This window comes from Asparagus officinalis, chromosome 8 (genome assembly GCF_001876935.1).
Source record: "Asparagus officinalis chromosome 8, Aspof.V1, whole genome shotgun sequence".
Taxonomy (NCBI): domain Eukaryota; kingdom Viridiplantae; phylum Streptophyta; class Magnoliopsida; order Asparagales; family Asparagaceae; genus Asparagus; species Asparagus officinalis.
Genome location: NC_033801.1, coordinates 80,021,463 through 80,093,551, shown reverse-complemented (window position 1 = coordinate 80,093,551; position 72,089 = coordinate 80,021,463). Strand labels below are relative to the sequence as shown.

Genomic DNA, 72,089 nt, shown 5'->3' with positions numbered 1-72,089 from the left:
CAGGCCAAAATCACACGCAAGCAGCGGGCGATAAACACTCGTTGCGTTTGTTTGAAGAGAATTGTAATTTTTTTGTTTTCATTGTGTAAAAGTCTTATAAAAAGACTGATTTTTGTATTCGTTGTAAACGTCTGAAGTTTGTAATGAATCCCGCAATGAAACAATCAATTTTCACCGCAAACACTTATTTATTATTTTATTTTCATATTCATATCTTAGCTAGTTTTATTTGAGTTAGAATTTTATTGTTCTCATTTATCACTCACACCTCAATTAAGCTTTTAATATTATTCGTTCAATATATTGTTGGATAGTGGTGAGTGATTTAGCAAGAGTGGGATTCATTTTGTTCTCATTCATTATTAGAGAACAAATTATTATATTGAGCTTTATTTGTGAGTGTCACTTTGTAATACACATTTACACTAAGAGGAGTGTGTGGTGAGGACGTAGTCGATACTAAGAGGAGTGGTATCGGTAGTAAAGACTAGTGAGAGTTAGTAAAGCCGAGCACTTAAGGGAGGCAATACGTGAGGACCAATACTTGAGATTGTAGTTTGTGTATGTACATTGTAAGTGAATTGTAGAGTTTTTAGTAAACTAGAAAACCGAGTGTGTAAAGAAGTCCCGGCTTCAAAACTGGGTGTGTCGATATAGTAGAGATCTCCTCGAGGTAAGGAGCGGAGACGTAGGTCAAGGGTTGACCGAACTCCGTGATCATATCTTGCGTTTGAGTTTTCTTTGTGTATATTTATTTTGTGCATGTAATTTACATTATTGCTCATAACTCATTCATATATCTTTTGTAAGAATTAATTAATCAAGAAAGTTTTTAAGTAGTATAAAATCTGGATTAGATTAGCATAAGACCCTATTCACCCCCCTAGGGTCTAACAATTGGTATCAGAGCTTGGTGCTCTTTGATTTGAGATTTAACCGCCTTGAGTTAAAGATCCCTTGTTCTTATTTTTGTGCTAATCTAATTTTGATTTTATTTGTTTCTTGCTTGCACATATCATGGACATGCACGGTGCACTTAGTCTTGGTTATGCTATTAACATTGCTCCTAGAATTAGTAATTTCCCATATGCACAATGGTGTGTTAGATTTAAGTTTTTTGCTAGATCTAAAAATATTAATATTTGGGAAATTTTTGATTATGCCTATATTGGACCCACTATGGAGAAATCCAAGTGGAGTAATAATAACAATAGATTGTTTGCTATGAACAAGTCTTTGTTAGAATCTTTAATTGATGCATTTGGCTTATCTTTTGCAATCAAACTTGATTCTTTTGATAGTACTTACACCTTGTGAAAATTAATAGAAGCATATTAATGGGACTTGGAGGCAATCCGACAAGATTTGGAGGATTCGGCTACAAGTTCAAAAGGAGCCTCATCTTCATGCATACGACCACTAGGCGATAGCCCTATTGAGGTACGCGAGTCCGATGATAATGTTGATTTTACTTTTGATGAGCTCGCACATAAATATAAAAAACTATTGCATGAACATAAGAAATTGAAACATAATTTTAAATAACTAAAAAGCAAGCTTGTTCAAATAAAATACGTTCATGAGTCCTTTGTATCAAAGTTTGATCTTATTGCAAATAAAAATGTAAATCGTAAAGAGTGCAATGAGAAATTAAGATTAGATATTGCATGTTTGACTCATGACAAAAATAATGCCATGTTAGAAATAGAAGCTAATAAAAATAAATTAGATACTCTTATTTGTTCTACTTCTTGTGACAATGCACATATTTCAAATGATGAGTTAAATCAAATAAAGAAACGCATATTATCCTTAGATTCAACATTAAATACATGGATTGCCAACTATGAAAATCTTATGAACATGAATGCAAAGTCCCATAAAATTGTTTCCAAGAAACCTAGCTATTCATTATGCACACATGTATAACAAATTTTACAAGTATACCATTTGCGACCGAAAAAGCTATATTGCTAAATTTTGTTATGATGCAAAAAAACCTACTATTCCTAAAAATATTGATCATTGTGCATCCCATCAATTTTCTTCATCTCATACACATGTACATTCACATATTACATATCATAAACATGCTCATGTGTACAAGTGTGACTTTTGTGGTCGTTTTGGTCATTTGACCAAATTTTTTTTTTGATTTAAAAATAATTTCTCGTTTGCAAAATAATTTTCAAGATAAACCTATTTTTGTAAATGAGTGTCGTGCACAACCAAGTGGTCAACACAAATCACTTCAACCTTTCCATTACACATATTGCAATCGTAAAGGTCATTTATCAACATTTTGTTTTGAGCGTGTCCGTGCACCATATATGCCCAAAAGAGATCATAATCCTAGGGCTTTGAGTTTTAATGATAGGAATCATGTCCCTAGACTCTTCAGTATCAAGAGTAATTGGGTACCGAAACATGTTTGATCTTTAATAACAATTTTTTTAACTTTTTAGATTTTCATGTTCTTAAAGATGATTTTTATTTGAGATTTTTGCAAATAATTCTTAAAATCTTTAAAAGAAAGTTTTTTAATATATATATATATATGTTTCTCATGTGTTTTATAGTCTTGGTTTGAACTATGTTGTTTTTTATTCATTTTGATGTGAACGATGTATTTGTGCTTTATGAGATTATTGTAAAACACTCTTTTGATAATATTTGCTTATGGATCATCAATTAATGCTTTATAATGTATTCTTTATGGGGTTTGATCAAATTTTTCTAAGAAAGATTTCCTTTTGTTGATCAAACGTTTTTTTTAAACATATTTTATTTTGAGTTTATATATGAGAGGTTTATTTTTTGAGCAACCCCCCGGATGTATTAATTCTTTGTTTCAAATTATATTTACCGGACATTCATTTGGGTTGAAACAAGCTTTTCTTAATTTTGTTATAAAGTATATTTATCCAAAGCATACTAATCTTTGATCTTTATGGATAAAACTTATAAATGTTTTGACAAATTTTCTTTGTGATCATGTATATAGGAAATATGTGTCCATTATTTACATTGATACAAAATATCCTCTTTAGTGGACATCTTTGTCTAACCTCTTTGCTTAGAGATTTTTTTTGGTGATTTGAGCATGTTTGTCATTTGAATCATGTATTTGCTCAATCATCTTATTTTTTGTTAAAATGATACTTTATGCTTTTCCATGAACTCTCATTTGGACTCTCTTTTGGTATCATTTTTATTGCCTTTCTTGGATTCATGAATTTTCATGAACAAGATTTTGGTTTTTATAAATTTTCATGAACTTATACTTTGTTTTTATGTATTGAGACATCATTCTCAAAATAATGTATTTATTTATTTTCTCAATCAATCATAATTTATGGTTTGTTAACTTATTAATTTTCTTTTGGATTTATTGACAAATCATTTGATTCCTTATTTTTTATTTTTAAACATTTGAATTTCATTTTTGGGATTTTTTTTGATATATATCCTATGGATATATATTTATGTTTTAGACTCTTGTGACTCTATTCTTAATGATAATCCTATGGATATATATTTATGTTTTAGACTCTTGTGACTCTATTCTTAATGATACATATATGTGGTCATTTGGTCTTCTTTAATGTGAATTGTGTAGACTCTTGTGACTCTATTCTTAATGATACATATATGTGGTCATTTGGTCTTCTTTAATGTGAATTGTGTTTAGGATATTCTATATCCATGCTTACTCATATTTATTTGACATGGTCATCATTGCATATTTTCTATATGGCTTTTTGATAGGGGGAGCCTTTCCCTATTTTTGTTTATACTCTCCTGTGCATATATGCAGGGGGAGCTTTGCTCATGTCTCCCTTTTTGATGTTGTCAAAGGGGGAGAAAATGGTGGTTTATTGGTTTATTGGTTTATTCTATGGTTTCATGTGTAATTCATATTTCATAATTTTTATATACATTTTATAAATTATTGGTCATCATCAAAAAGGGGAAGATTGTTGACCCTTTTGTTTTGATGATGATTTGCCTAACAATTTATAGCTAATTTCTTTCCTAATGGTTGTCGTTTGTTTATTTTTTTCAGGATATCTATATATGATAAAAAGCCATTCATATCAAAGTTGAAGATTCAAGATCAAGCTGGGTGCGCAATCACTTAGGTATATTAGTAGTTTTGTAACGTATATTGTGTGAATATATTTCAAGCTCAATACATATATACACACACAATTTTGATTTTTATTATAAAATGAGTTTATTTGAGAAAATAATGCAGTATTGGTTTGTTAATCTTCTTTACATTACATTCATGTTTTATAATGTTTATAAAAATATTTCATAAAGTTTCCACAATTTCTTACATGTCAAACTTTATTTTCAAGATTCATCAAAAACATGTATTATGTACATTTTTGCTAAACATTGAGTTTTCACAAATACAAGGTCCTTTTTGCAAACTTTTTTTAACAAGTTTTTTATTATATTTTAAAACTTTTCCCAAAGTTTCACAATTTTTATAATTTATTTACTATTTTTTAAAGGCTCTGAAAATTCATTTTTCAAAAATCAAACAGGCTGAAAATCTGTTATCAGTCGACTGATGCAAAGGATCAGTTGAGTAACGAAACTGGCCAGAATCATCAAAAAGTCTCTACTTTTGCGACTGACGTTCTATCAGTCGACTGATGACCCTTCAGTCGACTGATGAGCTCCTTAGTCAACCGACAAGCTGCAAACCGCTTACAATGGTCAGCTCATCAGTGGACTGACGAAACCCGTCAGTCCACTAATAAGCTTCCAACGGCTAGTTTTTCCAGATTTTCAGGTTTCCATTTTTTGTCTTTTTCCATGGTTTTCTCTAATAAGTTTTGGGTTTGTTCTATGATCCTATATATACCCCATATCCTCTAACTACTGAGGGTAATTAAGAAAATTGTTTAATCAAATTTTGAAAGAGTTTAGTTTGTGTTTAAGTATTGTTTTATGTTTCGTTTCAAAGGAGGAGTTTTTCACAAGGAGGAAGCTTTTGATTTTAACTGAGGAATTCATCCTCATCATTATATCTACAGCTCCTTGTATTTATAGAGAAGATTTTTAACTCTTTTATCTAGCTTATTTATTATTTGATTTTTATATTCATATCTTATCTAGTTTTATTTGAGTTAGAATTTTATTGTTCTCATTTATCACTCACACCTCAATTGAGCTTTTAATATTATTCATTCAATATATTGTTTGATAGTGGTGAGTGATTTAGTGAGAGTGAGCTTCATTGTGTTCTCATTCATTGTTAGAGAACAAATTATTACCTTGAGCTTCATATGTGAGTGTCACTTTGTAATACACATTTACATTAAGAGGAGTGTGTGGTGAGCACATAGTCGATACTAAGAGGAGTGATGTCGGTAGTAAAGCCTAGTGAGAGGTAGTAAAGCCGAGCACTTGAGGGAGATAATACGTGAGGACCAACACTTGAGGTTGTAGTTTGTGTATGTACATTGTAAGTGAATTGTTTAGTTTTTAGTAAACTAGAAAACCGAGTGTGTAGAGAAGTTCCGGCTTCCAAACTGGGTGTGTTGATATAGTGGAGATTTCCTCGACATGAGGAGTGGAGACGTAGGTCAAGGGTTGACTGAACTCCGTGATCATATCTTGCGTTTGAGTTTGCTTTGTGTATATTTATTTTGTGCTTGTAATTTACATTCTTGTTCATAACTCATTCATATATCTTTTGCAAGAATTAATTAATCAAGAAAGTTTTTAATTAGCATAAAATCTGGATTATATTAGCATAAGACCCTATGCACCCCCCTCTAAGGTCTAATAATTGGTATCAGAGCTTGGTGCTCTTTGATTTTAGGTTTAACCGCACTGAGCTAAAGATCCATTGTTCTTATTTTTGTGCTAATCTAATTTTGCTTTTATTTGTTTCTTGCTTACACATATCAAGGACATGCACGGTGCATCTAGTCTTGGTTATGCTATTAACATTGCTCCTAGAATTAGTAATTTCCCATATGCACAATGATGTGTTAGATTTAAGATTTTTGCTAGATCTAAAAATATTAATATTTGGGAAATTATTGATTATGCCTATATTGGACCCACTACGGAGAAATCCAAGTGGAGTAATAATGACAATAGATTGTTTGCTGTGAACAAGTCTTTGTTAGAATCTTTAATTGATGCCTTTGGCTTATCTTTTGCAATCAAACTTGATTCTTTTGATAGTACTTACACCTTGTGAAAATTAATAGAAGCACATTAAGGAGACTTGGAGGCAATCCGACAAGATTTGGAGGATTTGGCTACAAGTTCAAAAAGAGCCTCATCTTCATGCATATGACCACTAGGCGATAGCACTAGTGAGGTACGCGAGTCTGATGACAATGATGATTTTACTTTTGATGAGCTCGCACATGAATATGAAAAACTATTGCATGACCATAAGAAATTGAAACATAATTTTAAATAACTAAAAAGCAAGCTTGTTCAATTAAACTCCGTTCATGAGTCCCTTGTATCTAAGTTTGATCTTATTGCAAATGAAAATGTTAATCATAAAGAATGCAATGAGAAATTAAGATTAGATATTGCATGTTTGACTCATGACAAAAATAATGTCATGTTAGAAATAGAGGCTAATAAAAATAAATTAGATACTCTTGTTTGTTCTACTTCTTGTGACAATGCACATATTTTAAATAGAGGCTAATAAAAATAAATTAGATACTCTTGTTTGTTCTACTTCTTGTGACAATGCACATATTTTAAATGATGAGTTAAATCAAATAAAGAAACACTCTTGTTTGTTCTACTTCTTGTGACAATGCACATATTTTAAATGATGAGTTAAATCAAATAAAGAAACGCATATTATCCTTAGATTCAACATTAAATACATGGATTGCCAACAATGAAAAGGCTATATTGACCAAATTTTGTTTTGATTTAAAGAGAATTTCTCGTTTGCAAAATAATTTTCAAGATAAACCTATTTTTGTAAATGAGTGCCGTGCACAACCAATTGGTCAACACAAATCACTTCAACCTTTCCATTACACATATTGCAATCGTAAAGGTCATTTATCAACATTTTGTTTTGAGCGTGTCCGTGCACCATATATTCCCAAAAGATATCATAACCCTAGAGCTTTGAGCTTTAATGATAGGGATCATGTCCCTAGACTCTTCGGTACCAAGAGTAATTGGGTACCAAAATATGTTTGATCTTTAATAACAATTTTTGAACTTTTTAGATTTTCATGTTCTTAAAGATGATTTTTATTTGAGATTTTTGCAAATAATTCTTAAAATCTGCAAAAAGTTGTCCACCAAACTTTTTAGCCACTCATATTGCCTAGGGATCCTTGCATGATATGAAAAGGATTTATGTATTAATAAATGAGTGGCTAGGAAGTTTGGTGGACATCAACTTAAGTTGATAGGAGTCTTACTATATATATATATATATCAAAATGATTTTTGGATTTTCAAAACCATAGTTCATGTTTCTCATGTGTTTTTTATAGTCTTAGTTTGAACTATGTTGTTTTTGATTCATTTTGATGTGAACGATGTATTTGTGCTTTATGAGATCATTGTAAAACACTCTTTTGATAATATTTGCTTATGGGTCATCAATTAGTGCTTTATAATGTATTTTTTATGGGATTTGATCAAATTTGTCCAAGAAAGATTTCCTTTTGTTGGTCAAACGTTTTTTTAAACATACTTTGTTTTGAGTTTATATATGAGAGGTTTATTTTTTGAGCAACCCCCCCGGATGTATTAATTCTTTATTTCAAATTATATTTACCGGACATTCATATGGGTTGAAACAAGCTTTTCTTGTTTTTGTCATAAAGTATATTTATCCAAAGCATACTAATCTTTGATCTTTATAGATAAAACTTATAAATGTTTTGACAAATTTTCTTTGTGATCATGTATATAGGAAATATGTGTCCATTATTTACATTGATACAAAATATCCTTTTTAGTGGACATATTTGTCTAACCTCTTTGCTTAGAGATTTTTTTTTGGGTGATTTGAGCATGTTTGTCATTTGAATCATGTATTTGCTCAATCATCTTATTTTTTATTAAAATTATACTTTATGCTTTTCCATGAACTCTCATTTGGACTCTCTTTTGGTATCATTTTTATTGCCTTTCTTGGATTCATGAATTTTCATGACAAGATTTTGGTTTTTATAATTTTTCATGAACTTATACTTTGTTTTTATGTATTGAGACATCATTCTCAAAATAATGTATTTATATATGTTCTCAATCAATCATAATTTATGGTTTGTTAACTTATTAATTTTCTTTTGGATTTATTAACAAATCATTTGATTATTGATTTTTTATTTTTAAACATTTGAATTTCATTTTTGGAATTTTTTTTTGATATATATCCTATGGATATATATTTATGTTTTAGACTCTTGTGACTCTATTCTTAATGATAATCCTATGGATATATATTTATGTTTTAGACTCTTGTGACTCTATTCTTAATGATACATATATGTGGTCATTTGGTCTTCTTTAATGTGAATTGTTTAGACTCTTGTGACTCTATTCTTAATGATACATATATGTGGTCATTTGGTCTTCTTTAATGTGAATTGTTCTTAGCATATTTTTCAAAAATCAAATAGGCTGAAAATCTGTTATCATTCGACTGATGCAAAGGATCAGTTGACTAACGAAACTGCCCAGAATCATCAAAAAGTCTCTACTTTTGCGACTGACGTTCTATCAGCCGACTGATGACCCTTCAGTCGACTGATGAGCTCCTTAGTTGACCGACAAGCTGCAAACTGCTTACAATGGTCAGCTCACCAGTCGACTGACGAAACCCGTCAGTCGACTGATAAGCTTCCAACGACTAGTTTTTCTATATTTTCAGGTTTCTATTTTTTTGTCTTTTTCCTTGGTTTTCTCTTAGTTTTGGGTTTGTTCTATGATCCTATATATACCCCATATCCTCTAACTACTGAGGGTAATTAAGAAAATTGTTTAATCAAGTTTTTAAAGAGTTTAGTTTGTGTTTAAGCATTGTTTTAAGTTTCGTTTCAAAGGAGGAGTTTTTTACAAGGAGAAAGCTTTTGATTTCAACTGAGGAATTCATCCTCATCATCATATCTATAGCTCCTTGTATTTATAGAGAAGATTTCTAACTCTTTTATCTAGCTTATTTATTATTTGATTTTCATATTCATATCTTAGCTAGTTTTATTTGAGTTAGAATTTTATTATTCTCATTTATCACTCACACCTCAATGGAGATTTTAATATTATTCATTCAATATATTGTTGGATAGTGGTGAGTGATTTAGTGAGAGTGGGCTTCATTGTGTTCTCATTCATTGTTAGAGAACAAATTATTATATGGAGCTTCATTTGTGAGTGTCACTTTGTAACACACATTTACACTAAGAGGAGTATGTGGTGAAGACGTAGTTGATACCAAGAGGAGTGGTGTTGGTAGTAAAGCGTAGTGAGAGGTAGTAAAGCCGAGCACTTGAGGGAGGCAATACGTGAGGACCAACACTTGAGGTTGTAGTTTGTGTATGTACATTGTAGGTGAATTGTAGAGTTTTCAGTAAACTAGAAAACCGAGTGTGTAGAGAAGTTCCGGCTTCCAAATTGGGTGTGTCAATATAGTGGAGATCTCCTCAAGGTGAGGAGCAAAGTCGTAGGTCATCGGTTGACCGAACTCCGTAATCATATCTTGTGTTTGAGTTTGCTTTGTGTATATTTATTTTGTGCTTGTAATTTACATTCTTGCTCATAACTCATTCATATATCTTTTGCAAGAATTAATAAATCAAGAAAGTTTTTAATTGGCATAAAATCTGGATTAGATTAGCATAAGACCCTATTCACCCCCATCCAGGGTCTAACACCCAAGACATTAGTGAGGATGGTCACTTGGGCAGTTGAACATAGCGAGCATGACATCCAATTCGAGCCTAGGATGACGATAAAAGCCCAAGCCTTGGTATACTTCTTGATTGAGTTGACTTCCCCAAGTGATGAGCCAGATGTACTTTTGACATCTCATCAGGCAATACCCTCAACACTCCCAGCAGTCCCTGCCATTCAAACGTCTTCCCCAATGATCCATCACACCCTAGAGCATGATTCACTTGAGTTTGTCTCATAGTGGTTATTGAAGATGGATGTGTCCTCTGGAGAAGCTTATAGCAGAGCAGGGGTGGTCTTGCGAAACCCTGATAGGTCAACGTACGAGCACTCCATTTTCTTTAACTTCTCGGCATCTAACAATGAAGCTGAGTATGAAGCACTTCTTGCTGGCCTTCGAGCGGCAAAAGCATTAAAGGCAGAAACCTCTACATCCTAGCCGACTCGCAATTAGTCGTCCACCAAGTCAATGGACGATACGCATCTAAAGATTCAAGATGGCCTTATATCTTAAAGCTACTAGAGAGCTTCTGACCAGCTTCCTGGATTTCAGAATAACCGAAGTCCTCTGTGCTCTTAATGCTCAAGCGAACACCCTCTCGAAGCTTGGGGTGACAAGCTCAAGAATCAACTCAGGGTCTGTCTACACCGACACTCTCGAACGACCCAGCATCTCCAAGATGCCCAAGATTGTCATGAAAACTGAGGCGCCTGAGATACCCTGTTGGTTGGACCCTATCATCCTTTACCTAACACATGGTACTTTTCCTGAAGATCCAGCCAAAGCCAGACGTCTACAAAGAAATTCTCGTCGTTATCTCATGATCGACGAGCAGCTCTACCAGATGTCTTGCTCCAGCAGCAGTGTCAAACCTTATCTGTGGTTCCTTCTCGGCCATCAGAGGCCAACTATGTGCTCAAAGAGATACATGTAGGCACATGTGGAAATCATCCTAGGGCCCGAACCCTTGCACAAAAAGTCATCCTTCAGGGGTACTACTGGCTGACTATTATAGCCGAGTCAAGGCGATTCGTATCTCATTGCCAAAAATGCCAGCTCTTTTCATCCATCCCTCTAGCAACGGAAACTGACCTGACGTCTATCTTGAGTCCAATACCCTTCACTCAATGGGGGCTGGATCTATTAGCACCTCTTCCTCAAGCTTCAGGATAGAGGAAATTTCTTATTGTGACGATTGACTACTTCACCAAATGGATTGAAGCCGAACCACTAGACAAGATTGGTGAGAGCAATGTCACGACTTTTGTGTGGAAGTCCCTAGTTTGCCGTTTTGGTGTACCCATGTCCTTTGTGACTGACAACGGTACCCAATTCAACATCAGAGGCTTCCGCAACTTTTACGAGGAGTAAAAAATTCACCTCAAGTTCTCCTCTGTCGCCCATCCCAAATCCAACGGACATCCCAAATCCAACGGACTTGCAGAAGCCACCAACAAATGTATTCTCCAAGCAGTGAAAAAGGTGGACACGGCAGTAGGGAATTGGGTTAAAGAGCTACCTATAATCCTCTGGTCGTACCGCACAACCCACAAGAACTCGACTGGAGAAACGCCATTCAAGCTAGCGTATGGTGCCGAACCAATCACTCCCGTCGAAGTAGGCATGCCGACCATTCGACTACAACACTTCGACGAGAACGTGAACTTAGAAGGACTTCGAGTCGAGGCACAAGGCTAGATTTTAAATTAGTGGACAAGATATGTTGTACATATGGATAATTTACTAACAAATTTTTTGCATCTATCTGTTCAAAAGTAAGAAGAGCTAGTTATAGTTAAGGTTTACTTCCACATCATAAATAGAGTGACACTTGAAATAATTTACATATGAATTTATCCTAATAGGTGACCTTTTGGTCCAAAGTAGTCTTATATTTATTATTGACACATCATATTCTTCGATCAGTTGCTATTGCTACAACATTAACAACACTTAACTGGTGAGCTATATTGTTAGTAATATTATTGTGTGTCTGTACATCAATGTTGCATGGGCATGGACATATGATCATGGACATGATGCAATATGACATACCAATGCGAAATCTCCTCGAAAGTATGCACAGGATATTAACATTTTCTCCAGAATTCTTGTATGTCTATTATTGAGCATTGATTTAGATGAGCCAACTGTAGTGGAGCTTAAGTGTAACTTGTTTAGTCTACCTTGAAAACTTTAAGTTGAATTCTTGTTTGAATGAAGTAATATGGATCTATGATCATGACCTGATCTAATCGAGCCAAGCAGTTAGCGAATGGCTTTTTGCAGCCTACTGTCACTCAGTCGTTTCAGCTAGTCAGGTCTAGACGTGTGAAGCTTATTGGTTTGGCTTAGAAAATGGTCTTTCCATGCCTGCTGACTGACTGAAAAACTCCAAATTCCCAACTTATAGAGTATACATGCAAAATATACAACTGGACATTTACAAGGAATACTTATGTGATATATATAGTTCTTTGGTTCTAGATAAGGTCCACAAACGGTAGGTAATCTAATTGCATATTTGTATAAATAGTATGATTGTTATATCACATAATAGTATGATTGTTATATCTCATGTTTAGGATGGGAGAGTACTCCAGCACCCCTGGAATGTCGAGCACTTAAGACAGTTATTTTCAATAAATTCACTGTGTTATTTTCAATAATTTTGTAAATTTCATCAATGAAATTCTTATCGAAACTAACTCAATTGCTGTCATGCACTCCTGCAGTGCTTAATCTATGCAGGAATTAAAAGCCCTTGGTGTCTTTTCAGAAATAAACCCAAGGCACTCACCACGTGGTCGACTCCCACAGCCCTCTTTCGACTACTTTGGTTATCTCGAAGACCCAGGCATCTACGTAAGACCTGGGCACCCAACCTCAGGTTTTTTACTCTACCTAATTGCCATCAGGGCGGCCCTCTATAGGGTGAAAGACCTAGTTGACTTCAGTAAGTCCTAGGCATTCAACTTCTGTTGGATACTAATCCCTTGGTGCCTTTTCAGGAATAAACCCAAGACACTAACCATATGGTTGACTCCCGTAGTTACCTCTCGGCCATTATGGGGATACTGAAGACCCAGACGTTTATGTAAGACCTGGGCAACCAACCTCAGGGTTGTCATTTCACCATTTGCCCCCAGGGTGGCCCTCCGTAGGGCGAAAGACCTAGTCAACTTCTGTAAGTTCTAGGCGCCCAATACACATCTTTTTCAAAAAATGGTTATTTCCACTTTAATATTTTAAAGTTTATGCATTTTCAACTTTAATACCCAAATTTTTTTGACACGTGGATACCCTATTTACACTTTTGTTTGCTAACTTTGATACCTTAAAGTTTTTTTCTAATACACTTTTTTTAAGTTTGACATCTTAAAAAATTTTCTTACTCTTTTGTTTTGATAAAATTTGTACATTTTTCACCTTGACATCTCAAAGTTTTGATACTTTGATACCCTAAATTTTTGGGCATCAAAGTTAAACTTAAGTAAACTCTAAGGTATCATGCATATTTAAAAAAAAATGGAACCTGTGGAGTATGAAACTTTAAAAAAATGTGTGAACTTTGTGTTATCAAAGGGTCAAAAAAAGTTTGGGGTAACAAAGTCAAAAAAAATGTAAAATTTGGATGTACCAAAATGTCAAAAAAAATATGATGTAAATTTTAAATTGTATAAACCTTAGAGTGCCAAATTGCAAATAATAACTAAAAATATATTAACAAGGATATTTTGGTTATTAAGGGACCAGATTTCAATAACACTAAAATTTGAGGGACTAATAAGCAACTAGCCAGATTTGAAGGCCTAATAGGTAATTATTGAATATTGAGGGACTAATATCTCAATAACCCTATCTGAAAAATGTCTTAAAAACTTTGTAAAGGGATAAAGTCCTCTCTATTCCCATGGAAGTAAATAACACTATTCTGATGGTATTCTTAATCTCCTTTTCACATGTACACAATTTAACTTCGTGATACTTAAAAATTAACACTCTAGAGATTTTTGTTAATTTACCTTTAAATCTTTTGCTAGACCAATTATTCTACCTCATCTGAGTCATCTCTAATGATGACTAATTAGGCTAAATACCCATTTGAGGAATTTATTACCTTTACCTAACAGATTAGTAACTAGAATAAAACTCCAACACAAAAAAAAAAAAACATCCAAGCTAAATAACTACTTATAGAATATATAAATAAAACAATCAGATCCTTCAGTATCATATCATATCAGAGCATCTCCAACAGCTTCCCTAAAATTTTCTCCAAAATGGAGAAACAAATGTTATATTCTCCAAATTATTTTTGCTCCAACTCCAACAGCTTCCCCATTTTGAAAAATCGCATTTATTACAATAATAAAGCTCTCCCCAAAAATTTGGAGAATGCTGCAGATTTGGGGAAAACTCCCTATTTTTTCTCCCTCTTCCCTATTTTAGAGAATGAGATGGGGAATCTGTTGGACCAAAAAAGCTCTATATTCCCCAAAATTGAGTATTTCAAGAAGATGGGGAAGCTGTTGGAGATGCTCTCATACTCCTTTGAAAAGTACGAGTTCGAGAAAAGTTTTCCACAGTCAATATCACCCTTCACAATTTTAAATACTACATTTTAATTATCAATCTAAAATATTGTTTGTTGGACCCTAGAGGGGGGGGGGTGATTAAGGTCAAGAGGCTCTAATATGCAATTAAAAAACAGTACAAGCAAACCACAAAACAGTAATGCGATAAAAGAAAGAGAGATAAAGTTAGGAGTTCGTTATCCTTGACGTGCGATGTGTTAACGAGGTTCGGCCCTCTGGCCTACGTCCCCGCTCCCCACTCTCGAGGAGAAATCCACTACACACCCGGTTTGGAAGCCGGAACTTCGTCTACACAGCGATCTCCACAGATCTCTCTCACTACACAGTTTGATCTCACAGATCACTCTCCCTCACAGTTGATCTCAACAGATCTTACTCACACAGCAGAAGAAACAGTGAAAGAACCTCTCTTTACACATCCCCTATAGCAAAGAGAAGGTATACTGAAGCTGGGAGGTGAACCACACTTGAAACAGAGAGAAAACAGACTTTGAAAATTTTTCTCAGGAAAACAGAAAGCTCTCTGGTTTTCAAAACGTTAGGGCTACGGAAGAAGAAGAGGCCTGGGAGGTTTTTATAGAAAAGCTTAAATCATTTTAAAACAAAACCCAATCTTCCCAAATGAGATAATAATCTCTTCTTCAGACCCTCATCACAGACTGTGCCAATCACTAACAAGTGAAAGCACAGTGTTCGATGTAAATGACCGTTTAAAAAAGTCACGGCTGACCAAAGACAAAATCCGGTTGACCGAAGAGAATTTTGGTCGACCGGAAAAAGCCTTCGGTCGACCGACCGAAAAATTCGGTCGACCACGAGCAGCTAAGGAAAATATGGAAAACAAGCAGAGACTCATCGGTCGACCGGCGCGGTCGACCGATTTAAAGATCGAAATTTCGGTCGACCGTACCGGTCGACCGATGACCTCTCTGGAAAATAGTGAAAGGTCATAGGATCGGTCGACCGTACCGGTCGACCGATTTCTGATATTTTCTTGAAAAAGGATTTTTGACCAACTTGAAATATTTGCAAAATATTTATTTGACCTCTGAAAATTCTGAAACTTTGTAAAATGTTTTTAATACTAAAAACAAACTGTTTGGAAAAAGAATTTTGCAGATAGGTACTCATACTTGTGAAAAATAGTATTTTGTGAAAAACGCTTAAAAGCATAAGTCTAAAAACGTGTGTGTGATTCCCAATAGCTTCAAGTAAACTCAGTAACTCTTTGCCTACATTCTAGCACTAGAGAGGGAAACAAAAGAAAGCTAATATCCTCATATAGAGTGCAATACTTGAGCTTTGATATAGCTTGAATCGGATGAATCTTTTATTCGAATTTGTCGTTCTTGAAATAACGTTGCTTCAACTCTTGGCCTCCTTCTCCTTTGTATATCTTCGTTGTAGCGTATATTCCATCCATCCTCCGTTAATGGCACTAACGAGCTTGACAAATGAATTTACTACATTTATACTCAATAAGCCATTAGTACCGATAATGGTGGTTGTAAGAACATCATCAGAACATAAGAGCTAACAATCTCCCCCTTTTTGATGATGACAACCAACCATTATATAAGAACAAAAATAAAATAGCTTATAGATAGGTGCTCCCCCTATCTATGAGCTCCCCCTAAATATATGCAACAAATGAGGAGATTTCTCTCCCCCTTTGTCACTATAAAAAATGGGGTAAAGAGAAATGCCAAATGCAACATGCAACTAATCAAGCAAGCAATGTAGAACTTTCACATAGTGCATAAGCCCAAACCATTTCTTATGCGATAAAAATCATCCTCTCCAAGAGGCTTAGTAAATATATCCGCTAGTTGAGATTTGGTGTCAACAAATACTAGGGATACATCTTGTCTTTCTACATGATCGCGTAAGAAATGATGGCGTACATCAATATGTTTAGTTCTAGAATGCAAGACCGAATTTTTGGAAATATTTATAGCACTTGTGTTATCGCAAAAGATTTTAATATTTTGAAAATTCAAATCATAGTCAATTAGGCTTTGTTTCATCCATAAGACTTGAGCACAACATAAGCCGGCGGCAATGTATTCCGCTTCCGTAGTGGACAATGCAACACAATTTTGTTTCTTGGAAGCCCAAGAAACAAGGGAATTTCCTAAGAATTGGCATGTTCCACTAGTACTCTTGCGATCTACCTTACATCCGGCAAAGTCGGCATCACAAAAACCATATAAATCAAAAGTGGTGCTTTTTGGATAAAACAAACCAAGGTTAAAAGTTCCATTAACATACTTAATGATCCTTTTAACCGCAATTAAATGAGATGCTTTTGGAGAAGCTTGAAAACGTGCACATGCACATACACTAAACATGATGTCGGGTCTACTAGCGGTGAGATAAAGAAGACTACCTATCATACCTCGGTATAGTTTTTGGTCCACATCTTCACCACTCTCATCCGCATCAAGCTTAACACTAGTACTCATGGGAGTAGGCGCATGCTTAGAATTCTCCAACTTGAATTTCTTCACCAATTCCTTCGCATACTTGCTTTGTGAAATGAAGATCCCATCCTTAGTTTGCTTGACTTGGAGCCCGAGAAAGAATGTAAGCTCTCCCATCATACTCATCTCAAAGTGATCCTGCATAACTTTAGAAAATTCCTTGCACAAGGATTCATTAGTAGCACCAAAAATAATGTCATCCACATATATTTGAACCAAAATGAAATCATTTTTCCTTTTTCTCACAAAAAGTGTGTTATCAATTGTTCCTTTTGAAAAACCATTTTCAATAAGAAAACTAGAGAGGCGAGCATACCAAGCCCTAGGAGCTTGTTTCAACCCATATAAAGCTTTTTGTACCCGGTAAACATGATTAGGAAAAGCATGATCTATAAAACCGGGGGGTTGCTCAACATACACTTCCTCTTCTATAAAACCATTTAAGAAAGCACTTTTGACATCCATTTGAAATAGTTTAAAATTTTTAAAACTAGCAAATGCCAAAAACATCCTAATAGATTCCAACCTTGCAACCGGTGCAAGGGTTTCATCACAATCTATGCCCTCCTCTTGATTATATCCTTGGGCAACTAAACGTGCTTTATTTCTAGTTACAATGCCATGTTCATCAAGTTTGTTTCTAAAAACCCATTTTGTACCAATAACACTAGCATTGTTAGGTCTAGGAACTAACTTCCAAACTTCATTTCTATGAAAATTGTTTAATTCTTCATGCATAGCCAAAACCCAAAACTCATCATTTAAAGCAACATTAACCTTTTTAGGTTCTAGTTGAGATAGAAATGCAACATTACCACATTCACTCAAGGCTTTTGAGCGAGTTATAACTCCTTTTGAAGGGCTCCCAATAATTTGTTCATTTGGGTGGTTTGATGTGAATTTTCAAGCTTTTGGTGGGTCAACTTGTTCTTGAGCAATTGTGCTATCCACATCATTTTGAGCTTCTATAGAGGGAGTGTCATTGATTTGCAACAAGTCCAATCCTCCCTCAATATCATCATCATCATCCTTCCTAGGCAAAACAACTTGAGAGCCAACATTAGTCTCATCAAAAGTAACGTTTATAGACTCTTCAACAACGAGGCTTCGTTTATTGAAGACCCTATAAGCCTTACTTCGAGGTGCATAACCCAAGAAAATACCAACATCAATTTTGGAATCAAATTTATCATGGTGATCTTTTGTATTTAAAATAAAGCATTTGCAACCAAAGACACGAAAATAACCAATGAAAGGAGTTTTTCCATAATAAAGTTCATAAGGAGTTTTCTTAAGCTTTGGTCTAATCAAAACACGATTTAAAACATGGCAAGCCGTGTTGACGGCTTCCGCCCAAAAATATTTTGGCAAATCAAAAGAATTAAGCATAGTGCGTGCCATCTCTTGTATGGTGCGATTTTTCCGTTCAACAACACCATTTTGTTGTGGTGTTCTAGGAGCGGAAAACATATGAGTAATACCATGATGAGCACAAAAATCATAGAAAAATTCATTTTGAAATTCACCACCATGATCACTTCTTATTTTAACAACTTTCAAATCTTTTTCATTTTCAATTCTTTTAACATGATTAGCAAATTCTTCAAAACAATCATTTTTCTTAGCAAGAAATATTGTCCATGTAAAACGAGAAAAATCATCAATAATCACAAAAACATAGTGTTTGCCTCCAAGAGAGGTAACACGCATAGGACCAAATAAATCAAGATGAAGTAATTGCAAGGGTTTAGAAGTCGATACCTCATGGATGGATTTGAAAGAAGACTTTGTTTGTTTACCTTTGGCACAATCCTCACAAATTGTATCTTTTATGAAGTGCAAGCTAGGTAGCCCTTTCACAAGATTCTTCTTAGACAATTTTGATATTAACTCCATATTTGCATGTCCAAGTCTCTTGTGCCAAATCCAAGGATTTTCATCAATTGCCGCAAGGCACTTCACATCTTGATTCACTAACTCATTCATCTCAAAAATGTAAACATTAGACTTGCGATTTGCAATAAAAACAATTTTTCCATCCATACTAATAATGCATTTATCCGGTTTAAAAGAGATATCAAAATCTTTATCACTTAATTGGCTAATGCTAAGAAGATTATGATTCAAACCTTTTACTAAATAAACATCTTCAATAATGGGTGAGGGTTTCTTACCAATAGAACTGATACCAATGATTTTACCTTTCTCACCACCACTGAAGGAGACATTGCTGTAGGATCTGAAATAGATACACTAGAACACTAGAGGAGGGGTGAATAGTGTTCTTTTAAAATAATTGCAAAGTAGATAATAAATTGCAAAGAAAAATGGCAATCTTAGAAATTTGCAAACACAAACACAAGGATTTTATACTGGTTCCACCAATCCGGTGTACATCCAGTCCCCAAGCAAATCCCGCTTGAGAGTTTCCACTATGATTTTGAATAAACTTACAAAATCAAACGCAAACCTGACCAATTTGCAAGTCCCTGCAAATTGCAACACCAATTGACAAACACCTTGCCAATTTAAACACCAATCTCTAAACCAAGAGATCAACCCTCTCACCTCTCACAACTGAGAGAAAAACTTGTTGAAGAAGAACACAATGATCCTATAAGCCTTGAATGTGAATTGAAGTGCAGCAGTGGCTTATGATACTTTTAATCTCTGCAGAATTGCCTAATGATTTGTTTTTGATGAAAGTATATAGGCAATTTCAGAAACTCTTCTTTTTTCAGAAAATCAGAATGTTTTTCACTTTAAAAATTGCACAAAGATCAAAGCTTATGGGTATGTATATATCTGCAATTTTTCTGAACAAATAACCTATTTATAGCCCTTAAAAAGGCAAGTTTTTAATGTTTAAAAACGTTTAAAAACGGCTAAAAACTTTCAGATATTCAAATTCTGAAAACTGAAAAACTGTCTCTTGTAGTCGACTACTATAGTCATTAGTCGACTACACTAAGTTCAGACAGACTCTGTGTTTTCGGAAAATGTTCTCAGTAGTCGACTATAATGATAATTAGTCGACTACACTGAGTTCAGACAGAAACTTGAAAACTTATATTTTTCTTCAGTAGTCGACTACTGTAGTCATTAGTCGACTACACTGTAAAAAGACAGAAACTTATGTTTCTGTCAAACATCTCAGTAGTCGACTATAATCTCTATTAGTCGACTATACTGTAAAAAGACAGAAACTTGTATTTGAGTTATATACATGAGTAGTCGACTACTATCCTAATTAGTCGACTATTAAGATCAAATATTCAGAAATAATGAGTTTTTATAATTAAGTTTTAACTACTATTCTAATGGTTAACATAGGGGATTTCTATAGTTAACCAACACACTAAGCCTGTGTTAGTGTGTTCTAAAAATGTGTGTGTGTGCGTGTGTGTGATCAAGGCTTGTACAAATATTCTAAGCAAAGAAAAATTCAAATACATTATCTTTTGTTCTTCATTTTCTTCACTTCAAAATGCCTTGATATCCACTTGCACTTGTACATATTCTGATATTGAAATCTGCATATGAAAGTTAGTGCACACACAATATAAATTGTTATCATCAAAACATTATCATGAAGAAATGATATTCAACATTCTCCCCCTTTTTGATGATAATAAATAATTTTCGCATCAAATTAAAGCTTACTACATGTAATACTTACTCCCCCTGCATATATGCAAAGTTTTTAACATTTATAATAAAAAATATAAAACTTAACTATTTCTCCCCCTTTGTTATCAACAAAAAGAGGAACCTAAGCATAACATAATTTTTTCAACATGAGCTAATACTTCAAACAAATCATCCAGGTTATGAACATAGTCCATAACTTCACCCATCCATATTGGTAGGCAAAGACTTGCCATAAAGACCACAAGTTCCATACTATTCATCACCATGATCTGTTTAAAATATGTAGCAGTTATATTAACTAAATAAAGTAGTATCAAACTTAACACATAATAGCAAACTTGACATAATAGCAAACTTAACATACAGTCATATTGTAGCAAACTTGACATAATAGCAACACAATCACATAGTTTTAAACATAAAAACAAATACATAGTTTTAAACATAGGAACATAATTGTTTTGATCAATAAAAAAAAATAGAAACAAATCCTAATGTGCTGGAGGAGGTTGTTGGCCTTGAAAATATGAATTAAGCTTTGAGTCCAAGTCTTCAAACTTTTTGATTAGATCTTCTTGATTACTGATGATATATCTGTTCTGTGCATATATAGCTCTTTGACCAGTTTCCAGTTCTAGGATACGTGCACTCAAAGTATTGTATTGCACATCTGAAAAACATGAAGGTTCAGTAGGAAAAGGTGGTGGTTGACTTGAAGAGGCTCCAGCTTGAGTTGAGGTTTGTGGAATTTCTTCTTGTTGAAGATCAGGTTCATTTTGAGGATTGTGATCTTGGATTTCAAAATTTGTCAATTTCATTCTAGTTAGGGCATTTGAATCAAAAAATTCAATTGAACGAACAACAGATTTTTCAGATTTGAGATCGACATGGAATTTGTCAAAGATCTTAGTAAGGAATGCACCATAAGGAAGAAATCCTCTAGGAATGGTCAGGAAATTGTCAAAATAAACCTCAGCCCAATTAACTTGAATATTTCCCATAATAGCATATATTGCTTTTGCTAATTCTAGGGAAATGAAATGAAAACTTCCAGTTTTTGGAAACAAGTTATAGGCTAGGATACGAGCAATGAACCTAGGAAATGGACGAAGTTTGTTTGAATTATTCAAAGGTTTTCCATGTCCAGGAAGAAATATGTGATTTGATAACAAGTCTGAATCATTCATCCTAACAGAGCTAAGAGAAACTCCTTGATAAGTAATATTGAATATTTTACCAATTGATTTAGTAGTTAATTCAATCTCCATTCCTTTAACAAGGGTTTTTATTTTTTCAGAACCACCAATTGTACCCACACGTTCTATATTGGTATAGAACAGTTGCACAAGAAATGGGTATGATGGCTTCTTATTTTCAGCAGAAAATAACTCAAGCAATCCCACATTTTCAAAATAAGAACTAAAGTTCCATGGAATGAAATCATCGAACTTCACAAATCGTCCTGGAAGAATTTCTAAAATTGATAGTCTGTTAAATTCTTCCAATAATTCAGGACTTCTTAAATAAACAATAATTTCATCATCAACAGAACTGTGAGTTTGCTTGGCTTTCTTAGATCTAGACATGATGAACTAGTTTAATAACAAGAGAATGAAAGAGCAAGTTTAGAATTATACCCCAAACTGTAGAAACCCTAGATTAGCCGACTATAGCCTGGAGTAGTCGACTACAGATCTTGAAAAATTGATAGATTTGAAGAAGTTGAAGAGAATTTGAAAGAAATTGATGAAGTTTGAGAGAGAGATACGAATGCCCTAACCTTGATTTGAAGTTCTGAAGATGGGAAAGAGGATAGATTTCGGTTTTGGGTATAGTTATAAGTTAATTTTTGATTTTTAATTTCTTTTTAGAATATGAAATAAAATGTAAGGTTCAGATTTGATTTGAAAAGAATATAGGGTCAAGATTAGATTTTAGATGAATTGTTAGGATTGGTGTAGTTAAAAATGAATGGTTGAGATGACTTTTACTTAAGTGAAACGGGTAGGGTTATTGGATTTTGGGTTTAAAACAAAAAATATCCACTTGTCTTAAAAACTGAAGGTTCAGGATTAGTAGTCGACTAATAGTCAAAATAGTCGACTACACTGTAAATGACAGAAAGTTAAGTTTTAGTTTTGAACTCATAGTAGTCGACCAATATGTGAAGTAGTCGACTACACTGTAATCAATAGAAAGTTTATTTTTAAGATTTTACATTGAGTAGTCGACTATAAAGGTAAGTAGTCGACTATAAAGAAATTTTTTCAGAAAAATTGTCTGTAAGACTTGTGCATGTAGTCGACTATAAGTCAGTTTAGACGACTACTTAAGGTTTAAATTTATGTATTTTTGTTTTAAAAATTAATTTAAGTCTTCAAAAGAACATATACCTAATTCCCTTCTTAATTTAATATAAATTTCTTCTTTTAGGGGTTTTGTTAGTATATCTGCTATTTGTTTATCTGTAGGTATAAATTCTAATGATATGTCGCCTTTAAGTACACGATAACGTAAAAAATGATGTCTAATATCTATATGTTTTGTACGTGAGTGTTGAATAGGATTTTTAGATAAATTAATTGCACTAGAATTATCACACATAATAGATGATATGGAACAATTTATTCCATAATCAGTTAAAGTTTGTTTCATCCATAATATTTGTGCACATGCAAGACTTGCAGCAATATATTCAGCTTCAGTTGCTGATAATGATACTGAATTTTGTTTCTTACTAAACCAAGATACAAGTGAATGTCCTAAGAAATGACATGTTCCACTTGTACTTTTTCTATCAGATTTGCATCCGGCAAAATCAGCATCACTATATGATATTAAATCAAATGAACTATGTTTAGGATAAAATAAACCATAATTTGTAGTATCTTTAATATATCTAAAAATTCTTTTTACTGCTTTAAGATGTGATTCTTTAGGATTAGATTGAAATCTTGCACATAAGCATACACTAAACATAATATCAGGTCTACTAGCAGTAATGTAAAGAAGTGATCCAATCATACCTCGATATAGCTTTTGATCAACATTCTTATCATTTTCATCTTTGTCAAGTGATGTAGTGGTGCTCATTGGAGTTGGTTTACTTAATGAATTTTCCAATCCGAATCGTTTGAGTAAATCTTTTGCATACTTGCTCTGATTGATGAATATTCCTTCTTTCAATTGTTTAATTTGAAGTCCAAGGAAGAAATTTAGTTCACCCATGTGACTCATTTCAAATTCATCCTGCATAGTCTTAGCAAATTCTTGACAAAGATTGTTGTTAGTAGAACCAAAAATAATATCATCTACATATATTTGAATTAGTAAAATATCTTTATTTATTTTCTTAATAAATAATGTTGAATCAACTTTTCCAATTTCAAAACCTGAAGTTAAAAGAAACTTCTTTAATCTATCATACCAAGCACGAGGTGCTTGTTTAAGACCATATAATGCTTTCTTATGTTTAAAAACATGATTTGGAAAACTTTCATGTTCAAAACCTGGAGGCTGTTCTACAAAAACTTCTTCTTTTATAAAACCATTTAAAAAAGCACTTTTGACATCCATTTGAAATAATTTAAAATTCATAAATCATGCAAATGCAAGTAAAATCCTAATTGATTCTAATCTTGCAACAGGTGCATAAGTTTCATCATAATCAATTCCTTCTTCTTGATTATAACCTTGAGCAACTAATCTAGCTTTATTTCTAATAACTTGACCAAATTCATCTAATTTGTTTCTAAAAATCTATTTTGTTCCAATAATGGATTTATTTTGAGGTCTAGGTATAAGATCCCAAACATTATTTCTAGTAAATTGATTAAGTTCATCTTGCATAGCAATTATCCATGAATCATCAAGAAGTGCTTCTTTTATATTTTTAGGTTCAATAGTTGAAATAAAAGCATTATGAGCAATCAAATTAAAATGAGATCTAGTAGTTACTTTGTCAGATATATTTCCTATAACTAAATCATGTGGATGATTTTTAACTTCTACAAAATCTTTAGGTAAATCATTTTGTAGATTATCATCTTTTGTAATATCTATCATAGGAGTATCTTGTATGGTATCAATTACATCATCATCATTATTTAGTATAATAGGTGTTTTTGAAAAATTTTCATCAAAAGAAACATGTAAAGATTCTTCAATAACTTGTGTTCTTTTGTTGTAAATTCTATATGCTTTACTGTGATTAGAATATCCAACAAAAATTCCTTCATCGGATTTTGAATCGAATTTATCTGAGTTATCCTTTGTATTTAAGATAAAACATTTACAACCAAAAACTTTAAAATAAGATACTTTAGGAATTTGTTATAAAATAATTCATAAGAGGTTTTCTTTAAAATAGGTTGTAATAAAACTCTATTTAATACATAACAAGCTGTTGATACAGCTTCTGCCCAAAAATATTTAGGTAAATTACTATCACATAACATGGTTCTAGCACATTCTTGTAATGTCCTATTTTTCCTTTCTACAACTCCATTTTGTGGAGCAGCACGAGGAAAAGAAAAAGTATGTGATATACCATGTTTGTCACAATAATTTGCAAATAATTTATTTTTAAATTCTCCTCCATGATCACTACGTATAGAGATAATAGAAGTAGATTTTTGATTTTGAATTCTTTTGCAAAAAATAGAAAACTCATTAAAAGCATCATTTTTATGTTTAAGAAAAATTACCCATGTGAATCTAGAATAATCATCAACAAGAACAAATGCATATCTACTTCCATTTAAAGATGCTACTCTAGATGGACCAAAAAGATCTATATGAATTAATTCTAATGGTCTATTTGTAGATATTACATTTTTAGATTTGAAAGAAGATTTGTGCATTTTTCCTTGTTGACATGCATCACAAAAATTATTTTTAAAGGACATCTTAGGTAAACCATTTACTGAAACATTTTTAGAAATCTTAGACAAATGTTTAAAGTTAACATGTCCAAAACGTTTATGCCATAAAATAGAATCATTAGAAGATGCAATAAGACAATGTTCATTTGAAATATTATTCATAGATAACACATATATGTTATTCTTTCTATAACCTTTAAAAATAATGGTTATTAAATCAATATCATAAATTAAGTATGATTCTTTTTCAAAAACAATTTTATAACCTTTATCACAAAGTTGACTAATACTTAGTAAATTATGTTTAAGACCATTAACTAATAAAACATTATCAATGATAGGTTTGTTTGGATTACCGACGGAACCAATACCGATGACTTTTCCTATGTTGTTATCTCCAAAAGTAACGGTACCACCATCCTTGTTTTGAAAAGATGACAACAATTGTATGTTTCCAGTCATATGTTTGGAGCAACCACTATCCAAAATCCACCTATCTTTCTTGGGTACCTGAAATAATAAACATTTACATTTTGGTACCCATACTATGTTGGGTCCTTTAAATTAGCCTTTAGGAAACCAAACCCATGAAGAGTTTGATTTGCCTAAATAGTTAGGTGATAAACAAATATTTTTAATAAAATCAGAAATATAAAAATTCTTATGTAAAGAAGATAATTCTTTTGGAACCCAAATAGAAAAGAATTTTGATTTCTTTTTACACAAATTTTCAGATTTATAATCATGCAAATCACAAGAAGGTTTTACAAATATTGTATTCTTTGATTTGTTTTTATTAATTTGAAAACCTAATCCTTTTGTCTTTTGTGATTCTCTTTGAAAAGAAAGAATATTATTAAGATTTTCTTTTCCTTTATTAAATTTGCTTACATTTAAACATATATCTTCATATCTTGATTTAAAAGAAGAAATATCTTTATCTAAACTATTAATTCGAATATTTAACTCATTACATTCTGATTTTAAATATTTATTTTCATTAGATAAATTTTCATTTTCTTTGAGTAAAGAAAAATTTTCTTCTTTTATATCAACTAATTTAGAATTAGTAAAAGTAGAAGAATTTAAATCGGAAATTTCTTCAAGTAACCTTTTATTCTCACCTTTAAGAAAATTATGTGAAATTTTTAATCTTATAAAAGTTTCATATAATTCATTAAAAGCATCTAAAAGTTCTTCATTTTCACTTACATCATCTTGTGCCATGAAACACATGTGAGCACTTTCCTTTTCTTCAATTTCTTCATCTGAGGATGATTCATCACTATCATCCCAAGTGACCGCCATTGCTTTCCTTTTCTTGTTATTTTGAATATTGTTGAAGTTGTTGAAATAACTTGATTTTTGTTTATTCTTCAACATTGGAAAATCTTTCTTCATATGCCCTGGTTTATTACACTTAAAGCAAAGAAGATTAGTTGAATTTGAATTCTTAAATTTAAAATTACCTCTTTTGATGAATTTTCGAAATTTTCGTGCAAACATGCACATTTCTTCATCATCATCATCTGAATCTTCTTTATCGGAAGTAGTATTGAATGCAAGAACTTTATTGTTCTTAGATTCTTCATCATTCTTCCTATCTTCAAGTTGTACTTCATATGCCATAAGATTACCAATAAGATTTTCAACCGTAAGAGTTGACAAATCATTGGCTTCTTCAATTGCGGTTACTTTCTTTTCCCAATGTGGAGTTAGTGAACGAAGTATCTTTCTTACCATCTCCAATTGAGTATATACTTTTCCAAGACCAATAAGAGAATTTGTGATGTCGGTGAATCTTGTGAACATTTCTCCAATAGTCTCATTTTCCTTCATCTTGAATAATTCAAATCTGTGCACAAGAACAGAAATTTTAGACTCTTTAACTTTAGTAGTACCTTCATGAGTTACCTCGAGTGTGTGCCAAATATCATATGCGGATGTGGCCGTTGACACCCTATTGAACTCATTCTTGTCAAGTGCACAAAATAAGGCATTCATTGCTTTAGAATCCAAATTTGCATTGTTCCTTTGAGATGTAGTCCATTCCGCGAAAGAAGTTGTTGGCTTCTCATATTTAGTTTCCACGAAGTTCTAAAGTTCATAGCCAAGAGATTGGAGGTAGATCTTCATCCTACACTTTCAATAGTTGTAGTTCGTGCCATCAAACATTGGAGGACGATTTGTAGAGTGACCTTTCTTGAATTGTGAAGTATTTGATGATGCCATCTTTTACCTCGCTCTGATACCAAATGTAGGATCTGAAATAGATACACTAGAACACTAGAGGGGGGGGGGGTGAATAGTGTTTAAAATTATTGCAAAGTAGATAATAAATTGCAAAGAAAAAAATGGCAATCTCAGAAATTTGCAAACACAAACACAAGGATTTTATACTGGTTCCACCAAACCGGTGTACATCCAGTCCCCAAGCAAATCCCGCTTGAGAGTTTTCACTATGATTTTGAATAAACTTACAAAATCAAATGCAAACCTGACCAATTTGCAAGTTCCTGCAAATTGCAACACCAATTGACAAACTCCTTGTCAATTTGAACACCAATCTCTAACCCAAGAGACTAACCCTCTCACAACCGAGAGAAAACTTGTTGAAGAAGAACACAATGATCCTATAAGCCTTGAATGTGTAATAATAGTGCAGCAGTGGCTTATGATACTTTTAATCTCTGCAGAATTGCCTAATGATTTGTTTTTGATGAAAGTATATAGGCAATTTCAGAAACTCTTCTTTTTTCAGAAAATCAGAATGTTTTTCACTTTAAAAATTGCACAATGATCAAAGCTTATGGGTATGTATATATCTGCAATTTTTCTGAACAAATAACCTATTTATAGCCCTTGAAAAGGCAAGTTTTTAAAGTTTAAAAACGTTTAAAAACGGCTAAAAACTTTCAGATATTCAAATTCTGAAAACTGAAAAACTGTCTCTTGTAGTCGACTACTATAGTCATTAGTCGACCACACTGAGTTCAGACAGACTCTGTGTTTTCGGAAAAAATGTTCTCAGTAGTCGACTATAATGATAATTAGTCGACTACACTGAGTTCAGACAGAAACTTGAAAACTTATATTTTTCTTCAGTAGTCGACTACTGTAGTCATTAGTCGACTACACTGTAAAAAGACAGAAACTTATGTTTCTGTTAAACATCTCAGTAGTCGACTATAATCTCTATTAGTCGACTATACTGTAAAAAGACAGAAACTTGTATTTGTATTAGTCGACTATACTGTAAAAAGACAGAAACTTGTATTTGAGTTATATACATGAGTAGTCGACTACTTTCCTAATTAGTCGACTATTAAGATCAAATATTCAGAAATAATGAGTTTTTATAATTAAGTTTTAACTACTATTCTAATGGTTAACATAGGAGATTTCTATAGTTAACCAACACACTAAGCATGTGTTAGTGTGTTCTAAAATTGTGTGTGTGTGCGTGTGTGTGTGATCAAGGCTTGTACAATATTCTAAGTAAAGAAAAAATTCAAATACATTATCTTTTATTCTTCATTTTCTTCACTTCAAAATGTCTTGATATCCACTTGCACTTGTACATATTCTGATATTGAAATCTGCATATGAAAGTTAGTGCACACACAATATAAATTGTTATCATCAAAACATTATCATGAAGAAATGATATTCAACATTCTCCCCCTTTTTGATGATAATAAGTTGCAAATAACTCTTTGTTGCCCGTCATATGATGTGAGCAACCACTATCAAGGTACCACATCTCCTTACGTTGTTGCCGTGACGTTTCCTACAAAAGAAGAAGATGAATGTGTAGTGGCTTTAGGTACCCATGTCTTGGGTCCTTGGTGGTTAGTAGTTTTGGTACCTTTGGGTACCCATATTAATCCATAAAATTCAAAGTTGTCTTTAATTCTACAATGAGTAGAAATATGACCATGTTTCATGCAATATGGCAATTCATCTTTTAGAGCAAGAGAGGTTGTTAGTTGCTCTAGCTTAATATCACAAGAGGTATGCAATTTTTTGAAAGAAGAGTATTCTTTAGACATTCTTTTAAATTCAAAGTTCAACTCTTCTAATGCCATAGCTATGTCACATTGCATATAGAAAGATTCACTTTCGGCCTCGGATATTACCTCTTGTTCATTTGCCATGAAACAAACATTTGGGTCATGAAGAGCAAATTTGGCTCCTTCTTCATCACTATCCGAGTCACTTGGTTCGGATTCTTCCCATCCGGCATACATAGCCTTCTTCTTTTTGTACTTCATGTACTTTTCCTTGAGCTTGGGGCAATCCTTAGCGATGTGACCCGGTTCGTTGCATTCAAAGCATTTTCCTACACGAGATGAAAACTTGTTGTTAGATCGGGGATTAAATTTTTTGTTCATTTTGATAAGTCTAGAGATTCTTCTAGAGAGATGAGCCACTTCTCTAGAAAAATCAACTTCACTCTCCGACGACGAAGATGAGTTGTCACTAGCTCCCTTGAGAGCTATGGTCTTCAATTTTGGTGACGGCTCCTCAACTTCGCGTGATGACACTTCCTCCTTTTCCTTCCCCTTGAGCTTCTTCTCATGCACTTTGAGCTTTCCGATAAGGCTATCAAGAGCCAAGGTAGTGAGGTCATGAGCTTCCTCAATGGCCGTAGCCTTGGGCTCCCATGTCGGAGTCAAGGAGCGAAGTATCTTGTAGTTCATCTCTTGAATGGATAATTGCTTATCTAGACCATGTAATTCATTGATGATATTAGTAAAGCGAGAAAACATAGCATCAATGGATTCATTAGGAAGCATTTTAAATAGCTCATAATCATGCATAAGCTCACGATTCCTTAACTTGGGGGGTTCCTTCATGTGTGATACATAATTTTACACAAATTTCGTATGCGGTTGCACACGTGGAAACTCTATTATATTCATTAGGGGAAAGACCACAAATTAAGGCGTTCATAGCCTTAGCGTTGAGATTAGCTAGGTGCCTTTCTCCATCGGTCATGTTCCCGACTTTGGACTTTTCTTCATATTTCTCTTCTATGAGCTCTAGGATGTCAAGGACAATGCAACGAAGGTAAATTCTCATCCTAGCCTTCCAATAAGCAAAATTAGTTCCAGTGAAGAGAGGTGGTCTAGTTGTGGATTGTCCTTCTAACATATGCATATTCAAAGAGGCCTCAATTAGATCTTTTCTCTAAGGTGATTAAACCAAAAAATTAATATAGAGACCAAGCTCTGATACCAATTGTTGGACCCTAGAGGGGGGGGTGATTAGGGTCAAGAGGCTCTAATATGCAATTAAAAAACAGTACAAGCAAACCACAAAACAGTAATGCGATAAAAGAAAGAGAGATAGAGTTAGGAGTTCGTTATCCTTGACGCGCGATGTGTTAACGAGGTTCGGCCCTCTGGCCTACGTCCCCGCTCCCCACTCTCGAGGAGAAATCCACTACACACCCGGTTTGGAAGCCGGAACTTCGTCTACACAGCGATCTCCACAGATCTCTCTCACTACACAGTTTGATCTCACAGATCACTCTCCCTCACAGTTGATCTCAACAGATCTTACTCACACAGCAGAAGAAACAGTGAAAGAACCTCTCTTTACACAGCCCCTATAGCAAAGAGAAGGTATACTGAAGCTGGTAGGTGAATCACACTTGAAACAGAGAGAAAACAGACTTTAAAAATTTTTCTCAGGAAAACAGAAAGCTCTCTGGTTTTCAAAACGTTAGGGCTACGGAAGAAGAAGAGGTCTGGGGGGTTTTTATAGAAAAGTTTAAATCATTTTAAAACAAAACCCAATCTTTCCAAATGAGATAATAATCTCTTCTTCAAACCCTCATCACAGACTGTGCCAATCACTAACAAGTGAAAGCACAGTGTTCGATGTAAATGACCGTTTAAAAAAGTCGCGGCTGACCAAAGACAAAATCCGGTCGACCGAAGAGAATTTCGGTCGACCAGAAAAAGCCTTCGGTCGACCGACCGAAAAATTCGGTCGACCGCGAGCAGCTTAGGAAAATATGGAAAACAAGCAGAGACTCATCGGTCGACCGGCGCGGTCGACCGATTTAAAGATCGAAATTTCGGTCGACCGTACCGGTCGACCGACGACTCTCTTAAAATGCTGAAGAAAGGTCATCGGATCGGTCGACCGGACCGGTCACCGATTTCTGATATTTTCTTGAAAAAGGATTTTTGACCAACTTGAAATATTTGCAAAATATTTATTTGACCTCAGAAAATTCTGAAACTTTGTAAAATGTTTTTAATACTAAAAACAAACTGTTTGGAAAAAGATTTTGCAGATAGGTACTCATACTTGTGAAAAATAGTATTTTGTGAAAAACGCTTAAAAGCATAAGTCTAAAAACGTGTGTGTGATTCCCAATAGCTTCAATTAAACTCAGTAACTCTTTGCCTACATTCTAGCACTAGAGAGGGAAACAAAAGAAAGCTAATATCCTCATATAGAGTGCAATACTTGAGCTTTGATATAGCTTGAATCGGATGAAGCTTTTATTCGAATTTGTCGTTCTTGAAATAACGTTGCTTCAACTCTTGGCCTCCTCCTCCTTTGTATATCTTCGTTGTAGCGTATATTCCATTCATCCTCCGTTAATGGCACTAACGAGCTTGACAAATGAATTTACTACATTTATACTCAATAAGCCATTAGTACCGATAATGGTGGTTGTAAGAACATCATCAGAACATAAGAGCTAACATTGTTATCCTATATATCCTAATTAATATCATTCTAAAATCTATTTAAAAGAAGGCATCGGGTTAATCCATATCCTAGGCATAATCACAAATTAATACTGTGCATATCAGTCACCTTCTGGATTATATACCTACTCGCATAACAATTTAAATAATCCTAATTATCCTATAGTGGCTGTGTATATATCCTCTTGGGTTATTTAGTGGCGCAAGAGAAAGTTGTACATATTCCTAATTAATATCATTCTAAAATCTATCTAAAAGATCGCTAGTAGAAACTACCGCCAACGTATTCATTGGTGATGGGTTGAAAGCTGTCGCCAATAGTCCGTCCCAAATGCAGAAACTGGTGACGGGCTTTTGCGCCAAAGTTTTGCGTCAATCGCCAACCGGTAACCCCACATCATAAAAAGAACCTGACTCTTAGCGCTAAAATCTCCGCCAACCCATTTCTCTCTTCCATCTGCTTTCCATCTGCTTCTCTCCTCGAGCTGGATGCCAAGGCAAAATCGAAGGCCGACCTCTTAAACCGGCTCAAGGATCTCAAGGCGAAGCCCGGCCTTCTCGGCATTGCTGAAGTCTCCGGCGGTGTTCCCAACAAGCTCAACAAGTAAGCGCATAGTCAATTTCTATATTTCTTTGTTAAAAAATTATCCTAACTACTGGTGTATGCGCTTCCTTTCAAAATTCCGTATCTTTTTTAAATTGTATTCTTGTTTAAAAGTTTTTTAAAGAAATTTTACCTAAAGCTATGGAATGTTTGCGTGTAATAAATTATAGGTAAGGGATATTGCACATGGGTATAAAGTATTATTAATGCGGTTCAAAAAAATTAGAATTTCCAAAGGTGGAGATCAAGGAGTGAGTTTTTATTCTTTCTAAACTACTCTTCATATCCAAATTGATGAGAATTTCTCTACATATTCAAATATAAATAATCAAAAGTTAATATTAATACCAAACAGAGCATAACCAATTTCTTTCAACTATTTCGAAGTATCCAAATATAATATTAATGTCATTAATTAGTGCCTATAATCTCTTTATTGGTTGCTGTTCATGGTAGTAATTCCTTATGTCATATAGTGAATTTGTACTATAGCTGTAAGTATGTTATCAGCTCTTCTCAAGATTGTACGCGTCTAAAAATAACTATAGATGTCCGCACACAACTCGAGACAAAAGGAAGATAATGAATGTCATCATTTGAGTCAAAGAGGACCATCCGAAGCCGTAAAGAGGATAACGAGCACACGAAGCAAGTCAGCGAAGCGTACAAGTCAACTGAATGACAAAATACGCAAAACGGTGCAAAAGACCTCTAAAAAAGCTCGGAATCCGCGCGGCACGCGGGTCACATTTAGCACAAAAGCCAGCAACCTAGTGTAAGCAAGATTTGCACACCTTGGATAAAATATCGATCGAGAGATTGTTACGACACATCTCGATCAAAGTGCTTTTCAGAGACCTGGTCCCGACAATGAAGCGACCGATTCCTAAATCTCTTCACGAAGTCATTGACCGACTCCGTTTTCTTCTACTTCTCAGCAAGCATAGTGGCTATCGATACTTCCGTGTCGTCGTCGAAGAACCGGGCCAAGAAAAGCTTTTCCACATCGGCCCATGTTGTGAAAGAGCCTAGGAAAATATCTTCTCGGCCAGTTAATAGACCGCACAAGGAGGAAACATTTAGCATTCTAGTAAACTTATGATCCGAAAGTCTTTACAAAGCTTCTCACCAAAGAGACAAAACAGCCCCTACCTTCTGTGTTTTTAGGCTGCTCCCTTTCCGATCTGTGGGTCTTTGGATCTTCTTTCGCACCTACTTCAGGAATCCATCGCTAGGTGGCTTTGTCATATATATGGGATGTCCTATGCACCAGCAGAACTTCCCAATTCAACTCGGGTGAAGTCAATTAGCTAATATAGCAATCTTTTTGAAGGAGATCTAGGTTGCCAATTATCCAGGTCATATGACAATGCCAAATGGGGGGCCTTTATGAAGAGGAAAATCAAGTCTGGAAGTACACGTGAGAGAATGAGGATCGCTTAATCACAAATAGAATGGCTGAAGAAGATGGGATGGGCACTAGCCACTAGGGTATCAAAAAAAGGAGGAAGCACAAAAGCCAGCAACCTAGTGTAAGCAAGATTTGCACCTCAAGCCTCGTGCACAACAAAAAGACACATTACCCCACTGCAACGCAAGTGGCACTTGTGTTTTATAGGCTGAGATATCTTTAAACATATTGCTACAGTGTAGCTAACATCTAGAAAGTGCATGGCTTCTATCAAGTAAAATGAATAATCATCAGAAGCCCCGAATAGATCAAGTGTCTGATCAGTGTTTTTACCACTAGTAAAAAAATGAACAAATTAGACGGAACAAACTAGACGGAATTATTTTCGTCTAGTTTGGCTCAAACTAGACGGAAAAAATTCCATCTAGTTTGTTCCGTCTAGTTTGAATCAATCTTGACAGAAATTTCCGTCTAGATTGACAAACTAGACGGTTTTTTATTTTTTTAAAATAGTCACTCAACCTAGACGGAAATTCCGTCTAGATTGATACAACCTAGACGGAATTTCGGTCTAGATTGCCTAAGGGGGGGTTATTCATTGGGGTAATTTGTTCCAATGGGGTAATTTTACCCAATGGGATAATTTGAGTGGGATAAATTGGGGTAAAATAGGATAATGTGACAATTTGAGTGGGATAATTAGTATGATATTTTTTTATAATATTATATTTATGCTATATTAACAAATTTTTTAATTGCAATAATTGAATTAGTATGATATTTTTTTATAATATTATATTTATGCTATATTAACAAATTTTTTAATTGCAATAATTGTTCAAACATACAACCCCAAAATCTTTTATATTAACAAATTTTTTAATTGCAATAATTGTTCAAACATACAACCCCAAAATCTTTAATAACACACAGTTTTTCAGCTGTCATACAAATCACCAGAGCATAGTTTCAACATCAAATTATCACAAGTACATAGTTTCAACATCAAATTATCACAAGTACATAGTTTCAACATCAAATTATCACAACAATACAAGAAAATTCACAAGTACATAGTTTCAATATCAAATTATCACAACAATACAAATAAAACACCATCAAAGATCTACCTTTAAACCAATAACCGGTTGTGTTTGAATTGATCCACGACGCCCATTGACCCAAATCAACAAGATGATCTCAAATAATTATGTACTGATTAAACTTTTTATTATCTCACAACTTCCATACTTCCCATTTTCCACATGCATGAACCCCCAAAAAAACAACAAAACTACACATCTTGATCTCTCCTTGTTCATCATTCAAGCATCAACCTCGCAGTCATCTCCCCCTCTCACTCTCAAACACTTTCCCCTTTTCTCTCGCCACCATTAAACATCAAAATCCCCACCTTTTTCTTCAATTTTCTGCTCAAATCCAGATCTATGGTTTCTTGATGATTTTCTCCTCTCTTCCCCAATGCCATTCCTCCTCCTCCTCCTCTTCCTCCTCCTCGGAAACCCTAATCCAGATCTACGGCACCGGCGACTTCAGTACCCTCTGTGATCTCAAATCCAGCGTCGACAAAATCAACAAAATGACTTCAATTTTCGAACTCCGCGCCTCCCCAACTGCCGCCCTCGTCGACATCCAGATCCGTCGCCGCCCTCATCAGCGCCCTTCGACCTCGCCACCGCCCTGTCCTGTCCTCCTCTTCCCCCGCTGCTCCTCCTCCCCAAGCTCCTTAGATCCGACCTCCAGCCCTCCGACCAGCTCGACCTCTAGCCCTCCGACCAGCTCGAACTCCACCCTCGCCAGATCTGAGCACCGCCATGTCCTCCTCCTCCTCCGCCCTCGCGAATTTTTTCTGGACGAGCTCGAGAACGAAATAGGGTAAATTGGTTCCCCTCTTTTGTTCCAGAAGGCAAAATGGGGTAATTTGGGGCTTGGGGGCTGAGGAATGTATATATAGTTGGTGTAATTTAGGGGAAAGTAGAGTATTTGTCTCCAATTACCCCCAACAAACCAATAACACCACAAAGATTTCACCAGTTCCAATTATCCCAATGAATAACATCAAACATTGTTGTTCCAAAAATTACCCAACGAATAACCCCCTAAAAAAATTACCGACCCTTTCTTTTTTTTCATTTCCCCGCCTATTTTTTCATTTCTCCGCCTCTTTTTTCTCCCCTCCATCTAAATCCCGGGCCAAACCCTCTCTCTCTCCACAAATCCCCGAATCTCTCTCTATCTCTCCAAACCCCCAAATCCCCCTCATCCCCCTTCCACCTGCACCTCCACCGCCGGAGCTACTTGGGCCGGACTTTTCAATCTGGTCAACCAAAAGCGCCCCCCCTCTAGCGGGTACAGCTCGAAAATTCCCCTCGTTCTTCCCTATCAAAAACCCTAACCCTACCTCTCTTCTTGGTTCCCAACTCCGATCCATGACGCATCGATCTCTCCCCCTCCTCAAAACCCTCCTCCGATCCCGCCTAACCTCCTCCCGCTCCGTCACCTACATGCCCCGCCCCGGCGACCGCGCCCCTCGCCCCGTGACCCTAATCCCCGGCGCCTCGTTCTTCTTCCTCTGAATCTCTTGTAGAGAGAGATCCTCCGATCCCGCCTAACCCCCTCCCGCTCCGTCACCTACATGCCCCGCCCCGGCGACGGCGCCCCTCGCCCCGAGACCATAATCCCCGGCGCCTCGTTCTTCTTCCTCTGAATCTCTAGTAGAGAGAGAGAGAGAGAGAGAGAAAGCGATTCAAAAATGGTTTAGAGGTTGACCTATCGCAAGAGGCATAGCTATGCCACGAAATCGAACCCGACCCGCATCGTCAAAACCCCTGGTAACCATCTCTCTCTCTCTCGATCTCTCTCGATCTCTCTCATTCTAGGGTTTTAGGCTGATTTGGGATCGGAACTAGGGTTTAGTATTGAAAAGATGACTGCTTGGCGTTTGCTTTTAAGTTCGTTGAAATGTGGTTTTTATCAAATTTTGATGATCTTGGGGTGTGTTGTGTTAATGCTGATGAACCCTGGTCTACTTAGCATTAACTGTAATTATTATTTAATTTTTAGATGGAGGAAAGCTAATGCCCAAATGAACGTTACTTATCAGTTCTTGTTAAAAATTTGCTTTTATATAGTCCAAATTGATTTATCCCATGATATTGACCTGTAGTTTCATTTTTATTGGAAAAAAAAATGGGAAATGAAAGTCCATTTGTTTGTTTCTTGTGCTTGTTTTTGCATGGAGTAATTGGAATTGCTGTAGAAACTACTGGCAAGGATAATGTTAGAGCTTAAATTAAGATCCTGGTCTTTGCTGTGTCTAGAACTTGTCTGTGATTTCTAATATGATGCTTATATAGTTTATATCTTGTTATAGGTGGGAAACTTACCTACCAGACTGCCAAGAAGAGGGCGCAAAAAGATCAAGGTGCCTGTGAACTGGAAAGAGAATCCAAGGGGTATGTGATGGCTATGCCTTCCCATACTATGTTTTTTCTTTTTATCTTTTATGTGTGGTTTGAAGCATCTTCATTTATGTCATTGTTTAGCTTCGTGCGCGGAATGCTTAGATGTTTCTTTTAAGTTGCTTTTCCGTTGCGAACTCATGATTAAGTGTCCGTTATGCATTTTAATAGAAACCTGTCTACCATCATGATTACGTTGTTGGAGCTCTTAATGCGTTTCAAGCATTGCTTGTTGGTTTCTGGAGTGTTTTATTACTCTATGAGTGTGTATTATCATATAGTTTTCTTCATCTTGATAGCTTATCTATTTATGTGAATTCAAGCACAAACTGAGTGGTAAGCAGACTATCAGCTAGTTTGGAGTTGTAATCAGGAAAACCAACATGCCATAGGTCCCGTGTTAGAATAAGTTAGTGAAACCTGTCATGCATTGTTAGAATATCTCATACAAATGTTATGCTTGTGTTTGTAGATGGTTTTCCATCTCAGGTAAGGATCATTATTGAACTTGTAACAACCTCCTATATAGTAGAAATATGAATGGTTTTAGTGCTTGTTTCTTAAACCAGCAAACGGTTTATATATTTGCTGCTATGGATTCATTTCTATGAGAAGCATGTATCATGTTACAAACGGTTTATATCTTTGCTGCTACGGTTTATATCTTTGCTATAGAGACCACTGGTATTAGAGGATCATGAAGTAACTAACAATATCATGTTACATAATGCTGGTTAATAGTATACTGTTTGTAAAGGAGAAATAGTCTGGTAATATCAACATAATACTATCCTATGTCCAGATTTCATGAATCATCAATTGTGCTTTGCTTGGGATGATTCCAAGTTGGTTCTTATATAAGACATTAAATAGTGTGCACATGTTTTATTTTGTTTCTTTTTCTCCCATATTGAAGTTACATAGACCCCATCTCTGAGCATGCCAAGTTCAGTTTCATATATATCTTCGCAGGTCACCTAGACAATAAATGAATGGGAAAGCTAGTATCACAGTTATTTTGCATGTATCATGGTTTCTTTCATATTCTAATCTAGAGTGGTGATTTATGTTCTCTTTCAGGTGGGATAACGACATTGATTGATATGCCCCTCAACAGATATCTTTCCACAGTGTTTGTAGAACACTAAAACTCAAGGTAAATTTCATATAAAGCTTCTTTCTTACTGTTCGCTTATACAGATAACTAGTGAATACTTAATTTATGTGGAGGTGGTTTTGTTGGGGGCCGCTTTCTCTAAGGATCTTCTATGTATGTATAGTCAGAAAACTGAAACTAGTTTGCTAAGGTTTCCTATGTTTGTATTAATAAGTATTTATTTAAGTGGACCCTTTGTCTCATTTTTCCTAGTTACTTCAAATGACACGTAACAAAGCTTTTCTCCTACATGTTATGTTGGAATTGGCTACACAGGTTACTTGCTGATACACAGTTTGTATTTAACATATTGAGTATGGAGAAGTGAAGGTTTGGAGCCATAGGGCTTAATTTCAAAAAATAGAAGAATTGAATCTGTTTTTCTGCAGGGTGTTTCTGTGTTTCATCGTAAATTATCTGTATGAATTGACTGAAATAGAAAAATCTTTGATGTGGTTTTATTCTCATGCATTTCAGAGTCTGGTCAGTGAAGTTTGCATTGTAAAAAGCGCTACATATCAGATGCTTCCATGTGAGAAAAAAGGTCTTGTTGAAGTGATGCCTAATGAAGCTCTTGCTAAATAGAAAATTACTTCTTATCTATGTAAACAGTTTATGTATTGCACTAGTATTTTCGTGAATGTATTATTGAATATAATTGTATTTGATATTGAAATATAATTAGATTGTGTTGGATATGAATATAATTTGGTGTTGTGCAACATTGTGCATATATACATTTGATATCATATAGTTTGCAATGCAGATTCCGTAAAAAAAAAACCCTGTAGCAGTAGCAACCTAGACGGAAATTCCGTCTCGGTTGCTACAATATCCGTCTAGGTTGTTACTATTGCTACAGTATCAACCTAGACGGAATTCCGTCTAGGAATCAACCTAGATGGATTTTCACTTCCGTCTAGGTTGTTTTCCGTCTAGGTTAGCAAACTAGACGGAATTCCGTCTAGTTTGCCCCAATCTAGACGGAAATATTCTAGACGGAATAAACTAGACGGATTTCCGTCTAGGTGAACCAATCTAGACGGAAATTGGAGCAACCTAGACGGAAATTTCCGTCTAGGTTGCTCATTTTTCTACTAGTGTACCTTCTGCCACTAAACTGAAAAGAAAAATGAGATAATGCAAGCGAGTCACCATATGTTCGAACTTTTAGTTTATAGCAAGTTACAAAATTGTAAAGGAAAATATCAGAGTAACTAAGAACTAAATAGTTCAGGATGCATCACAACTCTAAAGGCAGCAAGGAAGCTGGAGATCACCTCATCTGTCGCTTTATAGCACCAATGTTCTAGTTCAGCTAATCATGCTTTGACATATTCACCATTACTGAAGGAGCAGCACTCTCTCCTTAATTGAAGACTAGCCATAAGGAAGAGAACTATAATTACTACCAGCTAGCATTAGAACATGAGATAAAATATATTAGAATTAACATGAGGAGAAATATAATACCTGTTAAATAGCTGAACATTGATGAAGGAAAATATCTGTGTGAACACTTTTCTCACTAAAAAGGGTGGCACCTGAAACAGCAGTACTGCTTGTCATAGGAGATCAAGTTTCCAATAACCAAAAGAACTATGCAAAGTAAGGGTTACATTGAATGGTTTTCTAGGAACTGAGCCAAATTAATAGAACTTAGTTGCAATTAATAGGTAAAGATGAACAGCGTCGCCAATAAGCATTAGCGATGGATTTATTCTATCGCCAATGCTAATTAGCGACGGATCAATGCCCGTCACCCATGCACATTAGTGAATGATTATCCCATTGCCAATGAGTGACCCCCACAAAAAAATTAAGGGTTATTTTAATATTAGTCCCACAAATCTTCAATATTTTAAAAGTAGTCCACCAAATTATGAAAATTGCTAACACATCTAGGGGTGGAAATGAACAAAATAACGACATGATCAGAGCCCAGACGACTCGATCCACGCTGGTAGCCGACTTCATAGGCCGATGACTCATGTGCCCAACTCGAGAGGTGATACTTGTCGACCTATTCTACAAGTCAAGCCCTCAAGACTTCACACTTAATCTGCTATATCAACCGACAACTTGCGTAATCAACTAAAAAGATGATATTTGTCGACCATCAGCCGAACGGCTTAAGAGGTGGTAGATTTCTCGGACCATGCGCTAACAACCGTCTTCCCTCACATTAAATGCTCTGACAAAGTCATCATGGCTCATCAGCCCCCACACTAAACCACCTGGATGACCATCTTAGCCACTGGCTAACACCTATTATCGCACATGTGACTCATGCCACCCATAACCAACACCTGTCATCTGTCTACCGATTTAGCTGTCTACCTAGACCCGGCCATAATTTCATATTTACTCCTCTCAACTAGATATAAAAATGAGCTCATTGCCTACTGAGAGGAGAATCCTCATGCCCCCAAGGTGTCACAGGTATGCAACTTCTGCATACATAGAACTATTTTGAGTTCATTGGTATCTTCTCCACTCAGCTCAAATACTGACTTGATTGTTGGAGGAACTACTAAAAAACCCAACTCCGATCCTCTAACGAGTGTTATTTTTCAGCTCTCTTATGCAGACAAGGGACCAAACTTTGAGAGAGATGAGGGAACCCACACCATAAGCTCCCTCGCTTTACTTGGGATTATCCACTAATCTCATTCCTGTTTGATAGCTGACATCAACAATATTCACTGCCACCCTGACAAAACGACAACTCATCCTCTAGGTTAACCAAAGGGTTTAAAGGCTCATTGTACATGCTAAATATAGTCGCGCTTCCTGCAAAAGTGAGTTAGGATTTCTTTCTTTTCTTTGTATTTCCTTTCTTTGCTAGAGGACTAGTAAAAAATTTGGTGTGAGGGTTGTAGGCGTCAAAAATTGTTGGATCCTAGAGGGGGGTGATTAGGGTCTTAAGGCGATAATTGTGTAATAAAAATTAAGACAATGCAATACACCACAAAATGAAAAGCCAAAGTAAAAGAGATAAGGTTTAGAAATCGTTATCTAAGTGACGCGCGATGTGTTCACAAGATTCGGTCCGCTGACCAACGTACCTGCTCCCCACTCTCGAGGAGAATCCACTATACAACCCGGTATGAAAGCCAGAACTTCTTCTACACAACCATCTCCACGAGATCTCACAACCACACAACTGATCTCCACGAGATCAAGCTCACAACAATAGTAAACAATGTAAAATCTCTCTCTTTACAGTAGCCCTATGGCAAGGAGAAAGATTACACATGAAGCTTGGGATGTGAACTTAGAAAACAGTGAAGAACAGGAATGAAAATTTAGGATCTTTTGAAAACAGTAAACAAAACACAAAGGATTTACAATGATCTTGGGTGACTCTGAAGAAGGGGGATATGTGGGTTTAAATAGGGAATGAAGATAACAGCCAAACCCCTAACCAAATCTCCCAAAATCCCAGAAAACAAAATTTCTAATTTTGTACCAAAAAGAGCCGTTGGGGTGATCGGCGGTCGACCGTGAGAATTTCACGGTCGACCGTGCAGGTTTTCAAACCTGAGAAAAGCTTCTGTAAGATATACGGTTGACCGCCACGATCGACCGTGAGAATTCAAGAAATCTTCTGTAATCAGTTCGGTCGAGCGTAGCGGTCGACCGCAGGAAGTCCCGAGCTCTCTGTAATAGAGGCAGTCGACCATCACGGTCAACCACACAGGTTTCTGCTGGCTCCTGAGGGAAATACATTAGTGCGGCCAACCGTGGCGGTCGACCGCGAATTGACACAGCTGAAACATGTTTTAAAAACTATTTTTGACATTTTAGATTATTTGTCAAAATACTCAAATGATTTCTAAAATTTGTATAACTTTGTAAAATGTTTTTAACACTAAAAACAAACTGTTTTGAAAAGGAATTTTGCGAATAGGTCCTCATACTTGTGGAAGACCATATTTTGATGAAACCGTCAAAACTATGAGTATGAAAATGTGTGTGTGATATCCCAATAGCTTCAAATAAAATCTATAACTACTTGCCTATATTTTAGCACTAGAGAGAAAAGAAAAATAGCAAATAGCTCTCACATAGAAATACATTTCTTGAGACTTGATATTGCTTTAGAGTTGATGAAGCTTCTCATTACGTTTAGTGTTCTTGATAAACATTGCTTCATCACTTTGCCTCCACCTCCTTCCGATATCGTCATTGTAGCCCGTATTCCATCCAATTCTCCATACATGGTACAAACTAGCTTGATATTTATATTATCTATAATCACTCAATAAGCAATTAGTACCGATAATGGTGGTTGTAAATCATCATCAAAACATAAGGGCTAACAAAAATTGCCTATAGATTACCATACATAGCTCAAGATGAAGAGAATGCGATAAACGTCATTATTTGAGTTATAAAGAATCATCCAAAGCCAAAGATCAACTAAGGAATGCACAAGAAGCGCATCACACAAGTTTCGAGGTACAGAACATGTCTCAGAAACTATGAAAAAACTCATACTTTTCGTGACAGTTGCGGCTGTCTCGGAAGCTATGAAAGAAAATCATAGTTTTCGAGACACTTGCGACTGTCTTGGAAACTAGAGTGGACTTGGTGATGGTTTTCTCGAGTTTTTTACGATCCACGTGGCTTCATAACTGTTGGGGATCATCCATAAATGTGGGGGAGCCGTTACAAACGAAAATCATGCCCATAACTTCTAGAATAATGGCAATTAAACGCGGTTAAAGCAGTTACAAAACTGCTAGAAACGAGCCCTGTTTTCGAGATAGCCACGAGTGTCTCGGAAATAGAGGTTCTTCGACATAATTTCTTTTCAACTTTAGACTTGTTTCGGTGGAAAATTAGTTTCTTCAATGAGGGATTCATTATAACTTCAGTCGTTACAATGAAAACAAAAAAAGATATTCTTTTTATAAGACTCTTACACAATGAAAAGTACAATTCTCGTAAAAACAAATGTAGGGATCATTTATCGATCTTCTGCTTGCGTGAGATCTTGGCCTGTACCGGGGACGCGTTAGTCCGTGGACCGCCACGGATCAGATTCGGTTGACAGATTGATGATTAAAGCTCTTACTTCATGAAGGAAGTAATCGCTGCAGCGGTAATCCCGACCAAGCGAGATTACGGCTCTTCTCGGGATTTAAGACCAATGTTAAATCCGGAGGAAAAGGGGACGGGTCTCAGATCTGTCGAACTCCACTCTTTATGCATAAGAAGTCGCCAAGATCTGCTAATCCTTGCTGTAAATTCGTGGCTACACTATCCAATTTGGCAGTATTTCGCCCCTTGATGTCCCCCTCTGAAATGAGCCCCTGGGCCTGTATTTATAGGCTTCGGTTGGGGAGTTTTCGGATAAGAACGATGGATTTGGCCTTATCCTCAGTTGATAATCGTGTAACCATATTTGTGGATGATATCCAATCAGTTGGGACACTCAAAAACGAACAAATCCTGAGAAAACCCGTCAAAACCGAAAAAGCATTTTTGGATCAAAACTGGTCACTGTCTGGTGGCTCGGCCATGGCCGGGCCACCAAATGGTGCCTCAGCCTCGGCCGGGCCACCAAATGGCCTGGCTGAGTCATTTTGACATGACTCGGCCGCCAGGGGCATTCTCGATTTTTCGGGTTTTGACTTGTTCCGTCGTTACACGTATTTCATCGTTTCGTGTACTTGTACGCCTCCCCGATTCGTTTCGTGAATGTATGGATAGCTTGATGGTGGCCGACGGGCGTACATGCCACTTGGTTCACCGTTTAGCTGACCGACGAGTGCGCGGGTGATACGGGTGTATCTTCTCTTCGGAAAAGTGATCCTCATGGGAGCTTGAGGATAGGTGATTCTCATGATATCTTGAGAATAGTGGTGTGAAGCGACACGACGGAGCACAGGTGGAAGCATGAAATGAGACGACGAGCAGCAGATTCGAGGAATCCAGATTTTAGCTCGTCAGTCGACTCATACATGTACATGAGTCGACTCATCAGGTTGAGTCGACTCATGCCTCCCCCAGCCGTTTTGTCAAAAGCTTCTGCTCGGTCGACTCATCAGTTTATGAGTCGACACATCAGTCATGAGTCGACTCATATACAGTCATGAGTCGACTCATCGAGGTTTCCTGGGCAGACTTGGTTTCTGTTTTGAAGGAATTCTAGTTGGGTTTGGTTTTGGTTATTTACCAGATTACCATCATGTTGTAAACCCTATAAATAGAGACTATTTAGGGTTCTAAACAGAAGGGTGAGAGACCAGATATAGTCCTAAAGAGTTTTAGGCCTAAGAGAGATCCTGATCAAAAGGATTAGGGTTTAGGTTATGATGATCTATGAGATCTTAGATCAGAGAGAGATTCTAATCTTTGTATTAGGATTTAGTGAGAATTAAGAGTTTGTTCTCGATTCTAGTGAGATTGTGAGAAAGGGATTGTAATCTTTTCATACTCATAATCTAAAGAAGATACTTTCCTTCGCCATATACTGAATTGTGCTTGTGTTTCTGTCATCCTCTTCTCAACCCAACTTTGATAATTCCGCGATTAAAGGTGCTCGCACGACAACTCGTAACAAGTTGGTATCAGAGCATCAGATCCGGTGAAGGGGCATCCTGTGTATGGTCCTTACTCGATCACAGTACAAGAAGCTTAGCGAGATCCTTTTCTTTGGAAGGAGTTCAGAGATTAAGGAAGAAGAAGATGACTAAAGTCAACAAAGATGGAGGGGCTCGAGAGTTTCCTCAGCTGAAGTTCTAACTTGAATGGGACTTCAAGTTTCTAAAGGGGGGACCCATGATACGGGTGTATCTTCTCTTCGAAAAAGTAATCCTCATAGGAGCTTGAGAATAGGTGATTCTCATGATATCTTGAGAATAGTGGTGTGAAGTGACACAACGAAGCACAGGTGGAAGCATGGAACGAGACGGCGAGCAGCAGATTTGAAGAATCCATATTTCAGCTCGTGAGTCGACTCATACATGTACATGAGTCGACTCATCAGGTTGAGTCGACTCATGCCTGTCATGAGTCGACTTATGAAACCCAGCCGTTTTGTCAAAAGCTTCTGCTTGGTCGACTCATCAGTTTATGAGTCGACTCATCAGTTTATGAGTCGACTCATCAGCCATGAGTCGACTCATATGCAGTCATGACTCAACTCATCGAGGTTTCCTGGGCAGACTTGGTTTCTGTTTTGAAGGAATTCTAGTTGGGTTTGGTTTTGGTTATTTATCAGATTGCCACCACATTTTAAACCCTATAAATAGGGACCGTTTTGGGTTCTAAACAGAAGGGTGAGAGACCAGATGTAGTCCTAAAGAGTTATAGGTCTAAGAGAGATCCTGATCAAAAGGATTAGGGTTTAGGTTATGATGATCTATGAGATCTTAGATCGGAGAAAGATTCTAATCTTTGTATTAGGGTTTAGTGAGAATTGAGAGTTTGTTCTCGATTCTAGTGAGATTGTGAGAGAGAGAGATTCTAATCTTTTCATACTCATAATCTAGAGAAGGTACTTTCCTTTGCCATATACTGAATTGTGCTTGTGTTTCTGTCATCCTCTTCTCAACCCACCTTTGATAATTCTGCGATCAAAGGTGCTCGCACGACAACTCGTATCAGCGGACCACTTGGAGGTGGCCGGTGAGCACACGAGATGCTTGGTTTGTCGATTTGGTTGCTGATGAGTGTACGGGCCACTTGGCAGTGGCCGGTGAGCACACGGGCTACTTGGAGCTGGCTGACGAGTGTACGGGCCACTTGGAGGTGGTCTGTGAGCACACAGGCCAGTTGGTTTGTCGATTTGATGGTCGGTTAGCATACGGGCCACTTGGCCGTGGCCGGTGAGCACGCGGGCCACTGGTTTATTGATTTGGTGGCCGGTGAGCGTGCGGGCCACTTGGCGGTGGCTAGTTAGCACACGGGACATTTGGAGCTGGCTGATGAGTGTGCGCGGGTCACTTGGTTCGTCGTTTTACTTCATGCGCTGGTCGACATCAGATAATTCTCTTAGATCCGGATAACGCTGTTCGTCATCTTCTCTCCATATCGAGCTGTGTGTGGATAGCTATAGGCATTTTTAGATGCCTACTGATACCCCCTCCAAAGCATTTCAGACTCATTCTTTTATAGAGGAGTTTGGAATGCTTTGGATATGATAGGCCCCCGCCTTCAGTCGATGTCAAAGGACCTGTAGCTGGCTTCAATTCTTAACTTCTACAGCCTTCAGCCTATTCAGTATCTTGTCGAATAGATAAAGTTCTTCCGGCACTGCGTTTATCGTCTGACCATTGTTGAAGTCTTGAACTAAAGTTTGGGTGTAAGTTTCTGAGCTTAGCTTGTGTCATTGAGTTGACTTTGAACTGATCATCTTCATCGGAAATTTATATCTGAACTTTGGAGTTGATCGGAGGCCATGCGTTGACCGGTGTTGACCCAGGGTTATGCGTTGACCGGCGTTGACCTTAGGGTTTCGCATCGATCAGCGTTTGGAGTGTAGCGGTCCTAAATGTCGGGTTGCAGGACCAACTATTAAAGTTGTTTCGTCTACAGGTATGGATCTTATCCCGAAGTTGTTGGATGCTCAAGTCATGAGACTAACTAATGAAGCTGGTGCGTCAATAACTCTTGCATTTATAGTATTTTTGGCAAACCCTCAGCCATCAACAGGTTTGATGAGTCTTTACCGACTACCGTTTGAGTCGGGCTAGCATACGGATTATTTAAGTCCGTTCCGCATGTAATGTTATTCTAAAAGAGTTAACCCTTTTAGTGCTACGATATTGAATATATAGACTTCGTCTTTCTCACGGAATAGACTACCCGACCGCATGTATCGGATGCAGACTCAGGATTTTTGGCAAATCCTCAACCATCAACAGATTTGACGTGCCTTTACCGATTACCATTTGAATCGGGCTTGCATACGGATTGTTTAAGTCCGTTCCGCATATGACGTTGTGCTAAAAGAGTTAACTCTTTTAGTGCTACGATATTGAATATGTAGACTTCGTCTTTCTTACGGGAATAGATTACCCAACAACACTTGTTAGGGGCTGACTTATCCATTTTTAGAATTCAGGATAAAAGTCTCCATACTTGGATTCTGGTGCTTCTTCAATTGGTGAAAGACTAAACTGGCAACGCGTGTTAGGCGTTGAATTATCCCTACTTAGGATTCGGGATAAAATTCTCCGTGCGTGTAAGACACGGATTATGGTGTTATTAATAACAACCTGCCACAATGTTGAATATGTGGGCTTTTGTCTTTTTTACGATAAAAAACTAACCGGCAACGCGTGTTAGGTGCTGACTTATCCCTCTTAGGCTTCAGGATAAAATTCACTAGACTTGGATTCTGGTGTCTTCTTCACTTGGTGAAATACTAAACCGGCAACGCGTGTTAGGTGTTGTCTTATCCCTACTTAGTCTTCAGGATAAAATTGCCAAAATTTGGATTCTAGTGCCTTCTTCATTCGGTGAAAGACTAAACTGGCAACGTGTGTTAGGCATTAACTTATCCCTACTTAGGCTTCGGGATAAAATTTCCCATGCGTGTGAAGCACGGATTTTAGAGTTGAAGGATGATGTCTTCTCTTGGGGCAAAGACGAACCCGATACTAGAAAGGAAGAATTTTATATTCTATCTCTAGTTACAAAGGAAACTCAAAGTGGGGTTTCCACTTAAAGAATCCGGGAAGGTGAAACCAATAGTGGGATCTCCGCTCTGAAAATAAAAAATATTTGAATAATCCTAACTGTCGAAATGTTTGATTACCGAACTAAAGGTGAATTTTTCGTTTATCGAGAGTGAACTATGGTTTTGGCCCTAACTGTAGGAAGGTTTGACCAAGCGAACGTTTGAGGTGATCCTAACTGTAGGAAGGTTTGATCACTCGATTTGAAAGTGGACCTCTCATTCATGGAAGAGGTGATCCTAACTGTAGGAAGGTTTGATCACTCGATTTGAAAGTGGACCTCTCATTCATGGAAGGAATTGAGAGGAGATTTTGGCTTTGGCCCTAACTGTAGTAAAGTTTGACCAGGTGGGAGGTTTGAGACGATCCTAACTATAGGAAGGTTTGATCGCTCGATTTGTGGACCTCTCGTTCATTGGAGGAATCGAGAGGGGATTTTGGTTGTGGCCCTAACTGTAGGAATGTTTGACCAAGTGGGGGTTTGAGATGACCCTAACTGTAGGAATGTTTGATCGCTCAATTTGTGAACCTCTCGTTCATTGGAGGAATTGAGAGGGGGTTTTGGTTATGGCCCTAACTGTAGGAATGTTTGACCAAGTAGACAATGGGAGTGGGACTACAAATTACAGTGGGAGTGTTGACTTGTACCTATTACACATTGGGAGTTCTTGGTGTCAAGTGATAAGAACTTAACACGAAGAGGTTTGACAACTCGTCAAGGATTAGAATATTAAAATTCCCCATGCTATGTCGGGACTTTAACAACAGTAGATTAATGTTTATCACTTTGTTTGTAATGACTGGGTTATCCCTAAGAATATTATATTTAACATTCTTCCGGGAACTTCCTATTACATGAATTATCCACCCGTAGCTTTCTTTGCGAAATTGGGTCTAATGAGGAGCACATTGTCCTTACTCGCATGTTTGGGTTATCCTTAAGAATATAAGATTCTCTGGGAACTTCACATGAAAGAAAGGAAATAGTTTAGACTCATATACCTATTGGAGTATTGAGAAGAAGTTTATACTCGTATACTCTTCGGAGTGTGGCGTTCGGCTCAATTTAGTATTATGATGCCGGCTTCAACCAAGGTTTGGATGCTATTTTTGAGAGCAAAGCAATCCTTGGTTGGATGAAGGACCCTCCTGTGGTACGCATAGTACTTTGGATCCGTAGTATTATCAGCTTCCTCCAGATTTGTAATAGGTGGTAGCTTGATCTTATTGTTCTCAAGGAGGGATTCGAAAATGGCTGGAACATCTTCATCCTTCAAGGAGTACTCTTTTTGGAGTCTCGGATCCAAAGTATTTTGCTATCTTCTCGGTTGTTGTTGCGATGTCTGATTAACGTCAACAACTACTGCATGCGCCTTCCCTTTACCATGAGAGACGAAGCTTGAGTTCGGAGAGTTAGCCGTCAGTTGGCTTCTTTCGGCTTTCTTCCTTCTGAGGAAGCGTTCGGCCTGCTTTCCGCGCACCTTCAACTCTTTCCAGTTGTTAGACGGTGCTACTCTCATAACTTTCAATATATCAATGGATAGGTTGTTATGACAAGTTTGGAGGATGAAGTCCTCTGTGACTGGATCTCGATAATTCATCGCCTTATTTCGGAAGCGCTTGATGAAGTTGTCGACCGTTTCCCCGTCTTCATATTTCTCTTTGAAGAGTGTCCTAATGAATACCTCAGCGTCATCATCAAAGAAGTTTTTGAGGAATAAGCTCTCCATATCATCCCAGCTGTTGATACTTCCAGGCTTGAGACGGCGGTACCAATCGAAGGCAGGCCCGCAAAGGGTGCCAACGAACGACCGAACCTGTTAGACCCTAGAGGGGGTGATTAGGGTCTTATGCTAATCTAATCTGATTTTATGCCAATTAAAACTATAGAGGGGGTGATTAGGGTCTTATGCTAATCTAATCTGATTTTATGCCAATTAAAACTAATTAACAAATATATCCTAGCAAATGATATGTTATGCTAATCTAATCTGATTTTATGCCAATTAAAACTAATTAACAAATATATCCTAGCAAATGATATGTAATAAAATATATATGCAAGGATATACAAATAACACAAGGGTAACCAATCTAAACTAGATAGTAGGCAATATAAACAACAAGCAATATACAAAGACGATAAAAGATATGAACATAAAAATAAGTACGCCAATGCAATCACAAACAAACGATATGTTCATGAGGTTTGGTCCCCACGACCTACGTCCCCGTTCCTCACCTCGAGGAGATCTCCACTATCAAAATCAGGTTTTCTACGCTCACACGAATAACGTTTACAACGACACACTCGATTTTCTAGCTTACCGAAAACCTTACAACACTCACAATATAACTACACCAACTACCACCTCAAGTTTTGGTCTCTAGCCCGTGTCTCCCTCAAGTGTTAGGAATTACAACCTCTCACTAGGCTTTACTATCGAATCGGGATCACCCACCCCTCCGATATTATTTACCAATGGAAGGAATGTGTATCCTTCAATGACCTACCCCCCTCCTCTTGGGACGACCCCGTCTCTCACCACAACTCCTCTCGGTGTACTAGTGTTATTTAAAGTGATCTTCACAAATTAGCTCATAATACAAATGATTTGTTCTCTTAACAAGGTGAGAACTCAATTAGGTACAACTCAATGTTACTATCTCTCACAACCCTAAATATATTATGAATGCAAATACAACAAGCTCAAGTGGGTGTGTGTAACAATGAGATTAATCAAATCTAAACTCAATATAAAACTAGCTTTAATAAAATGATAATCAAACAAATAGATATAAAGCTAGAAAAGAGTTTAGGGAAACTTCTCTATAGATCAAGAGAGAGAGAGAGTGAATAGTTGGAAGCTCAAACTTCAATAGATGATCTCCTCAAGCTATTGTAGAATTGATTTCACAAAATCAAACTCTCAATTGCTTAAAAACTTTTTTAAACCCACTTAAACAAACTTTAAACCCTTGTTAAAACTTTCTTAAACTTCTTTGAAACATTCTCTTGGTAGTAGAAAATAGTTATGGCAAAGGGGTATATATAGGCTTGAAGAAAACAACTTAAAAAACCTCAAAAACCCACTAAAAAACAAAAAACAGAATGTTATCATTACTATGAAATGGTAACCTTCACGGTCGACCATACTGTAGCACGGTCGACCACACTGTTCACAGACTATTTCATATTTTGACAGAATCTGGAATTTTGCATATCTAACTTTGTAAAATCAATTATAAATAGTAAATCAAATCCAAAAATCATGATATTTTGAAAAAAGGTTCTAGACATGTAGATGAATATGTTAGAGAAATATTTTCTGAAATATCACTTCCCAGTTGAGAGAAATAATTATTTGAATACAGATATATACAGTTTCTGAAAAACTGCTGAAAACTAATTTTTGTAAATTCAATTGAAAATAATAAAACAACTCCAAAATTAGTAAAACTTGGGTAAATGTTTGTATATATGAATATAAACATGTAAACGAAGAAATTTTTCAAATTACATTTTCTAATTGTGAAAACTCATCTTTTTTGCAAAAACATGCAAAAACATGTGCACGAACATGAACTTGTTTAAAACTTGATTTTGTAAATTTGATTAAACATAAAAAATTAATTCCAAATTTGATAAAACTTTGGGAAACATTTATAAACATCAAATTGAACATGTTAAAAAAAAGAATTTTTCAAATTGAGTTTCCCATTTGTGAAAACTCATGTATTTTGTAAAACTTATAAATACATATGTACATAAACTTCTTGATTTTTGACTATTGAGTTAAACAATATTTTGAAACCTTATAAAATATTTTTATGGACTTAATAGAATATGTATATAATGGTTTTAAAGTCCAAAAACCAATAACTCAATATTTTGTCAAAATTACTCAAAATCAAGAATTGTGTGTATGTGTGATATAGAGCTTAGAGTATCTAACACACATAATATAAACTCCTAAACTAAATTACTAAAACTTGATCTTGATCTTCAATATGCTCTTCTTGGTAAACTTACGGATGATGTTTGAACTTGAATCTTTAACTTGAATTGCATTGCTTCACACCGATATTCCGCCAACCTCCATTAGATATGATCGTTGATGCTCGATTCCATCCATCCTTCGACATATTGTTTGCCTAGAATAAATACAAAAACACAAACACTAGACAAATAATATTAGTTGTAAATTATTTGCAAATCATCATCAAAACAAAAGGACCCAACAATCTCTCCCTTTTTGATGATGGTAAACAACTTTCAAAAAGAGATATATGCATGAAATGTAATGAATATACAAGTTATAATTATCATGCATATAACTAAAACACGATATACTCACAATATTTCTTCCCCCTTGATAACATCAAAAAGGGGAAAAAGATAAGAGAGTGAAGGCTCCCCCTACCTATAAGCACGGTGAGTATAAACACAATAGAAGAAATATGGATGGCTCCTCTATCAAAATACCGTATAGAATATATGCAATGAATGCTAAGACATACATATGTGACCAAGCAAGATGAAAACATACTAAACACAACTCACATACAAAAAGACAATGAGAACACATATGGATAATATCATTATGAAGATAGGTGTCTTAAAATATTAGTTTTAAAACAAAACCTAATAAAAAAGATTTATGAAATCAAAAGAGAGAGAATATGAGAATCATGCAAAAAGAGTTTTCGAATGAAAACAAATCAACCAAATGAAATCATAAATCAAAATTTAAACCCAAAATGATGTTTGATAAATAATTTTTTTTAAACTTGATCAAACCACATAAAGAATACATTATAAAGCATAAAAAGATGATCCATAAGCACAAACATATTAATATCATCAAAGAAGTGATTTATAATGAATTCAAAAGAAGAAATCAAAACAAAATTTTCATAGTTCAAAATTAGATTACAAAACACACAAGAATTATGAACTATGGATTTGAAAAACTAAAAATAATCTTTAAGAATATGAAAACAAAAAAAATCAAAGGTTTTGTTCTTAAAGATCAAACAAATTTTGGTACCCAATTACTCTTGGTACCTAAGAGACTAGGGATATGACCCCTATCATTTAAGCTCAAAGCCCTAGGGTAGTTATGAACTCGTTTGGGCGCATGTGGTGCCCTAATACGGTCAAATCAATAATCACTCAAATGACCCTTCCGATTGTAATATGTGTAATGAAAGAGATCCATTTGTTTTTGGGGACCATTAGTTTGTGCACGGTAACCATTTGCAAACAAAGATTGTCTTTTAGAAACATTTTACAAATGAGAAACATTATTAAATAAATGTGGTTTACTTGAGAGATTTGGCAAGTCTGAACATTTTTTTTCAAATCATAACAAAACTTCGCCAAATGGCCAAATCTACCACAAATATCACATTTAAAAATACGTGGTCTACTAGAAACATTTGGCAAACGTGATTTCCTTTTCAAATCAAAACAATATTCGACCAAATGATCACAACAACCATAAAGATCACATTTATACACATGTGCATGTTTATGATGAACATGATGAGTTTGTGCATGTACATGTGCATGTGATGAAGAAGCCTTATGAGATGCACAAGAAGCTTTGATATTAGCATTTTTAGATTTTTGTGCATCATAGTAAAATTTAGATAAATGGCCTTTACGACTACAACTAGAGCATTTGTAAACTTTGCTATACAAGTGTGCATAGTGGGTGTTTGATTTGAAAGTTTTAACACGGGACTTTGCACACAAGTACATAAGCTTTTTGTTATTTATCATACATGTTTTTAAGGTTGAATCTAAACAAGATATGCGATGTTTAACTTGACTTAACTCATCATTTTGCATACACGTATTGGAAATAGAAGTAGATAAAACATGATCATATTTAAATAAATTTAACTCATTTCTAATTGTTTCTACTTCTATCATGGCATTATTATTAGCATGAGTTAAGCTTGCAATAGATGAAGTCAATTTTTCATTTTCTAAACTTAACATGTCATTGTTTTCTTTTAATGTCACATTCTCTTTAGTAATGACATCAAGTTTGGAAGCTAGTAACTCATGATCAGATTTCAAATCTACATGCTTTCTTTTTAAATCAATAAAATTATTTTGTAATTTCTTGTAGGCATGCGCTAATCTATCATATGCACAAGCGAATCAATAAAATTATTTTGTAATTTCTTGTAGGCATGCGCTAATCTATCATATGCACAAGCGAGTTCACTAATAGATAATTCATCATCGAAATTTCTTGTAGGCATGCGCTAATCTATCATATGCACAAGCGAGTTCACTAATAGATAATTCATCATCGAAATCGGAATCGCTTACCACACTAGGGTTATCCCTAGTGGACGTGTGCATGATGAGGCTCCACATGAACTTAAAGAGGAACCCACCACAGCTTGTCAGATTACCTCCAAGTTCCCTTGATGCGCTATTATAAATTTCCACAATATATAAGCGCTATCAAAAGAATCAAGCTTGTTAGACATTGATGAATCAAATGCATTTAATAAAAATTCTAACACAAGCTTGTTCATAATAAACATCTTTTTATCATTTTTGCTCCACTTGTATTTCTCCAATGTGAGCACAATATAAGCACAATCAATAACTTCCCACAAATCGATATTTTTAGATTGAACAAATATTTTGACACAATCAATAACTTCCCACAAATCGATATTTTTAGATTGAACAAATATTTTGAATCTAAAGCACCATTGATCATAGGGGAAAGTATTGAATTTTGGAGCAACACTTGGATCATAGCCTAAACAAGATGCACCATACATATTCATAATTGTAACATAAAATGCAAGCAATATACAAATGCAATCAAAACTAGATTAGCACAAAAAGATAACTTGGATCTTTAACTCAAGATGGTTAGACCTTAAATCAAAGAGCACCAAGCTCTGATACTAATTGTTAGACCCTAAAGAGGGGGTGATTAGGGTATTATGCTAATCTAATATGATTTTATACCAATTAAAACTAATTAACAAATATATCCTAGCAAATGATATGTGATAAAATATATATATATATGCAAGGATATACAAATAACACAATGGTAACAATCTAAACTAGATAGTGGGTAATATAAACAACAAGCAATATACAAAGACGATAAAAGATATGAAAATAAAAATAAGTGTGCCAATGCAATCACATACAAATGATATGTTCACGAGGTTCGGTCCCCACGACCTACCTCCGCATTCCTCACCTCGAGGAGATCTCCACTATCAAAACCGGGTTTTCTACGCTCACACGAATAATGTTTACAACGACACACTTGGTTTTCTAGCTTACCGAAAACCTTACAACACTCACAATGTAACTAAACTAACTACCACCTCAAGTAGTGTTGGACTCTAGCCCGTGTCTCCCTCAAGTGTTAGGAATTACAACCTCTCACTAGGCTTTACTACCTACCCCACTCCTCTTGGGACGACCCCGTCTCTCACCACACACTCCTCTCGGTGTACTAGTGTTATACAAAGTAATCTTCACAAATTAGCTCACAATACAAATGATTTATTCTCTTAACAAGGTGAGAACTCAGTTAGGCACAACTCAATGTTACTATCTCTCACAACCCCAAATATATTATGAATGTAAATACAATAAGCTCAAGTGGGTGTGTGTAACAATGAGATTAATCAAATCTAAACTCAATATAAAACTAGTTTTAATAAAATGATAATCAAACAAATAGATATAAAGCTAGAAAAGAGTTTAGGGAAACTTCTCTATAGATCAAGAGAGAGAGAGAATAGTTGGAAGCTCAAACTTCAATAGATGATCTCCTCAAGCTCTTGTGGAATTGATTTCACAAAATCAAAATCTCAATTTTTTAAAAGCTTTTTTAAACCCACTTAAACAAACTTTAAACCCTTGTTAAAACTTTCTTAAACTTCTTTAAAACATTCTCTTGGTAGTAGAAAATAGTTATGGCAAAGGGGTATATATAGGCTTGAAGAAAACAACTTAAAAAACCCTAAAAACCCACTAAAAAACAGAATGTTACCATTACTGTGTAACGGTAACCTTCGCGGTCGACCGTACTGTAGCACGGTCTACCACACTGTTCACAGACTTTTTCATATTTTGACAGAATCTGGAATTTTGCATATCTGACTTTGTAAAATTAATTATAAATAGTAAATCAAATCCCAAAATCATGAACTTTTGAGGAAAGGTTCTAGACATATAGATAAATATGTTAGAGAAAGAATTTATGAAATATCACTTCTCAGTTGATAGAAATAATTGTTTGAATACAGATATATACAGTTTCTAAAAAACTGCTGAAAACTTATTTTTTAAATTCAATTGAAAATAACAAAACAACTCTAAAATTAGTAAAACTTGGGTAAATGTTTGTATATCTGAATATAAACATGTAAACGAAGAAATTTTTCAAATTACATTTTCCAATTGTGAAAACTCATCTTTTTTGCAAAAACATGCAAAAACATGTGCACGAACATGAACTTGTTTAAAAGTTGATTTAGTAAATTCGATTAAACATAACAAATTAATTCTAAATTTGATAAAACTTTGGGAAACATTTATAAACATCAAATTGAACATGTTAGAAAATGAATTTCTTAAATTGAATTTCCTATTTGCGAAAACTCATGTATTTTACAAAACTTATAAATACATGTGTACATAAACTTCTTGATTTTTGACTATTGAGTTAAACAATGTTTTGAAACCTTATAAAATAATTTTATGGACTTAATAGAATATGTATATAATGGTTTTTAAGTCCCAAACCCAATAACTCAATATTTTGTCAAAATTACTCAAAATCAAGAATTGTGTGTATGTCTGATATAGAGCTTAGAGTATCTAACACACATAATATAAACTCCTAAACTAAATTACCCAAACTTGATCTTGATCTTCAATATGCTCTTCTTGGTAAACTTACGGATGATGTTTGAACTTGAATTGCATTGCTTCACACCGATATTCCGCCAACCTCCATTGGATATGATCGTTGATGCACGATTCCATCCATCCTCCGACATATTGTTTGCTTAGAATAAATATAAAAACACAAACACTAAAAAAACAATATTAGTTGTAAATTATTTATAAATCATCATCAAAACAAAAGGACCCAACAATCTCCCCCTTTTTGATGATGACAAACAATTTACAAAAGATATATATGCATGAAATGTAATGAATATACAAGTTATAATTATCATGCATATAACTAAAACACGATATACTCACAATATTTTCCCCCTTTGACAACATTAAAAAGGGGAAAAAGATAAGAGAGTGAAGGCTCCCCCTACCTATAAGCACGGTGAGTATAAACACAATAAAAGAAATATGGATGGCTCCCCTATCAAAATACCATATAGAATATATGGAATGCTAAGACATACATATGTGAGCAAGCAAGATGAAAACATACTAAACACAACTCACATACAAAAAGACAATGAGAACACATATGGATAATATCATTATGAAGATAGGTGTCTCAAAACATTAGTTTCAAAACAAAACCTAATAAAAAAGATTTATGAAATCAAAAGAGAGAGAACATGAGAATCATGCAAAAAGAGTTATCGAATGAAAACAAATCAACCAAATAAAATCATAAATCAAAATTTAAACCCAAAATGATGTTTGATCATTAAATTTTTTTTTAAACTTGATCAAACCACATAAAGAATACACTATAAAGTACAAAAAGATGATCCATAAGCACAAACATATTAATATCATCATAGAAGTGCTTTATAATGAATTCAAAAGAACAAATCAAAACAAAATTTTTATAGTTCAAAATTAGATTACAAAACACAAAAGAATTATGAACTATGGATTTGAAAAACTAAAAATCATCTTTAAGAACATGAAAACAAAAAAATCAAAGGTTTTGTTCTTAAAGATCAAACAAATTTTGTTACCCAATTACTCTTGGTACCTAAGAGACTAGGGACATGACTCCTATCATTTAAGCTCAAAGTGCTAGGGTTATGAACTCGTTTGGGCGCATGTGGTGCACTAATACGGTCAAAGCAATAATCACCCAAATGACCCTTCCGATTGTAATATGTGTAATGAAAGAGATTCATTTGTTTTTATGGACCATTAGCTCGTGCACGGAACCATTTGCAATCAAAGATTGTCTTTTAGAAACATTTTGCAAATGAGAAACATCATTAAATAAATGTGGTTTACTTGAGAGATTTGTCAAGTTTGAACATTTTTTCAAATCATAACAAAACTTCGCTAAATAGCCAAATCTATCACAAATATCACATTTAAAAACATGTGGTCTACTAGAAACATTTGGCAAGTATGATTTCCTTTTCAAATCAAAACAATATTCGGCCAAATGACCAAAACAACCAAAAAGATCACATTTATACACACGTGCATATTTATGATGAACATTATGAGTTTGTGCATGTACATATGCATGTGATGAAGAAGCCTTATGAGATGCACAAGAAGAATTGATATTAGCATTTTTAGATTTTGTGCATCATAGCAAAATTTAGATAAATGACCTTTACGACCACAACTAGAGCATTTGTAAACTTTTCTATACAAGTGTGCATAGTGGGTGTTTGATTTGGAAGTATTAACACGGGACTTTGCACACAAATCTATAAGCTTTTTGTTATTTACCATACATATTTTTAAGGTTGAATCTAAATAAGATATGCGATGTTTAACTTGACTCAACTCATTATTTTGCATACATGTATTGGAAATAGAAGTAGATGAAATATGATCATATTTAAATGAATTTAACTCATTTCTAATTGTTTCTACTTCTATCATGGTATTATTATTAGCATGAGTTAAGCTAGAAATAGATGAAGTCAATTTTTTATTTTCTAAACTTAACATGTCATTGTTTTCTTTTAATGTCACATTCTCTTTAGTAATGACATCAAGTTTGGAAGCTAGCAACTCATAATCGGATTTCAAATCTACATGCTTGCTTTATAAATAAATAAAATTATTTTGCAATTTCTTGTAGGCATGCGCTAATCTATCATATGCACAAGCGAGTTCACTAATATATAATTCATCATCGGAATTGGAATCGCTTCTTACACTAGGGTTATCCCCTAGTGGACGTGTGTATGATGAGGCTCCACATGAACTTGAAGAGGAACCCGCCAAAGCTTGTCGGATTGCCTCTAAGTTCCCTTAATGCGCTTTTATAAATTTTCATAATGTATAAGCGCTATCAAAAGAATAAAGCTTGTTAGACATTGATGAATCAAATGCATTTAATAAAAATTCTAACACAAGCTTGTTCATAGTAAACATCTTTTTATCATGTTTGCTTCACTTGGATTTCTCCAATGTGGGCACAATATAAGCACAATTAATAACTTCTCATAAATCGATATTTTTAGATTGAACAAATATTTTGAATCTAAAGCACCATTGATCATAGGGGAAAGTATTGATTTTTGGAGCAACGCTAGGATCATAGCCTAAACAAGATGCACCATACATATTCATAATTGTAACATAAAATGCAAGCAATATACAAATGAAATCAAAACTAGATTAGTATAAAAAGATAACTTGGATCTTTAACTCAAGGTGGTTAGACCTTAAATCAAAGAGCACCAAGCTCTGATATTAACTCAAGGTGGTTAGACCTTAAATCAAAGAGCACCAAGCTCTGATACCAATTGTTAGACCCTAGAGAGGGGGTGATTAGGGTAAATCAAAGAGCACCAAGCTCTGATACCAATTGTTAGACCCTAGAGAGGGGGTGATTAGGGTCTTATGTTAATCTAATCCGAATTTCTGCCAATTAAAACTAATTAACAAATATATCCTAGCAAATGATATGTGATAAAATATATATGCATGGATGTATAAATAACACAAGGGCAAACGATCTAAACTAGATAGTGGGCAATATAAAATACAAGCAATATACAAAGGCGACATAAGATATGAACATAAAAATAAGTGCGCTAATGCAATCACAAACAAACGATATGTTCATGAGGTTCGGTCCTCACGACCTACGTCACCGCTCCTCACCTCGAGGAGATCTCCACTATCATAACCGGGTTTTCTACGCTCACCCGAATAACGTTTACATCGACACACTCGGTTTTCTAGCTCACCGAAAACCTTACAACACTCACAATGTAACTACACTAACTACCACCTCAAGTGTTGGTCTCTAGCTCGTGTCTCCCTCAAGTGTTAGGAATTACAACCTCTCACTAGGCTTTACTACCTACCCTACTCCTCTTGGGATGACCACGTCTCTCACCACACACTCCTCTCGGTGTACTAGTGTTAGACAATGTGATCTTCACAAATTAGCTCACAATACAAATGATTTGTTCTTTTAACAAGGTGAGAACTCAATTAGGCACAACTCAATGTTACTATCTCTCACAACCCCAAATATATTATGAATGCAAATACAATAATCTCAAGTGGGTGTGTATAACATTGAGATTAATCAAATCTAAACTCAATATAAAGCTAGCTTTAATAAAATGATAATCAAACAAATATATATAAAGCTAGAAAAGAATTTAGGGAAACTTCTCTATAGATCAAGAGAGAGAGAGAGAGAATAGTTGGAAGCTCAAACTTCAATAGATGATCTCCTCAAGCTTTTGTGGAATTAATTTCACAAAATCAAACTCTCAATTGCTTAAAAGCTTTTTTAAACCCACTTAAACAAACTTTAAACCCTTGTTAAAACTTTCTTAAACTTCTTTGAAACATTCTCTTGGTAGTAGAAAATAGTTATGGCAAAGGGGTATATATAGGTTTGAAGAAAACAACTTAAAAAACCCCAAAAACCCACTAAAAAACAAAAATCAGAATGTTACCGTTACTGTGTAATGGTAACCTTCGCGGTCGACCGCACTGTTCACAGACTATTTCATATTTTGACGGAATCTGGAATTTTGCGTACCTGATTTTGTAAAATCAATTATAAATAGTAAATCAAATCCAAAAATCATAAAATTTTGAGAGAAGATTCTAGACATGTAGGTCAATATGCTAGAGAAAGAATTTCTGAAATATCACTTCCTAGTTTGAGAGAAATAATTGTTTTAATACAGATATATATAGTTTCTGAAAAACTGCTGAAAACTCGTTTTTTGTAAATCCAATTGAAAATAACAAAACAACTCCAAAATTAGTAAAATATAAGTAAATATTTGTATATATGAATATAAACATGTAAACGAAGAAAATTTTCAAATTACATTTTCCAATTGTGAAAACTCATCTTTTTTGCAAAAACATGCACAAACATGTGCACGAACATGAACTTGTTTAAAATTTGATTTTGTAAATTCGATTAAACATGAAAAATTAATTCCAAAATTAATAAAAATTTGGGAAACATTTATAAACATGAAATTGAATATGTTAGAAAATTAATTTCTCAAATTGAATTTCTCATTTGTGAAAACTCATGTATTTTGCAAAACTTATAAATACATGTGTACATAAACTTCTTGATTTTTGACTATTGAGTTAAACAATATTTTGAAACCATATAAAATGATTTTATAGACTTAATAGAATATGTATATAATGGTTGTTAAGTCTAAAAACTAATAACTTAATATTTTGTCAAAATTACTCAAAATCAAGAATTTTGTGTATGTGTGATATAGAGCTTAGATTATCTAACACACATAATATAAACTCCTAAACTAAATTACACAAGCTTAATCTTGATCTTCAATATGCTCTTCTTGGTAAACTTACGGATGAAGCTTGAACTTGAATCTTTAACTTGAATTGCATTGCTTCACACTAATATTCCGCTAACCTCCATTGGATATGATCGTTGATGCTCGATTCTATCCATTCTTCGACATATTGTTTGTCTAGAATAAATACAAAAACACAAATACTAGACAAACAATATTAGTTTTAAATTGTTTGCAAATCATCATCAAAACAAAATGACCCAATAGAACCATCAAGGCTTCATTGCCGGAGATCACGCCCAAGTGGGACTTGGAGTAAATCAGATGCTGAGTGGGCGAGCCCTTCCCATCGAATGTCGTGAAGTTGATCAGGTTGAACTTCGCTGGGTATGGAACTGAATCATACTCTCGTGATTAAGGACACAGAATACCAGTTCTCTTTACCTATCGAGCAGACATCAGAGCATGATTTTGCTCACGAGGTCCTTCATCTTTTCGTCCTTGCCTGTATCATGCTTCGGACAATTTCTGAGAGGAACAACGGGGGCACCCCCAGTATTGTTATTATTGGTGGGACCACCCCCGGCATCGTTATTCTCAGAGAGACCACCCCCAGCATCGTTGTTCTTAGTGAGACCACCCCCAGCATTTTGGTCAATAGGGGTTCGTTAGCATTGATATATTCATCCACGTCTGAATCGCTAGCTGCTTGGCTAACATTGTTGTGACGACTGGATTCACCTATTTTATTCGACAAGGCTCGGATCTATTGGTCATGCATTTGTCTCATCTCCTGCATAGCTATTTCCATTTCGATTTTGAATGCCTCTTTCTGCTTGGCTAGAGCATACTCAACGATTTTGGCTACTTCCTCGGTGTTAATCATAAACACCTCGGGGGATTGTCCTGGGCTAGATACTGTATTATTCGAAGCAACTACAGAGTTGGCATCTGATACCTCATCATCTGAGAATAATCCCTCTGCATTCTCTGATAATCCCTTTGTCTAATGGTTCCCGATCTCAACCGGGTTAGACGATGCGATATGAGTGGGTCAGAATTAGAAGGTCGAGTCGATTTTCCTTTATCAATCATATTAACCATGACTTCTGGAAGTTCGTCACCTTGAATGACCAATCATTTCTTGCGGAAGCGTTTTGGCTTGAACTTAGCCATCCCGTTAGAGATCCTCTCGAATATCGAGACCCTCTGCGGAGCGATCTTGGGGCAGCTATACGCTGATAATACTGCCCTAACTAGTTTGGCGCACGGGCAGTGAAACTCTATTTCTTGGGTACTTCTCTTCCGAGACTTGTTCGTACCCCTAGCCCGATAGTACAACTCATTGGCATGATAACTGGAGCAATCTATCGCATGTTGACACGACTTCTTAGGTATAACGTCACCTGACGAACACGTTTCCTTCTGAGGACTTGCTTCCTTGATGGCGTTCTCAAGAGCCACACGCTTGGAGCAATGCTTGCTTGAGTGTGGGACCTTAATGGACTCTTGGACACTGACTCGTAGTCCAAGGTAGTCAGTTACAGGAGTTTTACTATTATGGGAAGGCTCTGATTTGTCGCGAGGGCGTGTGCGACCCCCAGCTTGATGAGTTGCTCGGGGTTTAATCAATAGACCCAAGCATTCTTTGATCGGAACTTTGCCTCAGTCCTCGTGCAAAGAACCCAGGCGATCCTCCATCCTCATCTTGAATCGAAACAATTTCACGCTGCCATGGGGCTCTGCCGAAAGTGTGTGATTCATCGGGTCAAAAACAGGGGCTGTCGGAGGCTTAAACGGGACTGCGAGAGGTAAACCGGGTGCGAACAAAACTAAACCGGGTGTGAACCGAACCGAAACGGGTGTGAACCGGCGCGAACCACCACTTGGTGGACCACCATTTGGTGGTTCGGTTTTGGCTGAGCCACCATTTGGTGGCTCGGTTCTGGCCGAGCCACCAGATGGTGGTTCGTGCATTCCGGTAGTTCCGGGTGTTGTTTGACTTTTTGTCGATGTCGTTTCAAACTTTGGTTTCCAGACTTGGCTTGGTTTCAGTGGCTTCTTGATCACCTCTTTTTTCTTCAGCTTCTGTGCTTCTTGCACGAGGATCCGTGCGTGTGCAATCAAGGCGCAACGCTTCTAAATGCGCTCCTTGAGGGTTGAGCGGGTCCGTTTGACTAGGATCCATTCATTCGTTGTTGGTTTGGAGGAGAGGATATTTGTTTGCTGCTGGGGCACTTGGTGCCTTCTGAGTTTCAGATCCGCCTCATAGAAGATCCCGTCAACAGGCTCCAAAGCCTTGGCGAATTGGCACGTAAGGCGTTGGCGCTTACTTTGGCGAGCTCTTTTCGATAAAGTTGGCGCGGTTACAGCGGCTATCTCCTTGATTGAGGAGGAGTCCAGATCTGTAGATCCGGCCTCGTTGGAGGCTAGAGGGACGTTGCAAGGCGAGATGGTAGCAGCAACAGAGGCCTTGATTTTCCTGCACTTGCGAGGGGCGGAGGATCTAGAGGAGGAGGATGACAAAATTGTCGACTGACTCTCCGTCTTTTTGCTTCTCATCCAGAAGGGTTCCGATTGACACTTCGGTGTCATCATCGAAGAAATTACCGAGGAACAAACTTTCCATGTCATCCCAGCAATTGATGCTCCCTGGCTTAAGACGTCGATACCAATCGAAGGCGGGCCCACGAAGGGTGCCAACGAATGACCGGACTATTAAAGCCTCGTTTCCAGAGATCATGCCCAAATGAGATTTGAAATAAATCAAGTGCTGAATAGGCGAGCTCTTCCCATCAAACGGTGTGAAGTTGATCAGATTGAATTTTGTCGGGTATGATATTGAATCTCATTCTCTTGGATAGGGACACAGAATACCCGTCTTCTTCACTTCTTGAGCCGTCATCAAAGCATTGACTTTGTTTTCAAGCACTTTCATTTTCTCGTCATCGTCTATGTCTTCATTCGAAGGACGTTGAGGAGAATGAGTTAGGCCATCCCCTGTAAGAGGTGCCATTGAACTCTATGTCTTCATTCGAAGGACGTTGAGGAGAATGAGTTAGGCCATCCCCTGTAAGAGGTGCCATTGAACCACCCCCAATATCGTTATTGGGAGGGTGCGTTAAACCACCCCTAACGTTATTGCTATTGGGAGGTGTATCAGCCATAATGACTTCATCCACTTCTGGATCACTGTCATCTACAACATTCTGAGTGTGGCGTCTGGATTCAGCTCGCTGACTGGACTCAGGAGGTTGAGGCCGTTGAGTTAGCAATTCTCTCATTTGTTGGATAGCTAACTCCATTTCTGTCTTCACTTCAGCTCTAATTTCTTCACGTTGTTTGGCTAGAGCTTCTTGAAGTATTTGAGCAAATTGATCAGAGGTGATCGTGAGTACTTCTCTGGTTTGTCCCGTGCTAGACATTGTATCATCCGAAGCGATTGCAGAATAAGTGTCCGAGAATTCATCCTCCGAGGACATTCCTTCTTGCATTCTCTTGTAATCTCTACGTCTGATGGCTCCTAATTGGAGTCGAGACATCCTTTGAGCAATTCTTGGATTGACTTTTCTTCTCGGGGAAAAGTCGGGATTTGAGTCACTTGAATGCTGCTTAGATTTTCCTTTATCAGCCACATTGATGGTGACTTCAGAGAATTCATCCTCTTGAATAGCAAATTTCTTGCAGAAACGTCTCGGCCTAGGCTCTGACATTTCGGTGAAAAGCCTCTAGAACACTGAGACTCTTTGCGGGATGACTTCTCGTTTGGCATAGTTATATTCCAACAATGCTGCTTTAATGAGTCGCGCACAGGAACAATGAGAGTTTATTTCTCGAATAGTTCTCTTTCGAAATTTATTCAAACCCACAGCTTGATAGTACGATTCATCGGTATGATTGCCGGAAAATCCTATCGTCTGTTGGTATGACCTCACAGGCATAACGATGTCTTTTGACGAACACATCTTCTTCTGAGGGTGTAAAACCTTGTTGGCATTCTCAGGACAAATTATTGTTGCCTTTGAGCGATCCAAGGTTATGTCAGGAGTCACACGTTTAGAACCACTCCCTTGCGGGTGCGGAGTCTTAACGGGCTCCAAATGCTGATTTTGCACAACTCCAGACTTCGGAATCCAAACTTTGTAGAATTTTGGTGGTTTTTTGGCCACCGTTTTCTTCTTTCCTTCTCGTCTTTGTTGTAAAAGAGCACGGGCACAAGCGGTGTTTGCCATACACTTTTGTATGCGCTCTTTGAGGGTCGAATGGGCCCTTTTGACAAGAGTCCATTCCTCCGACGTAAGGTTTGCTGAGATGTGACTGATTTGACGTTGAGGCGACTGAACCACTTGATGTTTCCTCGATTCTAAGTCCGCATAGTAACAAACTCCATCGGTTTGTTCCAAGGCCTTAGCCAATTGACGAGCGCGGCGTTGGTGTCGCCTCTGACGAGCTCTCTTCGTCAGAGTTGGCGAACTTCGATCGAACGACTCCTTAATTAGAGTGGAATTATTATGAGCAGAGCTTTCAGCTTTGGGGGTCGCTGGGATAATGTTGCGAGGCAAGGCCTCAACAACGATTGGGCGAGAGTCTTCACTTTTAGCCTTCTTTGGCGTATAAGCCTTCTTCAATGATGAGATCCTCTTGTACTTGCAAGATAATGAAGATCTTGAAGAGGATGATGAGAGATATTCTTTAAACTTGGTTTGGTCAAACTCGTATTCGACCGTGGATTCAACTAGAATCTTGATCGGCTGCGACACGACAGTCTCGGTAGCGAGACCGTTGGCTCCCACTGTGGTCGCCAGTTTGTTTTCGTCAAAAGTTTCTTTCGTTGTGGAATTCATTATATCTTCGGTCGATTATAATAAATTCAAAAGAAATAGCCTTTTTATAAGACTCCTTTTACACAACAAAGAGAAAATTATAACTTTTTAGAAACAAACGTATGATCGTTGTTTGGATCGCTGCTTGCGTGGGATCTTTGCCTGTGCCGGGGGCGCGTTAGCCCGTGGACCACCGATTTACAGATTCTGATTGAATCGTGAAGGTTTTGGGAATTCTTCCTTCGTTTATCGAAGTAAGAATTTGAAGCAAATATCTTATCGATGTAAGATGTTCACTCTTCCAAAGATCAAGTCTGAGCTTAATCGTGAAGGTTTTGGGAATTCTTCCTTCGTTTATCGAAGTAAAAGAATTTGAAGCAAATATCTTATCGATGTAAGATGTTCACTCTTCCAAAGATCAAGTCTGAGCTTAGATCTCTAGGAATCGCCAAAAGCTTCTTGAGGATGTTTGTGAAGAAGGAAGACTCTCTCTCCTACTCTAATTCACCAAAACTCAAACCTTTTCTGCTCCAATCTGCCCTCTTCCCCCTTTATCTCGTGTCTATGGAGGTATTTATAGGGGTAGGAGTGCACAACAGTTGAAATGGAGGCGAAACAATTGACCAAATAACTGTTCTTTGGCCGCTGCAGTCTATACTGCCGCGGCCATTGGCGCGACAGTATAGGCTACCGCGGCCAAAGAGGCGGTTATCAGCATCGTGCCTAAAACTGCTCTCCCACGACCTTTAACCACCTTTTTCATGGTTTAACTGCTTGTCCACGTCAGCCTGCCACGTGCGCTTTAAATTAATCATCGTAAAATGTCTGTAACAACCACAACACTCTCCTAATAAACCGCCACGGAACGCATAGGTTGTCGCGACATAGCCGCGGCACCATAGGCTGCCGCGCCATAGCCGCGGCACCATGGGCTGCCGCGCCTTAGCCGCGGCACCATGTCCTGCCGCGCCTCAATCGCGCCGACGTGTGCTGCCTGCTGGTGTGTACATTGTTCTTCCATGTTGTTTTGCTTTGCTTCCTTTGAATCATCCCCTTCTGATTAAGAGAGCGGCGTTTATCGTCTTTTCTTTGCCTTGAGCGGTATTTGAATGTCTATAAGCATTTTTTAACGCCTACAGTGTTTTGTTCTGGGAGTTTGGAACGCGGCCACGAGCTATGCGTTTTGAACCTGGGACGCATAGGTGAGCTCTGCGTCTGAATTTGAAGAGACTGTCGATTTGTAGTCTCTTTTGCGTTGCAAAGATCACCATCTTGTAATCTTCATCTTGGCTCCTTGAAAATATAAAAATCTTCAAATTGTAACCTTCTGGAAGTCGTCAGATTGTAACCTCCATCATCGGTGTTTGATAGGAGATCAGCTATCTATTGTGATTTTAGACAGCCTACATGGATGATATCAAATCAGTTGGGACACTCAGAAACGAACAAATCCTGAGAAAACCTGTCAAAACCGAAAAAAACATTTTTGGATCGAAACTGGCCGAACCGGGTGCAAAACGAACCGAACCGGTTCGGCTCAGGCACAAAGCACCAATTGGTGGCTCGGCCCAGGGGGGAGCCACTGGCCTGGCCGAGTCGTTTTGACGCGACTCGGCAGCAAGGGACTTTCTCGGTTTTTCGAGTTTTGACTTGTTCTGTCGTTATGCGTATTTCATCATTTCGTTGGCTTATATGCCTTCCTGATTAGTTTCATGAATACATGGATAGCTTGACGGTGGCCGACGGACGTGCAGGCTACTTGGTTCGCTGTTTAGCTGACCAATGATTGCGCGGGCCACTTGGGGGTGGCCGGTGAGCGCACGGGATGCTTGCTTTGTCGATTTGGTTTGATTTGGTTGCCAATGAGCATGCGGGCCACTTGGCGGTGGCCGGTGAGCACGCGGGCCACTTGGAGTTGGCTGACGAGTGCGCGGGTCACTTAGAGGTGGCTGGTGAGCGTACGTTGGAGAGCTGGCTGCACGAGTACCGCGGCAGTCACTTAGACGTGTGCTGCCGTGAGCGTACGGAGCAGTTGGTTTGTCGAATTTGCGTGGATGTGTGAACGTGCGGGCCACTTGGCGGTGGCGGTGAGCACCGCGCTTTCATGCACTGGTCGATGTTAGATAATCCTCTTAGATCCGGATAATGTCGTTTGTCATCTTCTCTCCGTTTCGAGCTGTGTGTAGATAGCTATAGGCATTTTTAGACGCCTACAAGACTTCAGTTATAGTTCTTATGGGTGATTTTGAGCAAGACAAAAGAGTATTCATTGTTTTCAAACACTTCCAAGAACCTTCAGAGTTTCCCCGAGATCTAAGCTTTGACTTGATCTTGAGAAGAGTGTTTTATCTTACTTTGCTAAGATATCCACTTCTGTCTTTATTTCTAAAATGAAACATCGATCTTAAGCCTTCTTCACGATTCAACTTGGATCTGTGATTCGGCCATCCACGGGCTAACGCACCCCCGGCACAGGCAAAGATCTCATGCAAGCAACGAGTAATAAACGTCATCTGTGTGTATTTCTAGGAGGTTATTTGTTTTTAACAAGAAGTCTTATAAAAAGGCTAGTTTCTTTGAATTCATTGTATTTGATAAACGATTTATAATAAGTTCAGCAAATAAAATAATTTTTGACGCAAACACGCTGGGGACCACAGTGGGAGCCAACGGTCTCGCTACCGAGACCGTCGTGCCGTAACTGATCAAGATCCTGGTTGAATCCACAATCAAGTATGAATTCGACCAATCAAAGTTTGAGGAGTATCTGTCATCCTCATCCTCAAGATCTTCCTCGCCTCACAAGTGTAGAAAGATTTTATCTTCAAAGAAGGTTTTCCCGTCGTCAACTCCAATGAAAGCTACGGGTGAAGACTCTAGCCTGATTGTTATTGAGGCTTCCCCTCATAACGCTTCTCTTACAATCAACAATGTTGAAAACTCTACTCGCAATGATTCTTCTCTAGTTAGGGGGTCATTGAATCAAAGTCCGCCGGCACTAACGAAGAGGGCTGTCAGAGGCAACGTCACCGCTGCGCTCGTCAAATGGCTAAGGCCTTAGAACAAGTCGATGGGGTTCGCTACTACGCGGATCTAGAGTCGAGGAAACATCGAGTGGTCCAGTTGCCTCAACGACAAACCACTCGCATCTCTGCCTATCTATCGATGGAGGAATGGGTTCTCGTCAAAAGAGCCCATTCGACCATCAAAGAACGCGTTCAAAAGCGTCGTGCAAATGTGCTTCGTGCCCGTGCCCTTCTGTAATACACACAAGAAGGGAATAAGGAAATGGTGTCCAAAGAATCACAGAGAACTTGCAAAGTTTGGATCCTAAAATCTGAACTTGCGCGAAAATTAGAATCGCGGAATACCTCCTTCAACCGAGTCACTTGCAAGTGTCCCGGCCAAAAGGGCCTTATCCGAGATACTAGTGTTTGTTGGAAATTTGCAGTAAAAGAAATAAAAGAAAAATTGACTTGTATTCCTCTCAAAATCAATTACAATTTGGATTCCGATTACAAAAGAGAGGAGAATGAATTTGATTCTCCCATTTGTTTAAAATTGGGTTCTTCTTGGCAGCGATGGAGTGCCTCCTTCGAATGCTTGTATCGAACTTGCTCTCCGTTGACGATCCGACCGTTCTATCTCACGAAACCGATTGAATTGCTTGATGAATTCGGTTTAGAACTCTTGACGAGCGTAAGGAACTCTGAACGAGTTAAAAACTCTGACAAGAGTTGTTGAAAACCGAATGTCTAGTTTGATGTGATTAAGTTGGGTTGCAAGCTTAATCACGAACTCTTAAATGAGTTTCAAAACTCAGAGTGAGTTGGAACTCTGTAAAAGAGTTGTTGGAACCGAAGATTCGGTTAATTGCCAAGTTGATGATGCCCTTGATGAAAGGATCCTTTGGGATTTGATTAACTGATCGTTGATCAGTTCCTTGATCTTCAAAAGATCTCCTCCTTCGTGTTGTTGAACTGCTGAGATTTGTTGACCTTAGGCGGTTTTGATGCCAGCTCACCTTAACCTTATGCGGTTTTACTGTTAGAAAACCGATCAACCCCTTACTTAGTTGAGTAAGTCGGTTATTTATAGGGGGATTAGGGGCGTAACCAACCCCTAAATCCGCTCCTAAGTGGGCGAAGATCCCTCAGAACGTGGGATAAAGGTTTTGAGGCCGTTCGGTTTGTGTTTGAACAAGTCAAAACACCTCAATTGGCGTTCTGGGCTTTAACTCTGCGTCCAAGGCTTGAGACGCAGAGTTAAATCTTTGTTAGAGATTTGAGACGCACAGGCCGCATGCGTTCTGGAATTGGAAACGCACAGGTCGCTGGTGCGTTGAAGTTCAACTCTGCGTCCAGAGTTTGGGGCACATAGTTGAGCCTGTTGAAGAACGTACATTATGTATGTGTGTTTAGTGCTTTAACTCTGCGTTGTAGAGTTAGATATTTGCTGGAGAACGCACAGGGTGTGTGCGTTTCATGATTTAACTCTGCGTTACAGAGTTCAATGTCTGCTGAGGAACACACAGGTTGTGTGCATTTTTGAATTCGAGAAACACAGAAGTGAATTTCTGCATTTGAGAGAGGTTGTTGACTTGTAACCTCACCCATTATAACATTGCAAAGGCTATTGCTTATTGATCTTTGCCTGTTATAGGATATGAGATTCGTCAGATTGTAACTCTCACTGTTGATTGTGAAGGCCACTGAACAGAGTTTTCATCAGCTGTCGGAAGTGTCGTCGAATTGTAACTCTTCTCGATCTGTGTGAAAAGTCTCCTATTTGCCGCTTTCGATTGTCGGCGCGAAAGCTATTTGATTGTAGCTCTCATTGTTGGAGCTTGACGGGAATCAACATCCATAGTGTCTTCTGGACGAATATTTGCCCACAGCTCTCTACCAAGA

The 72,089-nt window shown here is 36.6% G+C and overlaps 1 long non-coding RNA gene across 1 annotated transcript; it reads left to right on the top strand.

The window, feature by feature from the left end:
• Nucleotides 37,725-39,646, top strand: LOC109822999. Its single transcript, XR_002242367.1, has 3 exons — nt 37,725-37,762; nt 38,849-38,924; nt 39,402-39,646. It is a non-coding gene; the product is annotated as an uncharacterized LOC109822999 (long non-coding RNA).